This window comes from Telopea speciosissima, chromosome 8, assembly GCF_018873765.1.
Source record: "Telopea speciosissima isolate NSW1024214 ecotype Mountain lineage chromosome 8, Tspe_v1, whole genome shotgun sequence".
NCBI lineage: Eukaryota > Viridiplantae > Streptophyta > Magnoliopsida > Proteales > Proteaceae > Telopea > Telopea speciosissima.
The window spans coordinates 16,117,827-16,189,385 of record NC_057923.1 but is presented as its reverse complement, the minus strand read 5'-3'; the positions used below and the strand labels follow the sequence as shown (position 1 = coordinate 16,189,385).

Below are 71,559 nucleotides of genomic sequence, written 5' to 3'. Positions count from 1 at the left end.
TTTTTATACGGATTGGCTGATACGCCAATCTGTGACTGATACCTAAAATCCTGAGTTCCCAAGGACTGGATTGTTGCTAACCAGTGCAAGAATAACTCAGTTGGTTTGACCCCCCCCTCCCCCCTCATCATAACTATAACAGCCCAGCCCAGCCTGATTAAGTTACCATTCTACACAATTAAGGTAGAATTAATAGCATCTAATACGAGTATGCAAATATGGCTTCACAATAATTTGGCCCAATGCCAAGAAATGAAGAGCCACAATTAAGAATCTTTTTGGTATCATTTTTCAAATTTTCATGTGTTTGGTATCATTTTTTAAATTCATTTTTTCGCTCTAATTTAATTAGCACGTGCTCAAAAGACCTAAATATGAAGGGTAAAATAGACATTTGATTTTATTTTTAGAAAGACAAGCCCCCTCCTCCTACACTCTTGTTGGCGACCCCAACTGCATTGCCGGCCCCCACGTTGGAGAAGACCCTCCTTTCATGTCTACTCCATCAGCTCTTTTCTCTTCTCAAGCATGACTAGTTGACTACGGCTAAGGTTAATAAAACGGCATTGAGGGTTGGGATGCTTGTTTCTGCTGTCTGGGTGTCTGTTCTTGATGTTTGCTTTGCTGAATGTGGTTCAGATCAAGCTTGAGACTTTGTCTTGTGGAAGTGTAAATAGTTATGGAGCTATTGTGCCCTTTGTTATCTTTAGTTCCTGCTGTCTTCCCATCTATGTCGGCATCGTATTGTACGCCTTGATCCTTTTGGTTTTCTATTTCTCTTGTCCCAAATTCTCTCTATTTTCATTGCTTTGGTCTCAATTTGTCAGTTAAATATTTGCGTTATACTTAATTTGTAAACTCCAAGGGAGAATTTGTGTATATATGAGGGAAAAAGTGGTTTTTCTGGTACTTGTATGGATTAAAAACTGTAACAAGAATGAGCGTCCATGTTCATTGATCATTTTAAGCTTGAACAATGATGGATTTCTGACCCATAAGGTTTTATTCTCCAGAATTCTCTTCATTTTTATGGTTTAGAATTGATTTGGGAAAGAAGATGGATGATGAGAGAATTTCTTTACGTACCACTAAAATATATATGGGATTTAGGTAAATTTCTCTAAAAAAAACCTAATTTTAATGCTGAATTTCCATAATTTGCACCCACTTGTTCAAAACTGTTGCAAAAATTATTTACACACATGCAATTACCAAACTTATTTTTCATTCTACTACAATCTATTGTGTTTAGTGGTTACCAAACAGTTTTTATTTTTTGATCAAAATGGTTTTTAGTAATTAATTTTTTTTAAAATAGGCCAAAAACAAAATGAAAATAAAACCAAAAAGATCTTAAGTTTATGATGCTCACCCGACACGTAATCTACTAATAAAGCTCTGTTTTAGGGGGACATACAAAACATTTTTTGGAGAGAATGAGGTGGTCTAGTTACTTAAAGTCTTGATTTAAATGGTTGAATTCGATTTGATTTAGGTTGTATTGATTACTCCCTATATTTTCATGTACCATTATTTTTAAGAGATATTCATTCTTCACTTTATTCTCAAACCTTTATCGTAACATCTATTTAACTTTTATTTATTTATTTATGGTAAATTTTTTAACTTTTTATTCATGATTAGAGAATTTATGTGGATGACATATCACTACTCAACTTACACATACCAAATATTCTATCCAAAAAAATAAAAACGCATACCAAATATAGCCATTAGAAGAGAGATGATTTCCTCCACTCTCACTGCGTAGAATTAAGGGAAAGTTTTTCTCCATCCGTGGATGAGGATTCAGTCACCCATCTAGGGTCATTATTATTCTTACTGGATGAAATCAAAATTACCCTCCCTCCCTAATGATTACTATCCCACTGCCGTAATCACTCACCATGACTGAATTTTCTTTCACTGTGGTGAAGAGATTCTATATCAGTAGGATTATATAATGGAAAAGTGTTAGCCAAACATGAAGTCTCATTGACAAATTCTAAAGAGTTCATCCATGCGAAAGATTTTTATGTTTTTTTCGGGAGGAAGATCATCCAACTAAGGTTTTGCCCACCCACTCCTCCCCCAGAACGTAACCATTGAAGTTTGCGATTACTTCCAACCCCAAATAAATGTAGCAACGTTTGCTATGAAGTAGGACGCAGCCTGCTATACTCTATAGTTCACTCTTTTGTTTTGAGGAAAATAAGAAATTGATAAAACATATACAAACTAAGTTTCCTTCCATTCATAGAGGATGGTTCACCCACCATCCTAGGGTTCACAAACCCCTCGTAGAATTTTTGTATGTTCCAAAATATCCTCCGATACCCTTTCTCGCCCTCTCCGACCCTCCCATTCACTATGGGTGGAAGAAAACAGAAAACTCAGTCCAACCTAATCTAATTTGTATTGTTTCCCCACTTGTAATGCTTTAGCTGTCTATTCATTGTATCATGTATGTAAATTAATAAAAAGGAAATTAGTAACTAAAAATTTGCCATGCACATGGCATGTTGGATAACAATAAAAAAAATTGTGGATGAATAGACCCTCACTCCTTTATCACATGTCAAGCTTAAGAGAATTTTTGTAAGTGGAAAATAAAGCTTAGAAAATTCAAAATTATGGGAAAATGTGTAATCAAATTATTGTTAGTGTGCATGAACATACATAGGTTATAAGCCAATACACGGGTGATCATGTGATTGAATTTAAGTCTAAAATTTGACAAATAGGTTAAATCTAGACCATCGAATATCTATTTGATCGAAATTACCATCAGTCAAATAGAAAAATTTTATGGATTGTTAAAAGAAGCTTATTGTGTTGGGGATGTGAAATGACATTTTTTTTTCTTATTTTTAAATTCCACTTTTTTGGGGGCAATAATTATGTTTAAGATTGACTTGAGATTTATTAATGGGTTGCAATAGGAAACTCCATCGAGATCCATTGAACACTAAAAAATGTTTGCAAAATTATTGTGTCCCCAATGAACTAAAGAAGCTTTTTACAATATAGAATACAACCATGACGTATGAGAAGAGATGAGGCATTCATGCAAGGAAATACTTGATAAAGGTGGAAGTGAATGAAAATGAGATCAAGCCATGAAGATGGGTGCCGAGATATGTATATATATTAAAGATTTGATTCATTAATATAATGGGCGGGATAGTGGAACACAACATCACTTTTTTTTTCCACTAAAGCATTAATCTAAACCACAATTATTAGCCAGGGTGGATAGTGTCATGATAGAGAAAGAAGAGAATGATATAGTAGGAAGTATGGGAGTTAGATCTTGTTCTAACATTTATAATCTTCGAGTTCTCAATATTGAGGAAGAAAAGTAAACAAATCGATTTAATTTATAAACTTATAGATGATTGTATTTCTTTCAAAATGACTTTTATATAAAGTTGGATTACAAAGAAAAATAAAATGAAATAATATAAAAAAAATAAAATATGAAACTAATATTCTTAAATCGTGCATAAACGTGCAAATTTGACTCCAAAACACTCTTTAAATGAAAGAATTTATTGTACAACATGTAGAACCACTTGCTATCAATTCCGAAAAAGTATTATGATTCACATAATTTCATCTTTATAAAATGTTATGATCCTCAAAAGTTGAATTGGCAAATTAGTACTTTCGATTTGATCAGATAAAATTCGATCTATAGATCCAATCAATCCAAGAAACCATCGAAAATCTTGTCCACATCAGAAAAAAAGTGACTCATATCAAAATGCAAATTGCCCATTAAAGATTTTGAAGTCTCTGTTCTTACAAAGAACAAAAAACTTTTGAAGTCTTTCGGTCAAATTTTCCCTTTGGTGGGGAATCTTTGCCCTTTTTAACTTTTTTGTTTCTGACTCCTAACTTTTTCGTACCACCCAAATCATTCCAGATAAATATTGATGTCCATATCGTTGAATTTTTATCCGCTGTTGTGCCATCGTGTGGCGTAGCAGCGGCCATGTGTGCACAGTGAGCTCTACTATGTATACATAGCCACCGCTGCGCCACACGATGGCACAGCAATACTGTAGCGCACAGCAGCGGATAAAACGCAAGATTCTCTTGATTTAGGGTAGACATGTCCCGTACTTGGCCATTTAAATTGTACAACACTACCTCCAAAAATAGAATCATTCAAGCTTTACCCTTGTTTTAATGACAGCAAGCTAAAGAATCTCAAGAGTACAAAGAAAGATCATACAAAGAATATTTATTTGTAAGCTTGGAATAGATGCTCTTAGTAGGCCTAGATTTCGAATCTCTTCTCATTAGTTTTTTTTATTTGTGTCGGTTGTTTGGCTGTCTTACTTATGGCAATGCTGAAGGTGGGAGAATAGTACAACACTATCTTCAAAAAAAAAAAAAGTTTAAGAAATATTCCTAAATCTCTTATTGATGGTCGTAAAACACGAGTTTGGTTCCTCTGCACTACCGGCCAACAGGTGAACGTACATGTGAGAGCCAACCACCTGTTCTATTTTTGCCATTTACGAGGGGAGGAGGAGTATTTATGAAAACAAAATTAAAATGTGATTGACTCTCACATCTCACATGTACGTTCAACTGTTGATACATACAGATGATCCATTCTCGTAAAACACTCTCTCACTAATCCAAAGAACCCATGTATACCCAATGAACTATTTTTATTTATTCCCACCTTGTTTGATGTATGGTTGGGGTTTTACGATCTAGCCATCTAAAGTTTACATTACACTTGAAACAAAAAGCTGGCTTTACATTCTAGCTAGATTAAAATGTTTCACAGATGTTCGGCAATTTGCCTAAGAGAAGTATAAGTACCTAACACTGCAACTATGATCCCCAGGACCAAAATCCCACAAATAATCACCAATTCTAGATTGAAGCTCCGTGAGGACTTGAAAATCTTGAGATAGCAGATGCATGGCAGCAACAGTGAGACCACGACACTCAGAAATGCACCAATGAATGCCATTAGGTATGCGAAAAATGGAATGGTTAGTGCTACAACCACATTACTGATCAATAATACTGTTCTAATAAGGAGGCTTATCGGTCTGCTGTTTCGGAACGGAAACCAGTCTTCAATCGCTGCAGCAATTGGGGTGATCATAATCGCATACTTTGTGAATGGATTGACTAATGTTGTGTAAATTGCTATCTTTGAGCTAATCTTTCCAACAGGAAGGTTTAATGTCACTTGAGATTTCAAGCCTTCTCCATACATCAAGTAGCCTAAAACAGCCATCGATCCATAGTTGAGGGTGCAAAGAATAAAGCAAATCACCAACACCTGCAAGGAGGAATAAGAGAAAGAAAGAGGACTTCATATATGGGAAAAACTAATTGGAGTACTCAACAACTGAATTTAAATAAAAATAAAAAAATTAGTTGGATCGAGTTTCCCTTCACCCATGGTAAATGGAATCCCATTCATTGGGGGTGGGAAAGGGTATCGGGAGGATATTTTGGAACATACAAAAAACCCTAGGACGGGTTTGTGAACCCTGGGATGGTGGGTGAACTGCCCTCTATGTTAAGAAAACAACGTCCAGAATGGCGATTTGCAGAAGAAAATGCAAAGAGAAAGAGAAACACACACGTACAAGACTAGATTTACGTGGTTCACCCCCAAGAAGGAAGGCTACGTCCACGACTGAGCGATAGTACAAATCTACTAATCTCTGAAGCAAAATACAACCCTCTCACATCTCTCTCAAAAAGATTACAACATTTTATAAGAAAACCCTAACCCCAGATAGTACAAAACTACCCCCTGTAATCCAACTGGTTTGGTTCGAACTTGAACCGAAATAGATCGAAATACTTATCAAATCGAAGCTCTTGATGAACTCTATAGAGATCAGCGCTTATGCACTTTTTAGTCATTCTGACGCGTTTCGAAGACGAAACAACCTGCCGAAAAATCACCACAGGACTTTTTGGACTGAAATCAGGCTTCACCAATAACACTCTATGGGTGGAGGGAAACTGTGTCCCTAGTTTTACGAAAATAACTGGTTTGAAAAGTAAATTGAGAAAGAGGGTACCATTCTTACCTTAGGAAACTGGCTTCTATCTTTCATAGAAGTGCATAAAGTAGGAAACACAGCATGACCACAGTAACAGAAGGCATATAAGCTGATTGCAGTGGGCAATCCAGCCCAATTCAAAAGCTTTCCACTTTCATGAAATCCAACACCATCCACTGCACCAGCCCAAGCAACACAACCCACAACAATAATAGAAGCCAAAACCCCACCAGCAGAGACATAAGCAAGTAAACCCAAATTCCTTAACCAAGTTGTGGGCAAGATTAGAAGAGCAGCAACCAGAACAAAACCTTGTTTCCCCCCAATTGTCAAGCTTCCAAGTTGGAAATTCTTGTTTGGAAATAGCTTCTCTAAATTATCACCTTCCAATATCAAAAATTCCGCGGCGACTAGATACAGCTCAAGATACATGAACAAAGCTACCATAGCTCTTCCTTTGTAACCAAAAGCAAGCTCACCTATATCAGTATAGGTTTTCACCAATCTGTGTGCATCCATACATCTTTTTAAAAGTAAACCTGTGTAGTTACAAGCTACTGCTATGATGAAAAGAAAAACCAAGCTCAACCACCCTCCTTCAGAAAGTGCATATGGGATCGATAGTATTCCCACTCCTGCAAAATACAATTTTGAGACTCATTATAGTGAACACATAAACTCATGATCATATCAGTTTTTGTGGAAAAGTCCTCATCCCCCTAAGAATCCAACCTTCCGCCCAACACTTGAAAGGATAAAAAGATGTCACTGCCCATGTTTTTACGATTGGATTCTTAAGTGTCGTGCACTGGGCCGCACTTGAGAAGATGAAAATCCTCCCCTGCCCCCAATCTCAAAAAAAAAAAAAAAAAAAAAAAAAAGATCAAGTAGATATGTCCTTAATTAGGGCCACATGGGTAATGAAAAATTGTGGATTTTCATCCTCTCAAGTGTGGTGCACCGCACTTATGAATCCAATCGTAAAAACATGGGTATTGACATCTTTTTATCCTTTCAAGTGTTGGGTGGACGGTTGAATTCTTAAGTGTGATGCACTGGGCGCACTTGAGAGGATAAATTTCCAAAAATTGTGGACTTAAATCCTCGCCAATTCTCTAAAGTGTGCAGTCTAAGGATCCGAACTCATTGACTTCTGTTTTTTTTCTTTTCGAGTTTAGCACCGTTGGATGTCCGAGCTGCTATGTGACGACATCTCCAGCCCGAATTACTGCACTGCACACCTTTTAGGGAATTGGAGAGGATTATTTTCCAAACCTATGACACTGGATTCAAGATTCACGTTAGAAAAATTGATTCAAACACCAAAGAAGAGAGTGTTTTCTCAAGTATAGTGGCGTGTCTAGGAACCAAAAACATCTGGTAAATAATTTTCTATAAATCCAATCTGATGGATGACGAGCATGAGAAATGGTCCATTGGTATAGACAAACTCCGCACAATTTGAATCCTCTACTGCTGGGAAGCTGAGCGGCCTTTGTGCGGCCTCACACAGGCAGGGAGTGGACCCCACCCGGGCAGGGTGCTCGGACAGTGGATGGGATGGTCATTTTGCCCCTACCTGTGTGAGGCCGCACAACGGCTGCCCGGCCGTAGCAGAGAGAGAGAGAAACAAAGTAAACAACAAGATGATATGGGAAGAAGGTAAGTAAGTAATCATGACACTAAAAGGAGCAATTTTCACAAGAAAACATCTTCAGAGAGAGAGAAAAACCAAGAAAAAGAGAGACCTGATAAGGCGTTGAGTCCATTGAAACAAGTCCTGAGGAAGGTGGTTCCTGTTGGTGCTTGTTGCAGGGGTTGTTGGCTGCTCTGGTTCTCCATGGTCTCCTCCTTGTGAGTTTCCATTCTCGGCATTGAAGGTTCACAGTGGCCATGGTGAGAGAGTAAGGGCTGTTTAAGAGAGGAGAGACCATCTCCACTGATGATACTATTGGAGGGAGAAAGTGTGGTTGAGTGGATATCCATTCAACTAAACATCAACGTTTTTTTAAAAAAAAAAGCAGCAGCAAAGTAAAGCACTTGAAAATTCCCCTTCTCCCCAGCCTAGTCCCTCTCAGATTTGCCCACCTTTTGCTATCTCCTTTTGATTACTGTGCGACCACCAATAATGAGCTCAAAGGTCAGAAACAACTTGAGAACTGGAAGAAGAAAAAAAAAACAGAAGAAACAGGAGAGAAAAAGGAAGAGGAAGAAGAAGAAGAAAGCTGTAACCGAACTTCCTAGGGAGGAGATTACAACTGTTCTTTCCAACTGAACTGTTTCCTGCATATTTAAGATGCCATGTGGTGTTTAAAATGCCATCCTCCTGCTTCAGAAAGGAAACTCTGTTCACCCATTTTGGTTGCATATATCTATATGCATACAAGTAGGACAACAGATCACTGTTTGGTTGTGTAGCCCATGCACCAATGCTGGCTCAATATGAGAGCGCACATAGGTATCAATAAGGATGGGGTTATATTTTATTTTAAGAGGATTGTATGGTAATTTCACCTGCTCTTGTGTCTAGGCATAGGAGCAATACGACCAAACAACGTTCTTTTTCCATGTCCACTTGTATTTCCTCCTCCCCCTCCCCCCCCCCCTCCCAAACCCCTTTTTTGGAGCAAAAGAGAGAATTATATTCAAGAAAAAAAGCGGGGAAAACTTCCAATCAGAGGGTCAAAATTTTGCAAAAAAATTAAAGTATATATTTATAGGGAGAATGTTCTCTGTGCCGCAGCGCAGGCTGCGTCCAAGCAAGGGCAGCCTATGCAGGGGGGCAGGGTGGTCATAGCGCCCACCCCCATGTGCCTTGGAATTTGGTTGAATTTTCTTCTCTGAAAAGAAGGAAGTAGAATGTAAGTGGAATCACAAAATCAAAACTCACTCGGATGGATGCATTAAGCGGTACAAAGCTCATCTTGTGAAAAAGGAATTCACATAGGAGTATGGCATTGACTGTAAAGAGACTTTTGTTCCTATTTCCCGTCTTATCACTGTTCACTACCTATTAGTAGTTGTTGTTATCAGCCATTGGCCATTATTCCAAATGGATATTAATAATGCCTTTCTTAATGGAGTTTTTGAAGAGGAAGTAAGTATACATGCAACCACCACCAAACTATGATCATCTTCCTCACCATGTATGTTGTCTGCGTTGAGCATTTGGTCTCAAACAGACTCCCCGTGCTTGGCTTGCAAAGTTTAGTAGCATTAGTCATTTGTTCTCATTTACACCAAGTGCATATGATAATGCACATTTTATTCGCAAATCTACGATAGGTATGCCTTTGATCTCCAATATCATGATGGGTTAATTGACAATAAGACTGCTCTTACTCCTCTCGAGACTTATATATGGCTGACTCCTACTGATGGAACTCCTCTTCAGGATGCAACTATCTATCTCTAATTAGTGGGGAGTCTTGTCTATCTCACTGCTACTCGTCCTGATATTACTTATGCAGTATATCTCTTCAATCAGTTTATGTTTGCCCCTTGCTCGGTTAACTATGTTGTCATGTTTCGCATTTGCATCAAAGGCACACTCTTTCATGATTGACATTTTTATGCTCACTTCTCTCTAGAGTTATATGACTATTTTGATGTTGATTGGGTTGGAGACCCCGTTGATCAACGATCCACTACTGGCTATTGTTTCTTCTTTGGAGATTCCCTCATCTCTTGGTGCAGAAAGAAGCAAGCTGTTACATTTTTGTCCAAAATGGCGGCAGTGTATTTTTCCATTGTAGAGAAAACCTTTGAACTTCTTTGGTTACATTGTCTACTCGAAGACATGGGAGTGACACATTTTGGTGCTACTATTCTTCATTGTGATAATAGAAGTGCCATCCAGATTGCTCATAATGATGTTTTTCGTGAACACACTAAACATGTAGAGAGTGATTGGCATTTTGTGTGTTAATAACTTGTTTGTGGCACTCTTTGTCTTGTATCAGTTGCCATCTGAAGATCAGATTATCGACATCTTCACCAAAGTTCATCTCCCAGGATGCTTCGGTACTCTAGTTTCCAAACTCAAGTTGGGATCGACTCTCCCACATTGGGTTTGAGGGAGCATGTTAAGAAATCCATGTATCTATACATATATACCATTCTTGTTATCCTTGTACACTTGTATTGTACGTGTATTGTACCTCTCTCGACCTATATATAGGTCCTCTATTGTACATGCATACACACACAGAAATACCAAATACAATACTCTATCAATTCATCTAACATGGTTAACCCGATCAATCATACTTGGTACAACATGACTAGCTTACTAAGGACACAATATTCATATAATTTCTTCGACTGAGTTTTCCTTCACACGTAGAGAAGAAGAGGAATTCCTTGTATATCGGTATTGTGAACCTGTGATTGGAGTCTTATGTCATCATTACATTTTCACCACCTATTTATGAATTTGCAAAACTACCCCCTTCCTAATGCAATCCGAGGATGGTTATGATGAAGGAATTCCTCTTCCACCGTAGATATAGGGAAACTCTTTTATGTGGTGTTCGTTTCATCAAAGGGATTTTGACTAGGACCATTTTAAAACTTGTCAAATGCAATCATGTCTAAATGGTGCCAACCTTCTTCTTTGGGGGTAGGGGGAGAGGTACCTGAATCACTGCTTAAGGAGTCGGAATCAGATCAGTCGATATTGATCCCGATTCCAGCTGGATTGGAATTGGAATCGATGGAGGCAAGTCCTAGTGCCGATTCCCCTTCCTTGAACGATATGAGTTTCTGTGGATGACATATCACTACTCAACTACCACATGCCAAATATAACCATTAAAAGAGAATTGATTTCCTTCTACTCTCACTTCATAGAATTAAGGGAAAGTTTTCCTTCACCCGTCAATGAGTATTCACCCACCCATCTAAGGTTATTATTACTCCTACTAGCATGAGATGAGGTTAAAATTACCCTTCCTCCCTAATGAAACTATTGTAATCACTCACATTGAAGGAATTTTCTTTCACTTTGGATGAAGGGATTCTCGATCCATAGAATTATATGACGGATTAATAGACCCCGAGTATTGTTGGCGTGCATCAGTGCATGGACATAAGTAAGATATAAATCGATATAATTGAATTTAAGTCTGAAATTTGAGAAATAGACTATTTAGACCGTCCTAAATTGTTACATCACTCTATCACATTTAAAAATTTTTGGGATTATAAAGGCAAGCTTACTTTCACGAGGATGTGAAATGATATTTTTTAATTTTAAATTTCTATTTGTTGGAGGCAATAATTATGTTTTAGATTGAGTCTCCACTAATATGAAGTCGGTCATTGGCAAAATAGGCCACTTTATTTCACATCACAAAAACATAATGTATGTATCTACCACCAAGTAGTCCGGAATCCAGGATAAGGTTTAATTGACTTCAGTTTTATTAATGGGTTGTTGCAATAAGAGATTCCATCAAGATCCATTGAACACTAAAAATGGGAGCAAAATAAGTGTTTTTCTCCAATGAACTAAAGATGCTTTGTAGAATATAAAATACAAACAATGAAGTATGAGAAGAAATAAGGCATGCATGCAAGGGAACGCTTGGTAAGAGTAGTCATGGTTCTAAGTATAGGTATTGTAATGAGCGATATGTATCGGTTTTGCTAGTCATCGATATCGATATCGTGCTGATATCGTATCGGTAGTATAGTATAGGCAAGGGATAAAATGGTCAAAAAACTCATTTTTTAAGGAGATTCAAGAGTAATTTTGTTTGATACAGTCGATCTAGAGCGATACCGTATCAATATCGTATCGATTTTACCAATTACCTGATGCCCGTTTTGATACCATGCACTAAAACCATGAGAATAGTAGTAATATATGAAAATGAGATCATCGATCAAAAAGCCATGAAGATGGCTGCCGAGATATGTATTTAAATGTAAAGATATGAATATGATAGATACATTAAGTAGTGGGTTAGAAGATAGTGGAAAAGAGCGTCACTTTCTTTTCCATTAAAGAGAGTTAAAAAAAAATCTCTGAAGGTGTTTGAATAATTGTTTCACAGAAAAGACACAGAAACCTAACAAAACAAAACTGTTTGTTGCCTTGGTATTAGTGTCAAGATAGAGAAAGAAGAGAAAAAAATAGTAAGACTCTTATCAAAACCCGCAAAGCTTTTGGAGTCTTTCAGTCAAGTTTTTCCTTTGACGGAGAATCTTCTCTTTCTTTTTCCTCTCTTTTATAAGTTAATCTGTAAGTTTGATTCCTGGAATTCTAACTTTTTTGTTCCATCCAAAATCAGTCCATATCGTTTAAGACAACAATGTGTCACGTGTGTTCTTCATCCACTCCCAGATGAAGATAAAAAAAGTAACCCTAATTACAAAAGCTAAGGCTCGCAAGAGTATAAAGAAAAATATAAATCTTGCAAGTTCAAGGCTTGGCAGTAGTAGTTGCAGGTAATCCCTTCCCTTCCCTTTCATTGCTATACCCATAACCAATAGCGACTTGAGAGTACGCATAGGAGCTAGATTGCGTGCAAGAGATCAGGTTCAGGTTTTCTGGATGGGAATCCTACTTGTTTGTATCCATTTAGTGATGCTTCTGAAATTTTGTAAAGAGATAAATCCAATGGTGATATATATAGAATCTGATCTCCAATAATATTATGACACGAGTAACGAGCTAAGCAGGAACATGCTCATGAAATACGAGTTAATGATCTGATTGGATCTTCAATTCTAGCCTCATGTCAGAATCATGCGCAAGGAACTTTACACATAGCCTACAATCTTCGAATTCAGACGGATTTCTAAAACCTTTCTGCCTAGCATTGTGGTTTGAACTTTAAGGGTTAAGCCTTACTTGGTTTTTATGATGTTGGGCCATCGATGATGAATCGCGATCCATATGCTTATGTACCGCATGTATGACAAATATTCAAAATCTAATGAACTGCTATTCTTTAGCTACCATTGATTACAAATAAATCTAAGGAGGAGCGGAGCATTCTTTATGGGGGAACGCAGGGGCCACACACATGCAGTAGCCATTGAGAACGTGCACTGCCATCTGGAGGCAGGATTTCCACCTTTCATGGGGGGTGGAGTGGTCATTTCACCCCCCCCCCCCCACTTTGTCTTGGCGTGACCTCACCCCCCCCCCCCCCACACCCCCACATAGAATATTTTCCCAAAATCTAATGAAGTGCTTTTTTTCACCTACTAATTTATGTGGGAAAATGTTCTCTCGGGGTGCAGGTCACACCCAAACACAATGGAGGTGAAATGACTATCCCATTCCCATGAAAGACGAAAATTTGGCCCCAAAATGCCAATGCACGCTCTCATTGGCTGCCGCATGTACATGGCCCTTGCGCTCTCTCATAGAGAACACTCTCCCTATATATATTAAAGGCATTTTTTACCCTTTTTTTTTTTTTTTTGTCTTTTGTCTAAATAGTAAGTGATGAGATATCACGAGGAAAGCAATAGTCACCCCATCCTCATGGCTCTCCCTGCATTGTCCCTCACATGGCCATCGTCTATGGACATTGTTTCCTTTGCTGTATGATATGGGGAAGGTATTCGTGGACGAGCATTTATGTCAATCTGACTGCATTTAATGCAGGTCGTGCACATGCACCGCATGCATCAAAACATTTGTCCTACGATATTAATTTATAAACTTACATCAACATTTAAAGCGATTTGTGTGATGAAAAAATAGAGAACCTAAGAAGCAGTAGCTGATAACTTTAGCTAAACGTACAAGGATAGGTAACAGTAGTGTTTGACAGTATGTGTTCTTTCCATGAAAAAAAACAAAAAAAAACTACATTTTCATCACTTAACCCAATATTGGTCCCCCATGCTTCCTCTCTCCACTAAATCCGGATTTCTGCTTCCTCTCAAACAAAATGCCTTTTAAGTCACTAAAATCCAAACCAATTTTCATCGGTTCATGAAGCACCAAATGTAGATCTGGAATCAGACTTCATCAAGCAAGATTACAAACAAATGCATAAACTGAATTAAGAATCCTCAGACATGATATCAAGCCAAGCGCCCATAAGTCAAATGTGCCATCTTTAGTGGGCATGCCATCATTGAGCAAGTAAAAAGTATTGAGTAACTTCATTCTTCAAAGTTAAAATAATGTTAACAGTACGGAATTCATTATTGAATCTCTCTCTCTCTCTCTCTCTCTCTCTCTCTCTTATTACATGAAAATGCATTACTGTCCAATAGTATGGACACCAGAATTGTGTGGACAAGGCCAGAAATTGAAAAGTGTGTCATGTCTTGGTTACATATATAGACTATGGATGACATATACAGAATTCATTATTGAATGTACGTATGGACCTTAATTTACCAGCCAAATAAACTTGTGTAATCCACCAACTAAAGAAAGAAAGTGGAATCTGATAATGTTGACAATATAGGGAGGGAACCGAGCATTAATGCCAAAGGTGTGTTCAGATTTGTCCCCATTGGCTAAATGTGATATGTTGGTTCCTCAGATCCTCTACTGTCGAGCTGCCCGACAGTTCTGTACTGCCCAGACACGGTGTTGTGCGCAATGTCCGCTTTACCCCTGCTCGAGTGCCTTGATCGAGTGGGGATAAGACGATCATTGTGCCCTGCTTGAGTGCCTTGACCGAGTGGGGGTAAGGCGATCATTGTGCACAACACCGTGTCTGGGCAACACAATCCTGCCAGGCAACTCAGCAATAGAGGATCCAAATTGCCATCTACATGGTTCTCCTGTTCTACCTGGTGATCGTTTAGGCATTTTGGTCTTTGGTCTTGTATATTGTAGTATGGATTGTAGGCTGCTTCCAAAGGACCGTAAAAGCTCGTAGTTTAGGATTTACATGGGGTTGTTACGAAATTTTTTATCTCCTTATTTTCCCTACAAGTTAATACCAATGGTGATTATTAAAATTATTTTAAATTTTTTGTAAACACAAAGAGACATGAGGAAGAGAACTTGTAATCCTTTCTCCATTGGTAGTGATTAAAACACTATCATCTCTCCACGGATGTAAACATATTGCCAAACCACATATATCCTGTCATTATACGTTGGTTAGTGTACACGTGGAAAAGAACTCACCGGTTACCTTCAAATCCAAAACTCTATCATTATTTTATTTTAATCTAATAATAAAATGAGACCCACATGTTTTCTTCTTTCGTCTTCGCGTAACGCCATCGAACAGGAAAAAAAATTTCCCCCACTACAACCTGCCGCCCCTCCCCCATTTCCATCGCCACCCTCCCACTGCCCTGCAAACGCAGCCCAACCCCATTTGCAACCCGTTTCAATCCTTTTTGCACTTCAAAAGAGTCTTCTAACAAATACACAAACTCTGTGTTTTTTTTTTCCCTTGATGGGAAATAAACATATATACTAAACAAGAAAGGATAAAGACTTGGCCTATTATTTAGTAAGCTTTCACTTTTGTAACTATACTTTCATGCAGGTAACCACCCGCATGATCTCATTCCCAAGCTCAAACACCTTTGTCTTCATTCTAAAGTGCAAAACGTGAAAATTTATGGTGGTATAACGTTGAGAAAAGATTTATTTTTTATGAAATGAAATGCATTAAAACATAATTTCAAGGTTAACATCCATACAATCCGAAGCTAATTATTTTAATGCATTAACTATCTTGGTTGTTTAATAATAACTAGAGACTGAAAATATGCAATAAAAAGTCTTAATATCAAAGAGTAGATGGTAAAGTTCACACGACCAGTTGTAAGATACTGGAAAATTTATCCACTGCCTTGGCTCTTCTGAGTCCGTCCAAATTGTCAATTTTCAGCATCCCAATAGAAGTGCTTTTGGAGTCCTTCTTTGAGTCCCCTGAGTTTCGTTTCCTGAGCTGACCCTGCATTACCATTATTCATAGATGATGCAAATAAATTATGGTCATGGATAATTACAAATCCTCATCCTCCCTGTTTTGAGCATAGGGGTTAAAGCTGCCATCAGTGATTAGGATCGTGATGTCCTTTGTGTCTAGATCCAAATAAAATTTGACAGAACGTTGAGGAAAGGTTGGATGTGATGATTAATGGAAACTCAAAAGAATAAATTAATGTAGACACACACAATACCATGCAACATGGTGAGGCAACATTGATATTATCGTCAACAATGAGTCCAACTTCCATGTCACAGTTGAAAATTTTCATCAGTTCACAGATATAGCTGTTGTTATCGAGTTGTCCCAATCTTCCAAGGAAACCTCCTTGTAGACTTTTGAGCTTGCATGATTTGTGACCATGAATTAGAAAATCCTGCTGTTTGGAGTGGACTGGAAATATTTAAAAGCCCTTCAAGTACTCTACTGAACTTCCAAGAGGACAGCAACCCCTCCTCAATGCGGCGTAAAACAAATCTCAACTATCAATAAGCACAATGCCTAACCCCCCCCCCCCCCCCCCCCAAAAAAGCACACACATCAACAACTTTCAAAGAAATGGATCATTGTCATAATAAAATGGGACATACATTTATAGCAAAATTGAAGGGATTACATAACCGAGAATGTTATCTAAAAGATGTATAAAATCTCACAAAAAATAATATTTTAAAGCAAGAGCATAGTTAATCTGTCATTAATGAAGACTAGGCGATCTAAATGCGTTCGATGGCCCATAAGTAACACTACAACAAATAAAGCTTCCTAGATATCAAGCTAATTTGCATTCTTTTGCAAATAATTTCTTGCTGGTTCAAGATTATTTCCCAACTTGATTTATGGTCATTTAGGTTAATGAGGTGGCTAACGGCTAATGGACAATAAATACATTGCTTAAGTAGTCAGAATCATCCAAGCAGTGGACTTCTAAACTAACCAATGGAAAAACAGACAAACATTAAGTCATGGCAATAGTATATGGACAATCAGGGTGCTCAGAGAGGGAGTTTTCTCAAGACATCATAGATGCATAGATCTGAGCTTGTATGCCAGTAAGAAGAATGATGAAACAAATAGATTTGATTTTATATCAAACAGATCTACCCCATTCTTGAGGTAAATTTTTAGTGCTCCAGATGATTAAAAAGGAGCAAGTGCTATGCTCAAGGAAGCAGTGATAAAAGGCATTTTAGCACAACTTGGTCATTATCACACCAAGAAGGAAGAGCAAAACAACACAGGCAACAAAATGGAAGGGGTCAAGCCAGGCACAAGGAAAATGGAATTGCTTCCAAGGCAGCGGTCACTTGTAAGCAGAAGACTCTTGAACTTCTACCAACTGAATACTTTCTAATCTCTAACCCAGACCAACATTGCAGGGGAACATAAAAATCTTTCCCATTTGCAAGACAAGCCTGATCTAGGTAGAACCTGGTAGTGTTGAGTTGACATGAAGATTATCCAATTCAGATGATTTAGCTTTTAAATTTACGGGAAGAACTCCACTAAATGGTGGTTCCCAATCCTGTAGAAAACATAACCTTCACTAGATTTAAATTTTCCTCTTCCAACTAGAAGCACACACTAACAATGCAACTTAATTAACGTTGCTGGAGAAATAGCAGTTTCAATGTAGGGGAAGACTCTAGGCTCAGATGAATCCTTAATGAATTTACCCACACGCAGACATAGGTGAGGATGGCATAATAGGAAACACCATCTGTGGCAAACCAAGGCGGTGTTATAACGATCTGCAAACCAAAAGTAAGTTTGTGATATAGGTGGCATAGTATTATGATATATTGTCCTATTGATCCACATTTAAAATGAAAAGAAAAATTGACAAGTAGAAGATACTGTAGAAAGAAAATTGTAGCAGATTAGAACACTAAATGACCAGACTTGAGAGGGTGGAGAAGAGAAGATATGAAGAGATGAAGAAGAGGAACAGGGACTGTTTGGAGACAATAGTCGAACTAACCACTTCCCCCCCCCCCAACTGCATTTATTTATATTTTTTTTATTACCAAGGACTCCTATTCATATTAGAATCCAAAAACATAGACACAATAGGAAATTATAAACTAGACTAATCCTACTTATAAACCACAATAGAAAAGGAGCCAAATAGGGGGGGAATCTTGATTAGGATATTAGAATATCCTAATCGAGTTTCCCCTCAGCCCTACATGCTCGATATACTTCAACAAAAAAATCATAAACTTCACTCACATTTGGAGACATTAACAAAAAGCATGCTAAGAAAAACGTATATAAAAATACGAGGTCCACAAGCATCATACACCTAATCAGTTTCATCCCTTCAGAATTCATTTCACCATTATTCATTGTACAGGACCAGCCAATCAGCTTGCCATTGTTTCCAGCTAGCAAGAGCCTAGCCATTGTTTGCATTATGTACATTGTTGGGAAGCAAATGCACATAATGCAAACATTTCAAGCAGTTACAATCATAGTTGTCATGGCGTCGCCATGGCATCATATCGCTGGAGAATTGGGCATATCGACCACCGATATGGATGATGTAAGAATATCGACCGATATAGCCTTCATGTCATCGCCATGGTGCCGCCATGGACGCCATACCACGACATATGGCCATATCGGGCGACATGGTTGTTTCAAATTATAAAACTTAATTTTTTAACAATAATTTGTTTAACCATTTTTTATTTTAATGCTTTTTCCTTAACATAAAAAAAATTAAAAAAACATCAAATAGAAAACACTAATACACTATTGACTAATACACAATCACATATTCACATCAGCAATTTTTTTTTATTTTATTTAGATGGGTTGTTTATTAGCTTTATTCACTCAATATAAATTATGTTCTTGTAATTGTTTTTTTGTTTTGTTACTTTTGTAGTCACTTTCATATGAATCATATCTCAACTCTCATGATTTTTCAACTTTATTATCAGCAAGGCTATTGCTATCAATTATTTGATAATCCATGATTTCATATACACTAATGGATATTACACTTTCATGAATTAAATCATAGTAGATTAGTAGTACACTTTCATGTTAATTTTTTATGTTATAGGGTATATATTATAGCATACTAAATGACATTAAAAATAGAGAAAATAAAAAATAAAACATGGTCGATATGATCGCCATGGCGGGCAACATGTCGATATATCAACATGACATCCCTCCACCGACTTGAATCGCCGTGACGACGTGACAACTATGGTTACAATAATCCATCATTGAGAAGCCAAAACAAGGTGCATGAATTTTATTTTTTTTTGGGGGGGGGGGGGGGGGAGGAGAAGGAGAAGAAAATATAGAGGCCTTTAGTCAAAGAGAAAAAGAAGTACAATGAAAAAGAAGTCAGGTTGCATCCCGCTTCTCAAATTCATTAACATCAGAAAGTTCATTGTGCAAACATTGAAGAGATTTCTCATCTACAAATTGTGATAACAATATCATTCTTATGTCCATTCTGATGTGTAGGACCAACCTCCCTATATTTCAATTTAACATTTTCACAGGACAAGTTCATGTTCTCTTTCATTAAAACTGACTATTATTCTAAGATACTGTAATTATATATTCAAGATACCTCATTGGATGGGAAATATTGATCTAGTATGGATCTGAAATACTTGCAATCTAATTATAGGAAAATATATATTAGAAAGAAAAGGTTATCCTTAGGAATATACTAGTGATGATTGAACCTTAACTATTCACTCCACATCCAAAACAAAATGGAACAGCCAAAAAGAGTGTGTATGAAACAGTTCTTATAGGTCATTAAGCTGAAAAACATGGGTAGTGGCCAGGATGACACAAGTATATCTAGGGACTGGTTACTCTTGCAAGTAAGTTCTCTTTTTAGCTCAGCTCATGTTATACTTAATTGATATCCCATGTTTCAGTACTAGATCTGAAATACTTGCCATCTAATTATAGAAAAATATATATTAGAAAGAAAAGTTATCCTTAGGAATATAATAGTTATGACTGAACGTTAACTTTTCACCCCACATCATACTTTTTAATTGATCTCTCTCAGACCAATTTACTTAACATAGAAGTAAATTCTAGAGGCAAAAACTGTGTGTATTTCAATCCAAAGGAGAAAATGATTTTTCCATAGACATCAAACAAATCACTTGCAGATGCGCATACAACACAAGTTGCAAGATAGGCCGAGGGGCCAGCCCAGCACAACCCCAGCTAGGATTGGAATAGGAAGTATTAGTTTGGGCTTGGGTTCGGGATTATAAGCCAATGTCACGTTCAGGCCATGATCTCTTCCCCCTCCCCCCCCCCCCCCCCCAATGGGGACTTGCCATTGAAATTTTAATGGTTCACATGCCAAAGACTGCACAGAAAATAAATAGCAATAAAGTTCTTTGTTTGCATGCAGGTTTCCGTTTCAAAATTGAACTAATTTCACCAATTTAAAATGGTTAGTCACTCCAGGAAGTAAACTGTGAAGGACCCACGTGTAAACTTTGATACCAACGGTTGGCGCTCCAGTCATGATGGAGACTGAATGAACAGGTTTCTATCCATAATCTCTGTTTTCCATTGCCGAAATTTTCAATATGAATGGGTTTCTACTTTCTAGCCTATATTTCAGTTTTCCGTAAGCAAGACTTCCTTTTCCTCTTCTCTAAAAAATTTATGTTTTCCCTAAGCATAAACCACAATGTTACTCAAAATGCACTTTGGACTTCTCATAGAGGGGTGATCCATTACCAAATATGCAAATTACAAATTCCAAACTACAAGCAAGAAATTGGTTGCATTCTATTCTGAATTAATGGAAGTCCACTTACATGCAAACTTAGACATATAACCACTTTAATTTTTTTCACTAATTTTCCAGGAGTTCTTCATTAGACATATAACCACTTAAATACATCAGGGGTCATGCTTCAAATATTCATACTTCTGATTGGGATTCAATACAAGAGCAACAGGGATTCTTTCCCACATGTGCCCATCATCACTTATATTACTGAATCAACCATATTTTTCTCCCCCCTCTGCCCCCACAAAAGGGATTATGGGTGTGAACTGAAAGACTATGCTACCACCAAAGTTCAAGCCATAATTCCAAATAGAAATATGTAACCTTGTCATTATTAATTTAATTATCCATCCAAGTTTAGCACTATATTAGAAAAGTTTTCTCGAACCATATTTCCCAAAGCTACCCATTCAAAAGAAAACTCCTTTCATAATTTAGTTGACCTCTTAAAATTTAGGTGGTGAACCAAATATGAGATGAGAGATAATATCTATCATAGAATATGGTCATGAAAACAACCATATATGCAGCAACCCTCAACAAGTTTTCCAATAAACTTCCAAATGGTATAAAAAGTTGAACATGAAATGATCCATCCTAAAGACAATTAAACCCTTTTACGCAGAACAAAAGCTCAAACAAGAACATCAAAGACTGAGAACAGAAATAACTCAAGAAGGGGAATGGTAAGAAAAGAACCAATAACCCGGAAAAAAAATAAAGAACATTAAACAGCGGCAAAAAGGAAAAACAAACCAAAATGTCTGGTACCTCAGTAGCAATATCAACGTCTGCTAGTTTTTCCAATTCCTTGCTTCCTGCTCTTCTGGTGTCAATTCCTGACCATCCATCTAAAAATCATCGTCTGCCTCTTGTTCAAGTCTTTGATCCTCTTCTCGTTCCAATTCCTCAAGCCTCTGCAAGATATCTGGATCAATGAAGTCACAAACATTGTGCCCCTCAAGAAGTTCTGGCATTATATCTTCTTTCCATTCTTCATTGGCTAAGATATGGTGCTTCATCAAGCTAGCAGAGTAGACACCAGCCCCGCCATTCTCATCCTCCAAATCTTTTTCAAGCTTCTTCTTCTTCTCTCTGTCTGCTGCTTCCTTAGCTTTGGCTTCCAAAACTGCCTGAGGTATACAAGGAGGTCTGTCCTTTTCATCTCGCTTCTTTGGCATTGCAACATGAAATCAATTCAAGCAGTCATTGATCTTCTTTGACTTCATCTTCAATTCCACCTGTTGATCCAGTAACCTCTCACAGACCGCATTCTTCACGGCAATAATCCCTTCCTCAGTTAAAGTACTCATGGTCAAGAGTACCCCATCACTGTCAGTAGCCTCACCACCTTGACCTAACACCGTCTTCATTGCTTCAGCTTTCATCTCCATGACCAACTTCATGTCCTCTTCTGACAGCTCATCCAAAGGCTGTAAATCAGTCTTGTTGCAGACTATAACCGGTGGCTTATTCATAAATAATGACTTGATGCTGTGGAAAAGAGCTGCCTACTGAGCAATGGTATATCCACAGGATCCTGAGATGTCCGAGAAAAACAATACTGCAGCTCGTAAATGGGCAAGAGCCGTGATACTGCACATCTCAATGATGTTACGATCTTCAAAAGGACGATCCAAAATCCCAGGTGTATCAATGACTTGGTACCTTAAGTACTTATAGCTGGTGTGGCCAACAAATAGAGATTTTGTAGTGAAAGCATACGGCTGAACATCCACATCAGCTCTAGTTATCTTGTTAATAAAAGAGCTTTTGCCTACATTAGGATACCCACAGATCAAAATTGTTCGGGTGTTTGGATCAATTGAAGGTAACCTTGCCATGTGCTGTCTGATCTGCTCTAGGTATGCCAAGCTTGGGCCAATACGCATGATCACAGTACACATGTGACCAAGTGCCGAAATCTTTAGAGACTTGCATCTATAGAGCGAGTCTCCATACTTCAACAGTTTCACATAATCTTTTGATATTTTACCAATAAGATTCCTAGCAGTGTAGATCTAACCAAGAGCAAGTTTGTAGTGGTCTTTGTTATAGAGGACATGGAGAAGGTCCCCATAGAATGGATGGCCGGATATCATCCAGCCTCGGGAATTCATCAATAATGGCAGAGAGCTTCTTATGAAAGTTCTGTTGGGTGTATTTCACCTTGCGCATATAAAACTGCGGCAAGAGAGAGATGGAATTACCCCTGTGGACAACAGTTGGTGTCTGGCGTTGGGTGCAGGAAAGGATGATATCAATTACGTCCTTGCCGGAGGAGACGACAGTGATGTTCTTGAAGTTGTATTGCACCATCTTTCCGGTCTCTGTTTACTCTGAAAAATACATTGCACATTTATTAAATGCACTAATATTAGCTAATTTTATTCACCCAAAAAAAAAAAAAAAAAAAAAGCTGATTTCCAGAAACAAGTATAATTATCCAGAAAAAATATGCCTGACTTGTGATGCGTATAACTCAAAAGGGAAACAAATAGCAGGAAAATTTTAAAGGAAACAGAAAAAACTTTACCTCCTGTAACCTAAGCTATAGAACTATAGCAGCAAATACAGAAATGTTGGGGCTGAGAGAGAGAGAATCAACCCGGTATCATTTGGGCAGCCACTAATTTATAGACAGAAATAGAGGGCGGGAGAGAGCGCTTACAGGTTGCAGGCCTCCTTTCGCCTTTGGATCAGCAGATGGGATGCGAAGCTCGACCTCTGGCTGCCATTTCCCCGTCTAACCGATTGCGGCGGTTTATATTTTGATAAGATGAAATCAAAATCGAACCGGATAGGAATCAGTCAAAATCAGAATCGTTTAGCATATGGTTTGGTTTTATCGATTTTTATTCGGTTTACATGCATTTTGCATAGTGTCAGTTTTAGAAAACAGTAACGAAGACAACCTTGGTTTTCAAAGCGTTTATATTCCCTTGTTTCCCCATTCTCTCTCGATCTCCCTGATTTATCATATTTCCCATGCCTATATGATAAAAAATAAAAATAAAAACTCATCTTCACCCGTCGTTTTTTTTCTTTTCTATTCTTTGTTTTTTCATTTTTTTATCTTCACTCTCACATGATAAACAAACTATTTCTTCTATTAGTGAATATGGTTTTGTTAATCCTAGGGGTGAATTAGGGCCAGGTTGGGCCGGGTTTGTTAAAACCCTAGCCCATCCCTGAGTTGTCTTAACTCAACCTAAGCCCAATCCGGTCCTAGGTCAAGCTGATATATCTCAACCTAGACCCAAACCCTATTGGGCTCACCCCAGCCTGGGCCAGCCCTAATTGACCCTGATCGAGCCGGACTGGGTTGAGTTAGCCCTGGGTTGAGTTAGCCCTGATTGACCCTAAAATTTGTTAGGACTTCGTTGGCCCTGACTTGCCTTGCTTTTTTGCCATTTACGTCATCATATGCATTCAAAAAACGAGACACATGTGATTGGGTATTGGTTTGATTCATACTCAATTGACTATTAGATTTTTCCTTGGGTTAAAAAATTTAGCACAATCTTAAAAATGTAAATATTTTCCTTCAATAGATAAATTATTCTTTTCTCTTTTTTTTTTGGTGTGGGTAAATCAATGGATAATTAGATGCTAAAACATTGTAAAATATAAACAATAAATTGTAAAGCACAACCTGACACAGAGTCGGGTTGGGCCAAGCTGGGTTAGCCCAAGGCCTCAACCTTGGCCCAGCATGACCCTAACCCAGGGCCTAAAGATTTCAACCCTAACCCGCCCTCAGGGTTAAAAATCCAGCCTAGGCCCTATTCGAGCTCAGGGTGGGCCAAGGTGTGCTTGAGTTAACAAGGCCATACTTACACCCCTAGATAATCCGTTTTAACATCATCCATCATTTTCAATTCGTACCTGAACAAATATAATATATAGTTTCATAAAAAAAAGAGATAATATATAGTTAACCCAAAACATTTTACTTATTTTATGTTTCAAATCATATTTGAAAAATCGAGTTTTGACTATAGTGAGTCGCCCGAGTCGAGTCAAAATTTTGGAAAACCTAATAAAGAGTTGTGTAGACTAGGTCAGGGTAAAAAATAACGAGACTCGGTCATAAATCTTTCGAGTCAAATAAGACTTTGTATATTTACCCTAATCATGATAAACTCGACAAGTCTAGTCATTGAAAAAAAAATACATAAAGCTGATTCACTTAACATTTGAGTTGAGTAAAATATTAAATATGTATTCTAAAACAGTAAGAAATCCTCAACTCTTTGACTCCCTTCTCTTGTTCGGTGGTATAAACTCAAAATGCATTGATATGTGATTCATTATTTTATTTGGTTTTTTCCCATATTTTTTTGTACTATTCTGATTTTTTACTAATTTTACATATTTATTGTATTAAAAAAATAAATAAAAATGAGACTCGCCTTGACCGGGTTTGACAAGGTCGAGGCACTAGGTTTTTCTGAAAGATGAGTCAGAATCAGAAAACTTTATTCAAGTTTGTGTCAATAATTGTTATTTATTAAATTAATTATTATATTATTAATTAATCCAATTAATGCATGAGATAGTATTCGAGTAAGAGCTATCGTTTTCTATTCGGTTTAGAGCCGCGCTTTTACGGTGCAAATAAAAGCCGAACCAAAAAGAGAACCTATAAAATCAAAATGGATCATTTTTTTTCTGCGGTTCAATCGGTTCGATTGTAAACCGTTGGTTCCGGTTCGATTATGACACCCTTAAGCCTACAGCTCTACGGTAATCAACCACAGGCATAGCATATGAACGGTCAGTGGCCCGGCAGCCGGTGTTACTTTGCTGCTTCAAGCTTATTATACCAAGAGGGAATGTCACGTTGGCGGTAAAGAAGAGAGAATGCTTTTTTCAAACATCCTTCGGTCCCGACACCTTATCACCAATACTAATAATCTCCGTCACCGTTTCTGCATCTCTTCTTATTCCACACTCACAGCATTAAAGGAAAACCAACACCAAGGACGCCTTCCAAAAGCACCAATAAAGGATAATCGACGACAACCACAGCAACAGCAGAGAAAAGAACTATTCGGTGGCTCTGAGAACGCAATCCAACGCGTAATTGCCATTATAAAATCATGTTCAACGAAGGACCGTTTGCTCCAAATTCACGCCCACATCATCAGTACATTCCTCATTCAAGAACTCAGCATCTCAACCGAATTCCTGTCTTTAGCCGCCCTCTCCCCATATCGAGACCTTCGCTACTCCCGCAAAATTTTCTCTCAAATATTGAAACCCACAACTTCCCACTATAACATAATGATAAGAACACACTCACAGAGTGATTCACCTGCCCAGGGCCTTTTCTTTTACAACCAAATGCGAGAGCGAGGTGTCTCTCCAAACCCCTTGTCGTCTTCCTTTGCTCTCAAGTCATGTACTCGGATTTCGTCTCTTAATGGTGGTAGACAGATCCATGCGCGGATTTTGCGAGATGGGCACCAATCCGATCGTCTCCTGCTCACTACTTTGATGGGGTTCTATGCTACTTGTGAGAATGGTCATGAGGCCTGCCAAGTGTTCAACGAAATGTCTCATCCTGATACCGTTGCTTGGAACGTTTTGATATCATGCTACACTCGCAATGGTCGCACCGGAGATGCTTTCGGCCTCTTCAATGTCATGCAGAGTCCACCATATGGGTCTGAACCGGATGATGTCACTTGTCTTCTTCTCCTCCAGGCGTGTGCACATTTGGGTGCTTTGGAATTTGGTGAGAAGATTCATAGTTTCATCAATGAAAATGGCTATGGAAATGCTGTCAATCTTCAAAATTCCCTTATTGCAATGTATTCACGGTGCGGATGTATGGACAAGGCCTTCCTAGTGTTCCAAGGGATGTCCGAGAGGAATGTGGTTACCTGGAGTGCTATGATTTCTGGGATGGCAATGAATGGTCATGAAAGACAAGCCATCGTAACTTTTGAAGAGATGCAAAGAAATGGAGTTCTCCCTGATGATCAGACTTTCACAGGAGTCCTTTCTGCTTGTAGTCATGGTGGTTTGGTTGATCAAGGTCTGGATTTCTTTGATCGTATGAGAACAGAGTTTGGGTTAGTGCCAAACATCCATCATTACGGGTGCATGGTTGATCTCTTGGGTCGTGCAGGTTTGCTTGATCAGGCCTACAACCTTATAAATTCAATGGTGTTCAAACCAGATCCAACAATTTGGAGGACTCTATTAGGGGCTTGCAGAATCCATGGCCATGTTGAACTTGGAAAGCGTGTTATTGAGCATTTGATTGAGTTGAAAGGGCAAGAAGCTGGGGATTATGTATTACTATTAAATATTTATGCTTCATCTGGTTGCTGGGAGATGGTAGCAGAGATGAGGAGGTTGATGAAGGAGAAGGGAATCCAAACCACACCTGGCTGCAGTACAATTGAATTGAGTGGAAAAGTTAATGAGTTTGTGGTAGATGATGATTCACATCCAAGGAAGGTGGAGATTTATGAGATGCTGGATGAGATAGGAAAGCAACTTAAGATTGCAGGTTATGTTGCTGATATGTCAGCTGAACTTCACAATCTTGGTATGGAAGAGAAGGGGAATGCTTTGTCTTATCACAGTGAGAAGCTGGCCATTGCTTTTGGAGTTCTGGCAACTCCACCTGGCACAACAATCAGAGTGGCTAAGAACCTTCGAATCTGTGTTGATTGCCATAATTTTGCAAAGATTCTTTCAGGAGTCTATAACCGAGAGGTGATTATTAGAGACCGCAGCCGATTCCACCATTTCCGAGAAGGATACTGCTCCTGTGGGGATTATTGGTAGCAGTCTTGCGTTGGAGAGCAAGGCTTAGAAATTTCTGGTGAAATGAGTGTATGACATGATTTGGAAGACAAGAATCTAAACTATGGATATTCAAACTCTGTCATAAATGATTTTCCATTTCATGATTTTGAGATGGCACCTGGGATCTGACATAATTCTTGGTGGATGACAAGGACAATTAGTGATTCTGCATATGCATGAATGGAAGGATCTTAAGCACCACCTAAAAGGATGATTCTTTAAAGTTTGGTCTGATGAAGGTGGAAAAATTTGTGAAGTGTTCCATGGAAGAATCTTACAAGAATGAGTTCAGAAACTGATCTTCCAAATTCAGCTTTCATAGTGTTTACCTTGTCATAACATGTGGTGCTGATTACGAGTTTGTATGTAAATGTTAAACCAAATGCCATGTCCTTCAAAGTAAATGTCCCTAAACTTGTGGATGTTTGGACAATTCTATAAACTGAAAGATCTTACAAGTCACAACACGTGGTGCTGATTTTGTATAAGGATTGAGTTTCTGAAGTCTAAATCAGATGGATGATTTACTGATACCTTCTAAGCTCTCGTTAAAAAGAACTGATCTGTTTTATCCATTATCAAGTTCAGTGTTTATTTTCAATTTGCATAGATCATACTTCGCCAAAGGTTTTGCAAATTGAAGAAAAATATTGCCTGTGCATACTCTGCCAAAATGGTTTGCAGTTTTTGGGTATCTGAGTTAGGTATGTGTTTTTCTCTTGGATGGGAATGCTACCACCGGCTACCTCATTTCAGAGCTGTTCAATTTGGGAACACTCGCTGCTAACTTTAAAGCTAGTGATCCTCAACTCAACTCAACTAAGCGTTATCCCAGGTACTTGTGGTGCCCAAAACATGTCACATCTGTCGATCCTTTGCTGTCATAATGTCTCTAGATAACCTGCAGCTGCCTCATTTGCTGATCATCATACTGCAATTAGGATGATAATTTCTTCTTTATAGTCTTCAACAAGCATTTATCTCTGGTGAAACCCAGATACAATTTCGTGTTCTGCATATGTGCTTGAATCACTCTCCCAACTGGTAAATATGAGGTGAAGATGTCAAGTTCTGTCATTCCCATTATTCTTCTGAAGCTGTTTCGTAGAAGAAAGGAATGGATCATTGGGAGCATCAACACCACAAAGTGGGTACTTTTGGTCCTCTACCACTCTTTTCTTGTACTGTCCCTGAATTGCTGCATGGAAAGCCTGAGTGAGAGGTACTGAGTGCACTATATCTGGTTAGGTTGGTGTAATCATTGTCATGGATGTCTGGAATTTCAAGAAAGCTGAATTTGTTGAGAAAGTTTGTTGCATGAGTGGCTTTTGGGTATCACTGACGGCCTAGACCTGGAGTGGCTTATTCCCCTGCACCGAAGGTGCTTTTGTACTTCATATGCCTAGCAAACTGATACAATAGGTATGTAATGTTAATTTATTCTCATGTATGACAGGCAGAATTCTCTGTTTTGGTTAGATCTTATTTCTTTACGTTACAGATTACTATTCTTGCTATCGATTTTGTTAGCTGTTGAGTAAAATCATAAAACCCTTTCATTCTTATTTATGAACTGTTCATCTATTTCATTTTCATTTATCTAGTGTTTCATCTATTTGTTCTTTTGTTTATTGTTGCATATATTTACTCTTTTTTTTTTTATTATTTATTTTGGATTTCAGGTTGGGTTTTGGGTTTATTTTATTTGTTTGCCCATTTTTTCTGTGGCTTGTCTTGTTCGTAGATTTTTTTTAGAAGATGCCATCTCTCGGACTTGAACTGAGATGCTCTAGCACTGCTTCCTAAGAGCAGCGTGTCTACCATTTTCACCATGACGGCTTGTTCGAAATCATAATAGCCCATTCATATTCAATCGTTGAGATTTAAGGAGTCAATTCAATTGACATTTATTAAGAAAGATTGAAATCGATGAGTAAAGTCTCGTTTAAAGTGTAATTTGAACGTTCAATAAACTTAGCTTAGTATGTAGTATCTTGGGATGCTGTCAGTTTTAACAATGGACTTTTGCGCAGTTTAAGTTACCTCGAAATGGAAGAGTTGGAACTATTTTATTTCTTATTTATATTTATTTTATATTATTATAAATAAGAAATGAATATTCTAGTCTATTTTTAGATGGCTATAAGCTTGGTATAATGGAAGGGTCTTGTGTCTGACAGTCCTTCTCACTGTCTCCACCAACCAATGAATCAAATTTGACACCAGACCCTGCAACCCGTCAACAGTCAATCGATCTTTTGAGCAGCAGCCCCTTCATCTTCTCTAACTCCTCTGGGAGACCTGTTGTCCGTGCATCTCATCTCCTACTTACTAATGAAGAGGATTTCAACACCAGCAGCGGCCCCTGCCCCTTGTTGAAGAGGATTTCCTTGTCAAGTGGCAATCATTCCGCCTGTGAATTGCAGAAACCATTGATAACGTCTCTTTTTTTTGCAGGTTCTGAAACTTCTTGACATCTTCCAGCTGAAAACCTCGAGAACCAACAGAAATTATAGTGGGGTTAGCATTTTCGTTTATTGCTCTGAACCCTGAACAAAGGCTTGATCTGCCGGCCCCTTCCGTTGTGCTGATATAATTCGTCCGATCTGCTGCTACATAGTATTTTTAGCGGCCCAAGTTGAAGAGGATTTCAACACCAGCAGCGGTCCCTTCGCTTGCATCTTTTCCACTACTCTGGGAGAAATTTCTGGTCGTCGTCTTTTGTAGCAACCCCCCCCTTTTTTTTTTTTTTCTCTCTGTGCGCCTTTCTTGTGTCTTGCCTTTTCTTTGCGAGACCTGACGTCAAAGACCTGTTCCCTCCCCTTTTCTCGTTGTACTTTATGAAAACCCGCCTAGGGCTTTTCTCAACAACAGAGCAACAACCCCTTCATCTTCTCCACTTCTCTGGGAGACCTGGTGCCAGCGGCTTGTGGCTAGTGCATACTGGCCTGGTGGTACATCATATCTGAACACCTCTACAGGCTTGCTTACTTTTCCTTTTGGTTGTTTGTCCTATTGTTTATCTTTGTATTAATGCGTTTAGAGTTTCTGCTGTACTGGATTATGTTAAGGATAACTGTCTAGATTCATCGTATGTGATCTAAGGCCTATGACTGTGTTATAACTCAGCCCTAGCTATCATACCTTATTCGTAACCGTTGTCCTTATTATAAATAAGAATGACCTTTGTCATATCTGATAAGCCAAATCATTCTCCATTCTTTCTCTCGTCTCTCTCAACTTGATATCAGAGCCCAATCCTTTTTTGGGTATTTTTTTTCTTTTTCTTTACAAAGGTTTTCCGCTGCCTCCGCCAAGGCTTCGGCCTCTTGGTTTAGCATGGTTGACTGAACATGTGTTAACGCATGTCGCACCACGATAACCATCGCTGACCACTGACTACCAACCCTACCGCTGTCATAGTGCCTATACTTCATTCCAGAGACACCACCACTGCCCTGCTGTTCACCATCACTGCCACTCCAACGGCTCCTCTCGCCTCGTCTAGGGTTTTTTTTCATCCCGCCGAATCTTGTCGGCTCCTGCCGAACCTCCTCGGCTCTTGCCTGGCCTCTCGCCAGCCCAGCCGCTACTTGTCGGTCCTCCCAAGACATCCGCCTGGTTCATCAGCCCCTTCTAGGGGTACCGCCTGCTATTACCGCTGCCTGAAGGCTCTTCCAGGCCGTCTGCCTGGCCCGTCGCCCTTTCCAGGGGCCCCGCCTGCTCCTGTCGGCCCTCTCAGGGCTCTGCCTGCCCCTGTCAGCCCTACCAGGGCTCCACCTGCCCCCTATCAGCTCTCTCAAGGCTCTGCCTGCCCCTGCTGTCCCTTCCTAGGGCTCCGCCTTCCGTTGATGTCACTCGCAGATACCCCAGGGGCCTCCACCTGGTGTGTTGGCCCTTCTTTAGGCTGCCGCTGCTACTGTCGGCTTTTCCAGTCCTTCTTTGCTGCTGCTCACTACATGGTTTCCCCCCTTTAGCCCTGTTCATGTGCTCTGATGGTCTCCTGTGAGGTATTTCTTCCCCAACTTATGGTGTTTCTTTACCCGGCTCTATGACGGACAGTTCCCATACTTCTCTTGGTTCTGGGAGTGGCAATTTGAGTCGCCCTGTTGATAACCATTTTTCGGGGTACCTTACTGTTGACACCCTAATGTAAGGCTAGATTAGAGATAACCTACCCCAATAATACCCACAATATAATGAAATTCAAGCAGCAACTAATTCCCAAACCCAAGCCTAGTTTAGGCTGAAAGCCTGAAACCAGAAATTAGAAGGTAAGCAGAACTAAGCAAACCAGGCAACAGTTTGGTGCCAAACTAGGATCGAAGGAAGGCCTGAAGTTGCAGCAGTATTGAAATGATGGTCAAGGCAATCGGCTACTGGTTTGGGAGATTTATTAGATCTCTCAAATCTGAGGTCTGAAAGCCTTCAAAGGCTGATCGAGTGGAGCTCCTGTGGCCCTGAAACAACCCTCCAAAACTCACCCCAATTGGAAAAAAGGGTGCTGAGATCAGAGGCTTCGAATCAGCAGCAAAAATAGAAGGTTGATGTAGCCAAAAGTATGTAGATGTCCTTTATTTTGTGGTGTGAAGCAGCAGCAGTCTTGTTGATGATTGGGGATTGATTCAGCTCTTCAAAGATGTAGGTGCAGCAGCAGATTGCAGTCTCAAGGTAGCAGGAACAGCAGGGGATCGAGTAAGGGAAGGAGAAGAAGATAGAAGATAGAAAGCGGGATAGGGTCGGCTCTCTCAGCCCTTCATCCTCTCACCAGGACACAAAGTTGCATAAAAGCAATATTTCATTCATCATCAAATCGTTGGGTGGCCTCTTAGGGCAGTACAAGATATAAGCTCAAGTGTTGAGCCCTAAAAATAGAAACAAATAAATTAGAAAGTCCCTTATAAGGTTGAGACTTGGGTTACAAGAAATGGAACCAAATTACAAGGTAAATAGAATAGAAACTCTAACTCAGCTAAGCAAATCAAAACTCTAATTTAGGTAAGACTAATACATCAACAACGACATCCAAGCCTTATCCCAACTTAATGGGGGTGGGCTACATGGATCCTATAAGAGGAAATAGGTAAAAAGAAGGAAAAAGGAGGGGGGGGGGGGGAAACAACATCAACACAAATCTCTAGGGCATTGACCCTTTTTAACTGTGTACTGCTTCTTAACTGCCTATATTCTGCGCTAGGTATCGAAGAGGGGTGAATACAAACAATGGAAACACATAATAAAGACCAACTAATGGGGTCGACTAATAAGGACTGAAATAACTAAAAGGAAACAAAATCTTCTAGAAGCTGTCCCATCGATCCTTGAGTGTCTTGCTGTCCAAAGCTTCTAGAATATTGGAAAATTGAAGCACATATAATCTAAGTTGGGCCCACCACAACACTGTTCATGTGAACAGTAACTTTTTTCTGACTTCTATTTTGGTCCTTCTCCTCTTCATGCTTCTACCTATATCACTCCTCTTCCAACTGAAGCCCCTGCTAAAGATAACTAGTTAGCTAATGATGCACTGATCATGTCTTTTCTGTTGAACTCTATGGAGCCATTCATTGGTCCCAGCTTTGTTCTTCTAAATTCAGCCAAGGAGTTATAGGATGCTGTAAAGAACACTTATAAGTAACTATGTATAAATTTATGAGATTTGATGTTAGGTTCGCAAAACTACTCAATGGGAATTATCTGTTTCTGCATGTTATTCTGCCATCACTACTTTGTGGCAGCAACTGGACTTCTATCACCCGGTTCCCATGATCTGCACCTCTGATGCAGCCACATTCGCCAAGGAACATGAAATGAAACAAGTTTATGATTTCCTTACTAGCCTCAACTCGGAATATGATCAGATCCGCATTCAGGTCTTGAGCAAAGGCACATTCCCTATGCTTCTCGAGGCTTATAATATGATTTATCATGAGGATCATCATCGTTCTGTCATGATGCCCCCTACTGTCCCTACTCGGTCTGCTCTTGTCACTACTCCACACCCCTCTCTATCTGTGGATATTGCTGGTGCTGTCACTAAAACTGTCTTCATACGTGAGCTAGTTAAATGTGACTATTGTGTCCGACCACGTCATAACAGGGAGACCTATTGGAAGCTTCATGGTCTTCCTAAAGGGGGAGGGCATGGTGGCAAATCCGGTTCTTCTTGCCCCTAGGCTCGTTTGACGAAGACTACTGATGCCTCTACTGGTACATCTCCCTTCTCCACATAACAACTTGTTGTGCTCTAACGTATGATGACTCAACTCGGTACTGCATCTCCTACCATGCATCTTCTACCTCACCTGCTTCTCATTTAGCCTATTCAAGTATTTTCTTCGCTTCTTCTTAGTCTAGTCATTCCTGGCTTCCTTATTCTGGAGCCTCAGACCATATGACTAGTACTTCAGACCTATTCCATACATATCTCCCTTGTTCGGATAAGGTTAAGGTCCGTGTTGCCGATGGTTCCCTTTCTTCACTTTCTGGTAAAGGCACTATTTCTTATTATCCTACCATCTCTTTGTCCTCTGTTCTTCATGTTCCCAATTTATGTGCTAATTTGCTTTCCATTTATCGGTTTGCTACTGACCTTAACTGTTGTGTTCATTTTTATTCTACTCATTGTGTTTTTCAAGACCTTGCGATAGGGGCAGCGATTGGATATTATGGTAGGGTGCGGGATAGATTTTATTACTTGGATCCGGGCCTTCCAGTTTCATCTCCTCCAGTCTCTGCTCACACTCTTATTCGGGCAGAAAGTTCTCTTAGCACCAGCAGTGGCACCGTTGTCTGGGGCATCCTTCGTTTCATGTCTTATGTCATTTATTTCCTTTTTTCGTTAATCATTGTTCTTTGGATAATTTGCATTGGGATATTTGTGAACTTGCGAAACATACCAGGTCGTCTTATTTTCCTAGTGATAATAAAAGTTTGATTTCATTTTCTATTATACATTCAGATTTATGGGGTCCTTCTAAAGTTGTTGCTAGGGATGGGTTTAAATGTTTTATTTATTCATTGATAACTATACCCTCTTGACCTAGGTCTACCTTCTGCGGATCAAATCTGAACTTTTTTCATGTTTTCAATCCTTTCACAACATAATTTTTGTACTCAGTTTTATGCTAAAGTTCAGATCTTACGAAGTGACAATGGAATAGAATACATTGATGGTTCCTTCCTTCAGTATCTTGATACTCATGGCATTGGTTCTCAGATTTCTTGCGTCTAAGAATCGGCTTCTTCTAGAAGTTACTCAGGGATTAATGTTTACTACTCATGTCCCTAAATTCTATTGGGGAAATGTGGTTCTTACCGCTGCCTTTCTTACCAATCGGGTTCCTTCTAGTGTTCTTAACTTTAAAACTCTGGTGAGCCAACTTCCGGTTCCCTCCCTGTGTGTTTGGTTGCGTTTGCTTCGCCCACAACTCCTCTCCCTTTCGTTCCAAATTGTTTGTCTTCCGGGGGAGAAGCCCAACACTACTCCAAGTGACAAGGACTTAATTACTTATTCGTGAAGGAAGAGAAGACTGTCCCTGTCTTACCATTTCCATCCACGCCTCTTGAGCTAGCTCTAGAACAAACACAAGGTAATAATCCCTCTCCTCCATCAGATGTTGATCTTCCTATTGCTATTAGGGAAGGTGTCAGATCTTACACCTTGCACCCTATTTCTAACTTTGTCTCCCATAAATCTTTATCTCCTTCCTATCGTGCCTTTATCTCGTCGTTATCCTTTATATTTATCCCATAGGGCTGGAATGAAGCTATTACGGACCCAAAATGGAAAGATGCTATGGTAGAAGAAATGTAGGCCTTGAAGAAGAATAATACTTGGGAATCAATAAGCCATGAATCAGAGGGAGGGTAAAAAGCGGAGTTACCTTTATATGCTAATGTGGCAGTAGAAGTGGAAGCAGAGGCAGCTTCAAGTTGTTGAAGGCGTTTGACTAGCTGATTATAATCATCCCGAGAGACGGAAGATGAAATACTGGAACTCTGATTCATATCACCAGTGGGTTTCTCAGTTGTAGTGTCAGTTACGGCAGCATTAGCATTGGCTAGTTCATTCGTCCAGTCAGGTTTTCCATGCTTGGCCCAACAAGTATCCATAATATGATTTGCTTTACCACAGTAAGAACACTGGCGAGAAGACTTGTCAACCACAGAATGACCAGTACCACGTCCACCAGTGCCACGACCATGACCTCTAGATTGGTGCATTATCATTTTTAGATGCAGTAGCTAGACGATTAATACGAGAGAAAATTTCATTTAGAGAGAATATTTTCTCCCCTGTAAGTAGATGACTCTTTATAGACTGATAGTCAGGTTGTAGTCCAGCTAGGACTTTGGGAACATAGAACTCAGTTCTTTGTTGTTTCAACTGTTCCAGAACAGTAGTTAAGGGTTGATGTATCTGGAGTTCTTCAACTATCCCGTTATAATTAGCAAAATACTCATTCAAGGTTTTATCTCCCTATTGGAAATTAAGGAGTTTCTCATAGAGATCATACCTGTGGGAGATATTCCTTTCTTGAGAGAAGCTCTCTCTCAGATCATTCCAAACATCTTTAGCAAATGTATGAAACATAACATTTGATGCAATAGCAGGTTCAACACTGTTCCATAACCATATCTTGATAACAGAATCTTCACGCATCCATTCATCATATGCTGCTGTGATTGTAGTAGGATCCTTAGGATCACGATTAGGTGGATCATCAGTAATGTATTTCAGTTTTCCTTTGGCATGGATGTAGGCTTGTACTGCCTGGGTCCATAGCACATAATTTGAAACTCCAGAGAGTTTAATGTTAGTAATCTGAACTTGGACATTGTCCGTAGATGGTTTAGGATCAGCCATAATGAAGATTGTGACTGACAGCAGCAGCAGTAGTAATAAATTTAGGGTTTAAAATAACGTAAATTTCGATGGAATTGAATCCACAAGAGTTAACAGCAACAGTGGTAATAATTGGTTCCTTATTAGAACCAAATTAGGGTTTCAATAACCAAAGCAGAACAGCAGCAGGTAGGTATTAGGGCTAGAGATCCAAACTCTCAATCGAGTTTTGGAGGATCAGTAGCAGAGGTAGCAATCGGCTCTGAAGGAGAACCAGAGTAGGGTTTAAACAATAACCCAGAATAACCGCAGCAGCAGAGAAGATGTATAATCACCCAAATTCAAGTAGTAGGATTTACCTATCTCAAATAACCTGTAGAGAAGATAAACTGAGATCTGGAGATGGCTACGATTGAATCAGCAGCCCCTTAGGTTGATTTAGTATCGATTGGAGAAGTAGAATCAATGTAGGATGCTTAAATAAAATACTGCATGTAGTAGACAGAAAACCTTGAAGACAGATAACTGGTATCTTCAATGTAAATAAACTGATGGAAGCAATAGCAGCAGCAGTAGGATAGTAATGTTCTCCAATCGACCTTGATAAGAAGTTAAAAAAAAAAAAACCCTAGGTTTCAATTGAAAACTACATCTAGGGTTTAATCTGCAACAGTATGCAGCATAGGGTGCTGCACCCCCTTTTAAAGAAGCTTGAGAAGACCTTCAAAACCAGGAATCAATTCCGCACAATTTATTGGTGCTGCTCTGATACCATGTAACAGCAGAAACTATGAAGAAATCAAAACCAAGAATGGAGAGAGAAGAAGAAGTGGAGAAGAGAGGAGAACTGTCAAGAGAGAGGTCAAACTTGACAGTCTCCCTCACCCATGCTTTATTTATATACTTGAAACTCCAAATAAGTGGAGGATATTCCTAACTTACAATAGGAATCAAAATGAATAAATCAGAAACTTATCTATCTACTCCTAATTACAATAGGAATCAAGATAAAAACATAAATAAACTAGGACTAAACAGTCCTACTTGAACTAGGACCACTCCTCACTCTTAGAACAAGTGAAGGAAACAAATATGAGGAGGGAATCTCGATCAGATGTAATATCCTGATCGAGATTGGTTCCCCTCTTCTGTAGCTCGATAAAATTCAACATTCCTGCTGTACCTTGATAATCTTCAACAACATAAATACTCAATTCAATGAAGACTTGATTGTAAGATTTAGTATGGTTTAGGTTCGGTATGATTTATGTGTTTGATTTGGTTCAAAAAGAAAATTTTGAATCTAAAACCGAAACCAAAACTTAATCGAATAAAATTTCACTTTTCAAAACTAAAACCAAACCAAATTAGTTTTGCTTGATTTGATTTGTTTTGTTTAGACGGCTGGTTACGATTATAATTTTCAGTTCAGGTTCTGAGTTGAAAAACGATTGGTGATATGAGTTTATTGTTGATCAGTCAAGACTCGAGACTCTCTTGTCGGTTGTTTATATTTTAGGGAGGGTTAGAGGAGTTTTTGAGTAGAGAGAAATGGGATGTTCCTGCACTTTCATTTCTTTCATGAAAGGATTTAGATTCTGATGTATATGTCAAGGTTGACACAGATCGAGAGTCATTCCAGTTTCTTGGCAAGGACTAGTAAAGCATAAGCCATGCATGTACACTTGAGGGGGAAGAGACATCATCTTTCCTCCATTCAGTTAATTAACTATACACGTGGATGGGTGGTTTACTGGATTTTTCCGATCTTAGATAAATACCAAAACATGTCTGAATGAGTTTTTTTATGGGTAGAAACAGAAATTTATTCATGAAACATGCAAAACTCATGGACTAGAGGATGAACACATCTTTCTTAAACATGGAGTGGAATTGGGCCATATAGTCGTGCATGTAACCGACAGTGCCCTCCTGGTCAGGGAGTCAGCCACGCTGCTATTCTCTCTTGAAATAAAAATGAAAATACATGAAACAAAAAAGAAGATAAGTATTGAGTATCTTCTATGATGGGTCTAACTATTAAAGGTGAAGAGCTTGTTCCACCTTGCAAATAGGAGATCAAACTTTTGTTGTCCGATTCGATCAGCATTTTCTCAAAGCCATTAGAGATTAATTCTAGCAGAGCCTTCTGAGTGTGTTCATTGACGAACTTGTTTCATTTTAGGACTTTAAGGTTGTGTTTGGTATGTATTTTTGGGATGCATTCTGGATTGTAAAAAAGGCATTTGGTAAATATTCCATTATTAAAATCTTGAAATGCGGTCAAGGATGCAGCCTATTCTGGAATGGGATATTTTTAACATTTTACGTTTTCATTCTTTAGCTGGAGTCACCCCCTCCTGATTATCGACATTCTTTGCCAAATATGTCTCAATCTGTTGACTGGGAGTGGAAGCCTTTGAGTGAAGACACTGGATTTCTTTGAGTACAGTGCCATAAGTTGCAGACCACACAGTCGTTGACGGATTTCAGAGGAATTGCGATGGATTAACGTCGAACACTAAGGCCTGTCAGTCAGCTACCAATAGTCTCAGCCAATAGGTCCAATACGCTTCAGACGGTGACTCCAAGCTGTTTGTTCCCGAAGGCCGCAGCTGGTTGACAGGAAGTTTCAATCTCACCAGTCACTTCGCTTTTATCTCCACAAAGATGCTGTCCTCCTCGCCTCAGTTTCCATCTTCATCACTCACACTTCACTTCGACTAATCAGAGTTATAGAGTTCCCAAAATCCCAACTTTTTTACGCTCTTCTTTTTAAATTCTTCAACTTCATGTTGAAATTCCTCGGCAAGTTACGACATTTGACGTAAAATTAATGTAAGCATAACAAACGGGAGAGGTCATCCAATGCCATAGCTTTAGCAGTTAAATCTTATATGAGATTCCATCATAACTACTTTGATGATGCTCATAAATTGTTCGATGAAATGTGGAAAAGGGGAAAAGAAGTTTCATCGCTTTATCAAGAATCTGATTTATAGGTAAAACAGTTTAAAATTAAGGCTGTGTTTGGTATGCATTTTGAAATAGATTCTATGTTTAGAACACATTTGAGGGGAGAAAATTGAGAAGAATCGGATTTCAGAATGCGTTTTACACGCAAAATCTATTCAGAGAATGCATACCAAACACAGCCTAAGAATGAATTTAAACTGAAATATGTATTCAAAACAATGTTTTCCTTTCCTTTTGAATGATGCGCTTGCGGCTTCTCCATGGTTGATGGTACTGGTCGATAGACTAATTAGTGGGATTATATTGTAGTATTGACATGGTTATTCAGTAGCCTCTCATCCATTTGCGATTTTGCAATTCATGGTTAAATTAAGGGAAAACAATGACCACACTGCGAGTATCAAGCATCCTCCCACACTTGTTTTTACTCCATGACAGTTTCTCCCTTGACATGTAGGTCACCTTGTATACGAACCATGTGGCACCTTTTCGGTGCTCCCATTTCCTTGGCGTGGTAGATTCTATCCTACATTGGCAATTCATTGATCCTCAACGTAAAATTAATTGCATCTTGTAAAGCTTAAGGCTGAATTTGTTTATTTCACTCAAAAAAATTTTAGAGGAGTTTTCTGAACCTATAGCGTTTCTTATGACCTCTCACATGATTTTTTAATCATTTTTCTCTATAAAAAAATTACTTTGTGAAAGGTCATAGGAAACGCCTTAGGCTTAGAGATACTTTTCATTATATTTTATTAAAAAATGATTTTTCATATTGACATCTCTTAAAGTGTTAAATTGTTAAATTATTTGTAATATTCATTTTTGGCCTTTTTAGTATAACATTTTTTTAATAAGGGTAAATTTTGTCATTTCATATAATTACTTGAAAAATGTGCAAGTCAATGACAACTTTTGATAATAACGTAACAATAAATTACTTTCAAATTAATTTTAAATCTCTTTTTGACCTTTGACTTAAAGATTTTTTAAGAATAAGGCAAACGACAATTAAAAGGTGTCAAGTTCTAAATACACCTATAGATGTGTTATATAAGCAATCCCTTGGAAAAATAACTATTATTCTATTATAGACAAAAGCTCGATGGTCTTCTAACCAGCTAAGAAAATCTATGATCTAGAGCAACAAAAAATATATATGAAATATTTAATCTTTATATACTAAGTGTTCAAAAAGTCCTTAGACTCATGATTTTTTCCAATCCAACTCTTCAAACATTGATTGCGTTGTCACCCAGTGATCCTTTGTCCCAGTGTTTTCTACAAATTTTATGTTATATTTTTCATCAATCTTTTTGTTTTTTTTTGGACATGAGCGAGTGAGAGATAATCCAGGCATATGATAGGGGTAGAATCCTCAATTGGTGTCAAGAAGACCAATAATCAAGATTACAATCACTATTTGGTTAAATAACTTCTTTAATTTTGAAATATATATATATATATATATTTTTCATTTATTGTATTAGGCTGCTTAGAGTGGAAGGATTTACATTGCTAAGTTTTCCTTCAAGGGTTGATTAAGACAAATCTATAGGATCTCTATGAGGAGTCTCCTGACCAAGTATTTTATTCATGTGAAGGCCTTGGACTTGCACTACAAAGAGGTAACCCTGAACCCCTTTAGTAATTTGTTTTTATCCCCTAAGGTGCATGAGGTAAGATCTATGGAAAGAAAATTTTGTTTTGGTACCTTATATTGCCATCAAAAGAGAGACAAGGGGTGAGAGAGTGCGCAATGGCACAATAGGTGGCAGATGTAAAGGGAGCCAATGGTAGTGGAGGTACAACAACGGGGGCCATTGGCGACGAGGGCCAAGTTTGATGCCACATGACCTCACAACAAAGGAAGACATCTAGGAGTTTTTGGAGCCAAGCAACAGAGAGGAGGTTGTTGACATCGTTGGTGGTGGCGATAATGTCAACGGAGGAGGAGAGATTGAAGAAGTGATGGACAAAATGTTTTAGAGGTGGTGATATATAAATATATAAAATTGGGAATATAAAAACAAAGCACCCCAACCATAGTCTTAAAACATTAGGTACCTCAAAAGTAGTTTTTACCTCCCAAAAAAAAAAAAAAAAAAAAATCTCAATATCATCTAACATTCACATGAATGGTTTTTTTTAAGAGAAGTTTCTCTAAGCAATCGGTATATTAGAATACACCAATGAGTTGTGACAAAATAGTGTTTTACATAGGAAGGTAGCAATGTCATTTCATGTGAAGAAGATAGAGATGGACACAAAAGTGCAAGCGAAAGCTCAAAGAACCCCACCCCCTTTATGAATTCTTCACTCCAAGCCATTGACTTTCCTTTGTTCCCATCAACTAGCAGAATTATTTTCTAATTTTTCCTCATCATTATTTAAATTGTGTATAGATAATCACCTGCAATAGTTGGTAGAACAAATGGCCCTTAAGGCCATATTGGACAACTTCAATCCCCACCCTCTCCCTAACTCTGTGATCTCGGAGGAGAAGCCTACTTTGTTTTTACTTGGGGCTAAAAGTATTGGAAACAACATTAAATGCTTATTGTTCATCGGAAAAAGTAAAAATTCCATCCATGTTCCCCAACCCATTACTTTGTCAATTCCACAACAATCCCGTCAAACAAACGTCTCTCAATATGGAATTAGGCTATGTTTGGATGTCAAGGAAAGAAAATAAAAAAATTCAAAAAAATTGAATTTTAAGAGAGAAATAAACACATAAAACAATTATTACATCATCATGATTTTTGTTCCATTATGTTTTTTGCTTTTCTTAACATCCAAACTTAAGACTAGAAAGTAGAAACCAAGACTTCCAGGAGTTCAAGGGTTGAAGAAGACAAACCACAGAGGCACAGACCAAACCACATTAGTTACTTCAATAATAATTAATGGTTTGGCCAGCGGGGTTAGATTTGTAATTCCTGATCGAAAGCGGCGTGACGCAGCAGGTATATGAAGAAGACAAAATTCCAGTTTGACCATTTTCTCCATTGACCAGTTGTGGCCTGCTGCCTGCTGCCTGCTGGAACCGAAGACCAAACCAGAGAGAGAGAGGTACTGGCAGTGTCGTAAATAACACAACTGCGGAAGCACGGTTTCAATTGACTTGCTTCTTGGCAACGCACGTCAATCTATTTTCTTTAATAAGAGAGAAAAGCTTTTTCTCCAGTTTACTCCTAACGCTTTGGCGTAGAGATAAAAATTCTACTTCTTATCAGGAGACTCACGATTCACGAATCACGACAGTCTTTCTCGATCTCTCTAGATTTGGGCTTTGGATTGCTGAAGAGATAACAAGGTACGTTTTAGAACCAGTTACTGGTTTCCTGCACTTTCTGATCTTTGATGTTCATCCCCTTGTGTTACACTTCAAATTCTTGAAATTTAAGTCCTCTGTTTGCTGTTTGCTGATGATGTTCTTTTTAATTCTGCTCTGTTTGAAACATTTGAGGTTTTCTTTTTCTCCCTGAATATTACTGTAGTGTTTCTGGATCAGTTTGTGGATTGTAATGGTTGGTTGGTTGGTTACTTGATTTTTAGTAGCGGATGTGTCGGTGTTTAGTTCTGGTGCTCTCTGAGGTGTCTTAGAAAGTCGGTAATAAAGTATTTTGGGTTAATTTTATGGATTATGCGGTTTGCTTACGCCCCCTCCCATCCTAACTTTTTGTCTGTTTCTAATTCTTTTTTTTATTTTCTTTGTTCCTTGGTTACTTTGGTTGATTATAGTTACAAAGTCCATTTCTTCCAACTCTTTGGAGTTTCTGGTTGTTAATTTAAGCAATGGGGATTCTTATGGTTTTGGATAAGTATGAAATCGTAATACTTGGATCAAGTGAAGTATAATTATCTGGTTCTGAAGTTAGATGAGGTGCCATTTAGATCTCAGCTTTTAGTTTTCTAAATTAAGATTCTCTGAGTTTAGGGTTTCTATAAAGCTTTTAGATGGTCTATGGGTAATGTTGTCTGTACCTCTTTGAAGACTCTGGACATGGACAGGGAAGTTCATGCTTCTAGCTATCTATATGAAAGGTATCCTGTCCAATACTTTCAGTACAAGCAGTAACATGGTTCTCCCTCGCAAATTCAACAAAATAGAACGGTGTCCTGTCATAGTTGGACAATCTAGAGGATCTATAAGTTAAGAATCAGTTGTGGATTTGTCATCATCTCATATGGATAGGGATGAACCATCTCTTTAGAATTTCTTCTTCTTCTTCTCTCCCTGGGATCAATTTTGTGCTTCTGCACCTATTCCTACCTGCCCCACCCGCCATAGAAAAGTAATTGCACTTGGAAGTTTAAAGTCATTGTCTGTTTCCAGCTATTTCTTGGAGAAACTGATATTGAAACTTGAAGTTTCAGAAATCTCGAGACATGGAATTTCCAAATTTCTTTGGCTACTAAATTAGGCACTAAAGGGGAAGAAGAATGAATGCTGGATGTGAGAAGATTCAATTTAAAAATTGTCTTCCATGAAGTTTTGAGGATGTGAACCACATTGTTAGTGCTTCCTTTATTCTAGATTTATGGAGAATAAAGAATTTCTCTATTGGATAGGCTTCATTGTTATAAATAGGGTGAAATCAGATCTTTCACCCTGTCTTTTGATACGGTGGTCAAATGTTTTCCGGTTTCTCTTTACCTCTTTGTATTATGGTGATTTCTGTTATTCCTTAGCTGTAGTGCTGTATTTACTTTCTAATTTTTCATATCCAATAGGTCAAGTTAAATGGAGTTACATCTTGGAGGTGGAATTAATCTACGGACATCTAGACTCCGAAAACCTAGAAGAGATACTAGGGTTAGTTAAAACAAGATGGTCTTCAGAACAACCAGCAACTTCAGGGTAGTTTCATTGCATCTGAACTACCCAAAAAAAAAAAAGAAAAAAAAAAAGGATACTGACTTCCTAAATTTTATCCCTAAACCCTTCCACTGCCTTTTGGTCTGAACTTAAACTTGGGTTCTAATTGCTTGGTTGGAAAGCTGTACCTCTCTAACTTGTGACTAGCGTGCGACTAAGCAGTTGGGGGAACCAAATTCACTAGGGAGTCTTGCAAGAATGTTTTGTGGTATTTTCTCCAACAATCCACTGGGGTCCTTAGTAAACAGTGTATGGGAAGAATCTGTATAAAAGAAACTTGATATTTGTAGATGTTGTATTTTGGGTACAATTCTTCATGCCTCCTACCTTTTTTACACTTTGTGAGGACCTCTGTTTTCCCCACTTTGTTTTGTAGGATCCATGTAGCTGACCCCATTTAGTTGGGATAAGGCTGAGTTGTTGTTGTTGTTGTTGTTGTATTTGGGTAAAAGGGTATAATGGTCCCGTAGGGTTTATCTTGTGTTGCCTTTAGGGTATTATTGTAACTTGTACTTCTATCATTATTATAAATAAGAGTGGGCTTGTGTCTCATTGACATAAATTCAATTCCCCAAATATTCCATTATGGTATCAGAGCCAGTCGAAGAATCATCTTTGGGATTTGTGCTCTCCATTCCATGAAACACTAAACCTACCGCCACTACTCACCGCTCATCCTCTCTCTCGCTTTCACACACACCATGGCTACCTCCCTTCCGCCTATCTTTATCGGTTTTCTCACTGCCACCGCCAACCACCTCTCTTCCGCCTTCTCTTCTCACCGTGGGAATTCTCTTCTCTCAGTCATTTCTCCCTTGGTGGTGATATTTTTTCTCCCACCAAGGGATTTTCTCTTCCTTCCCATGAACTAAACTTTTCTTTAAGATTTGATATGGTGAGTGTTTCCCGGTTTTTTTCGCAATCAGCAGCCATGTCGGATGAGTCGACTGCATCTACTGGATAGGAAGGATTTGCCCCAATGTCACGTGAACGTGACTTTCCTTCATTCCCTTCAAAATCTGTCAAACTTGATGGCAGTAATTACTTGATGTGGTCGAGATCCTACTCTCTTGCTATTGGTTCCTGTGGTCTTTCTGGCCATCTTACTGGAGCCTCTGTGAATCCTACTGCTGCTCGTCCTGCTCAGATTAAATGTGAGACAGATGAGTGTTTGGTTATGTCCTATCTTCTTGGATCTATTGACTCTACAATTGCCCAGGTATATCTTCTTCTTGAATCGGCTGTCAAGGATACCTATTCTCAAGTCGGCAATGATGCATAGTGTTATGAAATCAGGCATAAAATTCACAACTTCCAACAAAAGGATCTCTCTCTCTCTCTCCAAATGTTACAATCCCCTTCATGGTTTCTGGCAAACATTGGACAACTATGGGAGATTCACTGCTACCTGTGAGACTGACCCTGTTGCCTTTTGCAAGTGGGAAGATAAACTCCGAGTTTACGATTTTTTTGCAGGCTTGAATATGGAATTTGATCAAATCCAGGCACAAGTTCTCAATTGTGGTCCCTTTCCTACTCTCGAGCAGGCCTATGCCCTGGTAGCCTTTGAGGATAGTCGTTGTAATGCAATGGTGCACTTTGTACCAATGGAGCGATCTGCCTTGTACACTATCCCTAGCATTCCTTCCCGTGGGATACCTACCCAGGGAACTCCTGCCCGTGGGAATGATGGTTCCTCTTCTGAGAAACCTATTGTGAATTGCGACTGTTGTGGGAAGGAGCGCCATACAAAGGATCATTGTTGGAAACTTAAGGGCCTGCCTCCTCCTTCTCGTGGTCGTGGTCAGGGTCGTTCGACTAGTGCTGGTGCCCATCACACTACTACTGACGATACATCCAACGATGCACCTCTCTCTTCTAATGAGCTTCATCGCCTACGTCGTTTGATGACCAGGCTTGAGACATCTTCTTTAGGGACCTCTCCTAGTGCTAGTGCCAGTGTTGCCTCTGGTACTATTCTCCCTCAGTCACATGACTCATCTCCTTCCTACGGTATTTCTGTTGGTGGCCTTTGTTCCATTCCCTGGATAATTGATTTCGGGGCCACTGATCATGACTGGATCACCTTCTCTTTTTTCCCACTATTCTCCGTGGTCAGGTAACGGTAGGGTTCGTGTAGCTGATGGATCCCTCTCCTCTATTTCCGGAATAGGGTCTATTCATTGTTCCCCTACTCTTTCTATTTCTTTTGTTTTACATGTCCCTAATTTTTCTTCTAATTTGTTATCTATTAGTAGTCTCACTAGTGATTTAAACTGGAAAGTAACTTTCTTTCCATCCCACTGTGTTTTCCAGGACCTGGCAACGGGCAGTACGATTGGTTGTGGTAGGATGGATGGTGGTCTATATTTGCTTGAGGACTCTCCTTCAGCATCAAGCCATCAACTGCTACTTCTCTTCCTGAGGATTCTACAATTGCTTTGTCCGATCTTTACCAGTGGCATCGTCGGTTGGGCCATCCACCTTTAGGGACTTTATTTAAGGTTTTTCCAGTTTTAATCAAGAGATATAATCCAAATAGTTTTGTTTGTGATGCTTGCACTTTGACAAAGTAGACTAGACATACTTATCCCATTTCTGATGATAGAAGTTTAATTCCATTTGGTGTGGTTCATTTTGATGTGTGGGGCCTTGCCTGTTGTATGTCTTTCTGGTTTCCGGTGGTTTGTTACATTTATTGATTGCTTTAGTCACACCACTTGGATCTACTTAATTCATCAGAAGAGTAATGTTTCTTACTGTTTTAAGTCCTTCCATAAGATGATGCAAACTCAGTTCGATGCAAAGATTAAAATTCTCCGCACTAATAGGCGGGAATACATGGTGGGTAATCTCCAGTCATATCTTTGTAATCATGGCATCATACACTGGACCAATTGTGTTGACACACAGACTTAGAATGGGGTAGCTGAACACAAGAATCGCCATCTTCTAGAGTTGGATTGCTCTCTGCTGTTTGCCATGTCTATTCCTCCACGGTTTTGGGGTGATGCTGTTCTTTTGGCTGCATGCCTGATTAATCAGATGCCCTCTCGTATGCTAGATGGTTGTTGCCCCCTGGATCTTCTCATGGGTTCCTCTACTTTTACTTTACGTCCCAAGGTGTTTGGTTGTGTAGCTTTTGCACGCAATCATCATGTGCAAGGCAAGCTAGATCCCAGGGGACTTCGTTGCATTTTCTTGGGCTACTCTGCCACTCATAAGGGTTACAAATGTTATCACTCTCCTTCGCTCAAGATGTTTGTTACCATGGATGTCGTCTTTCAGGAATCAGTTCCCTATTATGCCTCCCCTGCACCTCTTTAGGGGGAGTTTGGTACGAGTGAAGAGGTGCTTTTCATGATTACACCTATGGAGCTGCCCATGATGGAAGATGATATAGAAATTTCAGATGGTGTAACTGGGCAGGAACAGCAGCCTACGGTTAAGGGGGAGTAGACATTTCTTTCTCCTTTGAAGGTTTTTGTTTGCTCTCGAAAGAGGAAAAACAAAGAGCAAGCTATTAAGACAACCACCATCTCTCCTCATCAATTAGCCTTCCCAGAGTCAAGTCTTGCATGTGCTCCACATTTGTCTGGTAAGTCTCTACCTTCTAGTGATCCAACTCGGGATTTACCATTTGCAACTAGAATAGGAAAAAGAATGTGTACTCAACATCCCATCTTTAATGTGGTGTCCTATGACTCTTTTTCTCCATCCTTCCATGCTTTTTTTTCTTCCTTTTCGTCTGTTTCAATCCCTAACAACTGGCAGGAAGCACTGGCTAACTCATAATGGAAAGAGGCATTGATTGAAGAAATGAGAGCCCTTGGGAAGAATACCACGTGGGAATTGGTGCAACTTCCTCCAGGAAAGAGAGTTGTAGCATGTAAATGGGTGTTTGTGGTGAAGCATAAGGCTGATGGGACTGGGGACAGGTTTAAAGCAAGGTTTGTTGCTAGAGGATTCACACAGACTTACGGAATTGACTACCAGGAAACTTTTGCACCAGTAGCCAAGATGAATACCGTTAGTTATATTATCATGTGTTGTGAGTCAAGGATGGGTCCTCCAACAACTAGATGTCAAGAATGGTTTTCTGCATGGAGAACTTGAGGAAGAAGTATACATGGAGATTCCACTAGGTTTTGCTTCCCAGAAGACTCAAGGGAAAGTTTGTAAACTCAAGCGGGCATTGTACGGTTTAAAACAATCTCCTAGAGCCTGGTTTGGTCGGTTTCATAAGGCAATGGTGTCTATCGGTTACAGCTAAAGGAATGCTGATCACACTCTTTTCATCAAGAGAACTTCTTCCCATATCACTATTTTGATTGGCTATGTTGATGACATTGTCATCACTGAAAGTAGCATAGAGGAAATCTCTTCCTTGAAAAAATTCCTGGGACAAGAGTTTTAGATTAAAGACTTGGGAAAATTGAGGTATTTCTTGGGCATAGAAGTTCCATATTCTGCTCACGGAATTTCTCTCTCACAGTGGAAATATACTGTTGATCTCTTGACAGATATAGGAATGCTGGGTTGTAAGCCTACTGACACCCTGCGGAGCCTAATTCTCATCTTCGCAGTAAGGAGGGCAAACTAGTTGACAAAAGCAGCTATCAGAGGCTAGTTGTGGGGCTTATCTATTTATCTAATACCCGACCAGATATTGCCTTTGCTGTTAGCATGGTTAGTTAATACATGCCTGATCCATATTCATCTCATTTGGATGCTGTCTACAGAATCTTGCGATATTTAAAGGCTGCCCCAGGGAAAAGGTGTTCTCATCTCATCTACTAATCACCTTCGTATTGAGTCATACACAGATGCCGATTGGGCTGGATGATAGGAGATCTACTTCTGGCTACTGTACATATGTTGGTGGTAACCTAGTCACCCGGAGAAGCAAGAAGCAGGCAGTAGTGGCTTAGTCCAGTACTGAAGCAGAGTTTTAGGCTATGACCCATGGCATCTGTGAGTTGATTTGACTACGGGGCTTACTTCAGGATCTTGGAGTATCAGTTGAGGTGCCCATGCATCTCTACTCAGATAGCAAATCAGTAATTAGCAATGCCCATAACCCAGTTCAGCATGATAGAACCAAACATGTGGAGATTGATCATCACTTTATCAAGGAAAAGCTAGAATAAGGTCTTATCTATATTTCCTTTGTCCCATCGGGTGATCAGTTAGCTGATGTATTTACTAAGGGTTACCTGTTAAGAATTTTATTTTTAGTAGTTAGCAAATTGCATGATTGATATCCATGCACCAACTTGAGGGGGATTGTTGTATTTTGGGTACTAGGTATAATGGTCCAGTAGGGTTTATCTTGTGTTGCCCTAAGGGTATTATTGTAACTTGCACTTCTATCATTATTATAAATAAGAGTGGGCTTGTGTCTCATTTACATAAGTTCAATTCCCCAAATATTTCATCAGTAGAGTTAAGCCATATGTACTTTACTCCTTTTTATTCATTTCTCATAAACAAAATCTTTGTTGTCGGCTTGTCGCCAATCACAGAACAGGAAAATTTAAACCTATATTTGATGTTTTGGACTTAATAAACAATTTGCTTTATTTAGAATTGGTGTCTCCTGATCATCGATATTTGAGAAATTCTTCTTGCATTGATATTTCTCCTTGTTTTGCACTTGTTCTTAGTTTCTCTTCATAGGGTTTCCCATAAAGAATTCAATTATTTACCAAAAGTTTTGGAGGCTGCATAATGAGTTCTAGTTACTAATTCTTGGATCTCTTTTTTTTCTTTAATGATACTTATGACTATTGTTATGCTACATAATGCCTCTTGTTGACATCTGAGCTTTCATGACTGGTGAAATTTTTTGTCTGGAGATTCTTTATTCTTATCCTCTCCCTTAAGCAATTTGTTGGTCTCTTGGGATCTTCTGACAGAAACGCCTTATTACTGGTTTTATGGTTCAATTATTATATATATTTTGGTTCAGGTTGATTGCATTACTTCCTCAGGTTCCACAAGGAAGTCTTTTCTTGAATACTTCATCATGGTATGCTTTAATAGTTCTGTTATCATGAGATCAGATCAAGAATTTTGAATCTTATGCTTACAGGAAATGTTTCAGTTAATGCTGTTCATTTGCAAGGCGGTTGGATGGGTCAGACAGACTGATAGATTGGAGTTCAGAACATCAAAGAAGTTGAATAGTTCTTAGCGAGTAATGTGCTGATTTCCATTGGAGCATAGTTCTCTCACTTTTCGTTTTTTTGCTGATACGGCGATTGATTTATGATCCTGCTTTGAAAATTATATCCTGGAGACTGGAACATGTGTATGTGACTCAAGATGCCACATGTTGCATTTCTATAATTAGATCAGTTTGTTGGGAAGTTTAACTTTAGTCAATTTTTGTGGAAATCTAATCAGGAAAAACAGAAAATGAAGAAGTGGTTTGGAGGTGTTCTAATTGTATCCTTGTTTATGTTGCTGGTTCTGAGGTATGGGGTGATGAAAAACCCCCTTGGAGAAAGTTTACGCTCCTATCCGTTCTCCACCAATAAGTCTAATCCTCTTGAATGGGTGCATGGAGTCCCGCCTGCAGTTCAAAATCCAGAGAATGCTTCGCAAGTAGTTTCTGCAGTTAGATTGGTTGCCGGTCTCTTTACTTGGAGAAACTTTTCCAGTGAAGAGCAAAGATGTTTGCAGACATGGAATCATATGAATTACTTGATCAATTATACTGAAGGCTTACCTAATGCAGTGGGTGCTGTTAAAGAAGCTGGAATGGCATGGGATAGCCTTGTGGCCTCAGTTGAAGAGGAAAGACTTGGTTCTGTGAATGACAGTTCACATCAAAAGACAAAAGAGAAACAGTGCCCCTATTTTCTTAACATAATGAGTGCCACAGAACCTGGTGATAGTGGTTATAAGTTACAGATTCCTTGTGGCCTTATTCAGGGTTCTTCCATTACAATTATTGGTACTCCCAATGGTCTTCTTGGTAATTTTCGGATAGAACTAACTGGGCAACCACTTCCAGGGGAGCCAGAGCCTCCAATTGTATTGCATTACAATGTTCGACTTCATGGTGATAAGATAACTGAGGATCCTGTGATAGTACAGAATACATGGACCGTAGATCATGATTGGGGTGAAGAAGAGCGATGTCCTTCTCCTGTTCCCAACAATAATAAGAAAGGTAGATGCTCCTCTGCCATGTGTGTTGGTTTTCGAATTTTGTAGTGCATTTTTATATTTCTGTTTTGATTTACCGTGTAAATTTGATACTTGATCACTTCATCTTCATTCTGTTCCATGATTCATGATTGAGGACTACTTTCTCCCCTTCAGCCCAATAATTTTCTCTGCTTTTTGCCTTAGCGGATCCAACAGTTGAAAACTACCTGACGACCCATGTTTGGAATGTTCTGAATTTATTGTGTACCAAGACTCATGAAGCCTGGTTACTTGCGCTTGTTTCATTAGACACTTTTACCAATCCTTGTTGATACTGTATGTGTCATGGTCAAAGATCTGTATCAGATCAGATTTTCTGAACCTGATCCGGATCGTTATGATGCAGTATCACTTAACTGGTTGGACCAGCATGATAGGCTTTGGAGACCCAAATCCAGACGGAACCGGTCCAACAAGGGTTGGAAGTAGTTAGTTTATTTATTTATTTAGTAGTTATTTATTTTGAGTCAGTATTTGTTTTAGGTTGAATACGTAGGAGTTAAGAGTTTGAATTGCAAGTTGTTATTTTCAATTTCATAGTCTAACTAGGAGTCTTGTTATTTCTCTCTTTAAATACTTGCATGTAACCCAACAATGGACACTGTGAATTGAATAAAAGTTTATTGATTTTACTCTGTGAGAGTGTGTGCTTGCGGGAATATTTCCCCTTCCCCCTTGCAACTGTGAAATCTATCTCAGGTTTCCTCTTCTTTCCTACCGGCCCTCCACCAATTTGGTATCAGAGCTGAAGGATCCATCTCCTTCCCCATCAATCTCCCTCATCTCATTCTCCTTCCATATTCTCTTTTCCCATACTGTTCTGCCGACTATAAAATAAAAAAAGAGTTTTCTCTATTGCAAAATAGAGATATCGAATCAAAATCCTAACCCATCCCCTTCCCGCTGCAACTCCTGATGAAACCTTACCCCCCAGCCCAGGCTTTCGATTACAAGTTTCCCACCCCACAGCAGTCCCGTTCGAGGAAAGATTCGACACTGTTGGAAATAGAGGAGTAAAACGAAAACCTGGCCCCAACCCTCCCTTTGATTCCAGCAGAAAATCCAACCTCCCCTTGGATTACACAGCCCCTTTCTTCTTCGATCGAACCCCCTTAGGGTTCTGCCAACAACCAGACAAAAAAGAAGAGCAGAGAGAGCAAGGGATATTGAACAAAAAAATAAAATAAAATTTACATTCCTAGTTCGAAGCCCTCCCTCCAGATTAGTCGTTTTCCCCGTATCGTAGTTTCCTTGGTGAAGTCAAAGACCAAATCCAAGTGGAAGTCAAATTCCACAGCTTGTTCGAACTTGAGTCCTTGTCTTCCGCCGTCTCCTCCACAGGTTCTCTACTGGTTGTCCTTTGGAGGAAGACAACATACACACGTCTTTCACTCCCCCAGGTTTCCCATGATAAGTTCTTCCTTTAATACCCCATTCTTCCATATTACCCCCTCCCCTCTTACGTCATACTTTATTTTAAGTCTAATTTTTGTTTTTCCCAGAATTGTCCACATCCCCTTCCCGTAGCAACTCCGCCAATAATTACCTCGCCCCCACCAATACGTTACACCACACTTCTTTTTCTTTTCTTTAGTTTGCAGTCTATAAATTACAGAACTGTCATCCTATTAGGAAGTTCTATGTATTTGCTGTTTTGCCACTCTTTATTTAAGTTTACTCTTGCTTAGCTTAACCATGATAGATAATAATGAGATTCTCCAACAGCTCAATTCATGTAAGACTATAAGAGTGAAACCGATGCAAAAAATGATATTCTCACTGTTGTTGTCAGTTCCATTCAGACAATGGTGGAATCTATGCAAGCTTCTATTGATTGACTGGTGGCTTCAGACATACTTGTCACGGCGTCTAGGCGACCCAAGGCGGTAAGGAGGGTAAAAAGGCGAGGCGACACCAAAAAGGCAACAAAGGCGCCCACCTAGGCGACCAATTCGACCAAGGTGCCTGGACGCCTAGGCGATGCCTTGACAACTATGGCTTTAGATAAAGGAAAGAGTCCCATGCTATCTGGAGATTCTTCTAACTCCGTCCCAAAGGATCCATCTCATGATGCGCCGCCACTCCGACCACAACCACCACCGCCACCACCCCTACCTTATGGAGTTGGTCGATATGATGATTATGGAGTTGAAAGAGCAACAAAGTTGGATGTCCTCGATTAAAATGGGGATAACAATCCAAAACAATACCTTGACTGGATTCACGGTTTGGAGATCTTTTTCAGATGGTATGATAAAGTATTATTTGTAGAGGCTAAACTGAAAGGCACAGCTCGAGTCTGGTGGATCAAGCAACAACAACAGAATCGAACCTGAGGCATTAAGTTAATCACTACTTGCATTGAGATGAGTAAAGCCATGAACTAAATATTTTTGCCTACAGACTACAAGCAACGGATGCACCTTAGGTTTGCACAGTTAAAACAGGAAAACCTAACAATTGAGGAATTTGTTGCTTGATTCTATTATTATGCCACTCGATCTGATTTGCAATGGATGCACCTTAGGTGGCACAGTTCCGCAATGGTTTGCACCCTCAGATCAGTGTTGCACTCGCATCCAGTTGACTTCCTACAATGGAGGATGTAGTACAGGTTGCATATCAGGTAGAAGAAAATCTGAAACAGCCTTACACTTGAAGGAATTTTCCAGACACTTTTCCTAAGGGTAATAGTTACAGTCAACAACAGCCTTCCCCCCAGGAAAAGTTACTCCGCAAACCACAGACAATTGATTCATCTATGGCATCTTCACGGCCTAGCCGGCCATATTCTCCACCTTAACGTGACTCTAACATGTTATCTTCACGCCCTAGCTGACCATATTCTCCGCTTTAGTGTGGTTCCAACAGACCTCCTATGATGCAAAAGGTTTTCCATCAGTGTTTCACGTGCCAAAGGATATTAACATTTCAGTGCTCATTGTCCCAACCGCTTGGTAGCTTATGTAGGTAAGGACTCTTTTATACCTTGTGATCTAGAAGAGCACTTGGTGTTGAGACAATTGATTTACTATCTGAAGCAGGTGAAGTCAACGACAATGACAGTGATGATTGGTGCCACAACAGTATCTTTCAGACCCATGTAAAGTGCAATGGCCAGTTATGTAGTCTGGTGATTGATGGAGGTAGTTGCACTAATTTTGTCTCTAAAGGCGTTGTTTGTAAGCTGGGATTGCAGATAGAGCCACATCCAACTCCTTACAAAGTTGCATGGGTGAACAACATTAATCTCAAGATTACAAATAAGTGTTTACTCACCTACTCTATTGGTGGATTCATGGATATAGTACAGTGTGACGTCCTCCCTCTGATGGTCTGTCATATTCTTTTTGGATGATCGTGGTTGTTTGATAAGAAGGCACAATATTGTGGGTATGTGAATACCTACTCTTTCTACCACGACAACAAAACCATGAAGTTCCTTCCCGCTAAGGATCTCTCTGACATTAAACTCAAAAAGTAGCGGAATCGTTCCTCCTCCAGCGTGTTGCTTCAGATGGCCTCTTTGGTCCTTTTCCAAATTCGACAGAGTTTAGTTCTTTTCAAAGTAGGAGAATTGCAGTATCACTTAACTGGTTGGACCAGTATGATAGGCTTTGGAGACCCAAACCCTAGACGGAACCACTCCAACCGGGGATTTTGATCTAACAAGGGTTGGAAGTAATTAATTTATTTATTTTAAGTCTTTTATTTGTTTTAGGTTGAATATGTAACAGTTAGAGTTTGAATTGCAAGTTGTTATTTCAGTTTTTTATAGTCTAACTAGGAGTCTTGTTATCTCTCTTTAAATACTTGCATGTAACCCAACAATGGACACAGTGAATTGAATAGAAGTTTATTGGTTTTTTCTCTGTGAGAGTGTGTGCCTGCGTGAATAATTCCCTTTCCCCCTTGCAACTTTGAAATCTATCTCAGGTTTCCTCTTCTTTCCTATTGGCCCTTCACCGCGTTACTGTTCCAGGACTATCCAATTTGAGATGGGTGGATTGCCGATCTACATTATGTTAATAAAATTTCTGACTGAAAAGTCTGGATCAGTACCCCCCCTGCAATCATTTGGACTATCACCAATTTTTAAAACCTTGGTATGTGTACTGGGAGCTGTCACATCTCTCCCTTTTCTATTGTAATGGTGCAGTAGTGTTTTTTTTTTTTTTTTTTTTTTTTAAATTCTTGTCGATTTCTTATTAACTTTATCACATCATGTACATAAAAGTATTCTTCAAAGATGAATTGGGTTCAAGCGCTGAGAAAAGTTATGAGTGCTTATTAGTTTGCTGAAGATAGGCGGTAAATAGAGGAGGTTGGTTGAACTTGATTCATGTATCAGAACCCATGTAGTGAGGATAAGGCTTAGCTGTGTTCAACTGAGTATATTGCGTAGAGATTTTTGTAACCAGTTTTCAATAGGTTGCAGGGTTCCTGGATTGGCTGACTGGAACAAATTTCTGGTCTGCAGCCTACATTTGCCACATGGGCACATGGCAGGTTGGATGGGGCTGAAATTGTGGACTGGTAGACCCCAAGGTCCCTGCTCACATGTCAAGTTTCAGCCATATAGAGTTTACCAAAGGGCAAAACAATGATTGAAAAACTAGGAGAGATCTAATAGTGGTTTGAGTACCAATAGGCGTGCATGGACATACACGGGGATGCATGCCAATTGACTGGAGGGTTTTTGATTGAATTAGGTTCTGAAATATGACTTGTGACTAATCCAGACCATGTCCTCTCAATGCCACGGTTAAAATGGTCACATCACCTTTCCTATCTGTTCAAATATTTGCATATCAGGATGGATATCAGATATAAATATGATCAGAGCTTTAAAGTACAAATTCATGCTTATGTCATCCATGTTTATTGGGCTTAAGCTCAAGTTATTTTTCTAACTGTAAAAAAAGCATACAGACATGCGTGTTCTTTCTTAGTTACATAATTTCTACATATAGAACTTCTTAAACTCTATAATTTAAACACATCGGTTGCCCCTATAATCTTATTTTAATTTTTTTAGTATATATATTTTCCAAGGGTATAGTTTTCTAAGTAATCCAATCGGATATGGATTGGAAATGAACATAGGCAAAGTGGTGAGGAAGGATATGCATAGCCTAGTTCTTGTACCAAGTATGACCTCGGACAGAGCCTATTGGAGGGCAAGGATCCATGTAGCAGACCCCATCTAGCTGAGTTTCTCCTGACGTGCTGGGCTGTGCCTCTTTCTTCTTACTATCTTTCATCTTTCATGTTCCTATTTATTTCCCATTTTTCATTTGTCTTTTTCTTTCATAATTCCTCATCTCTTTCCCCATCCCTCTTTTCCCATTTTTTCTTTCCCTTTTTGGTTTGAACTCTGTTTTCCATACTTTGTTATGTTTGGATCCATGTAGCCAACCCTATTAAGTTGGGATAAAGGTGAGTTTGTTGTTGTTGTTATAAATTCTTGCTCCTTGACAGCCCTAGTTGACATCTAATAAGAAGTTTTGATATTATGTATCTGTACAAAGAAATTGATGTTTTGCTTAATAGAACTAAAATTTCACCTGACATCATTGCTGGTTTGTAGTACCCGTATCCTCTTTTGGATCAAGAAATAGCATGTCAAGCCTCCTGTGCCCCATTAAAATTGTGCATTTTCCCTTTTGTTTAGATCTTAAAATAAAATGTTTTGGTTATTATCTTTTTTCTTCATTTTCCCTACTCTTCTTGGAGGAACATCATCTAAATTTTGCAGTTGTTATTTTTAATTTTAATTGATATAAGACGCAAGTTGGCTTTAATTTCCTTTGTGCAGCCCATATATGAGGCCAAGCAAATTTTATAACTTGTGTGTACAGCAGTCACCTACAAAAATTCATTATTTTGTTCTCCTTCCCCCCCCCCCCCAACCCTGCCCCTTTTTTTTATATGAGTGTCATATTTGAGTCTTATCAAAGCCATCCTGCTTTTGGTTGTGCATTCCAATATTTACTGGATCCTCCCTGCAGGCGTTGATACTTTAGATTGTTTCTATAGCTCCCGATGTTGAAGTTCTGTTTTTGCAATGCTAAACTAACATGTTGTACTGGATTTTTCTCTTTATATGTACAGACATTGGAAACTATGTGCTATATGCCATGATTCATCTAATGTGTTAAAAGATGAGTCTAGTATATCGTCTGATTTTAATTTTTATCTATTAAAAATATTTACCTTACAAGGCAATTCTTCACGTCGTTGAGATTACATTGTCCGTTTCTTCGATCCTATTAATTTCTCTCTTCTATTGAGTAAAAGATTTCCTTGTGTATTCATTAGGGCAGATAGTAGAACTGCCTATACCACTAAGCTTAGTGGAATCTGCTGCAGATCTGCAACGTGGCAGCTTACCTGGCACTCAAGCCTGGTGCACAGTTAGGTCCCACACTCATCTACTCATATGTCAAGTTTCAGCACAGCTGGACCATAGAGAAAAATATTATATTTTTTAACAATTTGGTCCTGCTGAAAATAGAAGGGGAAAGGATTAAATACATGGTGGGTCACATCCTTGAAGTGTAGTTCAAAATTTGATGTATGGCTAATTAACTTGTTGCTTGGGATCTGTATTATAATTGCTTTGTGTGCTGCCTTCCTTCTGCAATATGTATAAGTAACCTTTTTGTCTCAGTGGATGAATTGGACCAGTGCAATTCACTGGTGGGTAAAGATGATAAGCGGAGGTTTACGGCTATGAGACATTCCAATGGTTCAACAGCGCAGGAGGAATCGAAACCAAAACGTTATTTTCCTTTCCAGCAAGGGCATCCATTTGTTGCAACGCTTAGGATGGGAGCAGAAGGGATCCAGATGACAGTTGATGGCAAGCACATAACATCCTTTGCTTATCGTGAAGTAATAATCTTTCTTTCTTGGGTTACTTCTGAAATGTAGGAAACAACTGCGGGTTCATTTAGATTTTCTTTCTTACTTGGGTCCCCCCCCCCCTCCTTTTTTCTGTCTCTCAGAGTCTGGAACCATGGCTTGTCAGTGAATTAAGGATTTCTGGAGACCTGAAGTTAATTTCTGTGCTAGCTAGCAGTTTACCTACTTCAGAGGATTTAGACCATATTGTCGATTTAGAAACACTCAAATCAGCTCCTCTTCCTCAAAAAAAAATATTGGAACTCTTTATTGGTGTCTTCTCTACCGCTAACAATTTCAAACCTAGGATGGCTGTTCGTAGAACGTGGATGCAGTACTCTGCGGTGCGGTCAGGATCCATTGCTGTCCGTTTTTTTGTTGGTCTGGTGAGCATTAGTCACACATCGCTTCTACTACCACTGTTTGTGATGATGACAATCATGTTATAACTAGGTTTGTCATACATGTATGCTGTATAGAGCTTCTGGTAGTCTAGAATCCTACTCTGTCTAAATTCCTTGAATCAGTAGTTCTGAATACATAAGAAACCTATATCTCTTGAAGCAAATATTAGAATCTGCAATATGGTGCAGCATAAAAACCAGATGGTGAACGAGGAACTCTGGAACGAAGCACGAACATATGGAGATATTCAGCTGATGCCTTTTGTTGACTATTACAGCGTCATTACCTGGAAAACTATAGCCATATGCATCTTTGGTGTAGGTTCTTATCTCTTCTTATGTCGGATCTAATATTGATTTCATTGAATTCATCTTTGCTCAATGATTAGGCTTTGCTATTTCCTTCAACAGACACAGGTTGTTTCGGCAAAATATGTTATGAAAACAGATGATGATGCATTTGTTCGTGTGGATGAGGCCCTCACTTCTTTAAATAGGATAAATGTGACTCATGGGTTGCTCTATGGTCTCATTAACTCAGATTCCCAACCTCATCGGAACCCTGAAAGCAAATGGTATATTAGCCTGGAGGTAAATTTCTCTACCATGTCTTGTAAATTGTAGTACTCATAGATTGGTTTTGTGAGAACTGACTTTATTGCTAGATTTGCAAGAATAAATGTATAATAACCGGGCTAAAACCTGAAGTGAATATTATGAGGCTTGCTGATTCTCTCATACAATGCGAGTTGACACGGCCTGACTAGTGTCATTAGTAAATATTGTACACGTGGCCAATTTTTGGAGACAGTACCTGACCTCTTTTTCTTATCAAGTGAAATATTGAAAATATTTACTGGAAATTAATTAATGACATCCTTAATAAATCCTTTCATTGTCAAACTATGAATTGTTGTTGAGTAGTAGCACTTAAACAACTAAACAAGCTTTCCCCTCCCTTCAAGACAAGCTTTCTTTGATTGCTTATCCTCTGGTTCTCAGTTTTCTCCCTAATTCTCTTCCTTGGTGAAGGAATGGCCTGAAGAAACATATCCTCCTTGGGCTCATGGTCCTGGTTACATTGTGTCACGTGACATAGCAAAAGCAGTCAATAAGAGACACAAAAAGGGTCTCTTGAAGGTATGGCAACTATACTCTCTTTTTACTATTTATTGACACTAATTTGGTTTATAAAATGTGCACATGTTCGATGTATGGCTGCTACAGCACTTCCTCCTTGCCACAAGCGTGGGAAATGAATTTGTGGCCCAAGATTGTCCAATTTTTGGGCTACTTCTTGGACGATCTCTCAGTCCCAAGTTTTAAACATTGCCTATTAGACAACTCAAATATCCAGATGGCTTGACATCTTTTTCTTTTTCATGAATTGTTATCATCCAATTGTTAAGCTTCAGATAGTATTGTTCTGTTACTTCAACCCAAAGGACAATCATGTGTGGTATCTTTAAAGTTTAAGCTTGGATTATGCATCTCAAATTGCCTCGCCTGTTAACTATAGTGGGAAATTATCATGCTGAGTTATGAAATGATGACTGAATCATCAAGTCTTGTAGCATGATGATTAACAACCTAGGTCCTTTCTCTATTCAATGTATTGTATGCAAAGATCTCTACTCTTCCTCAATTACCCAAAAGAATTACACCCCTAGTTTAGTCCTAATCTGAAAACAACCATTTCTACATGGTAGATGTTCAAGCTGGAGGATGTGGCAATGGGCATCTGGATCGCAGAGATGAAGAAGGAAGGATTGGATGTTAGGTATGAGAAAGAAGAGAGGATTTATAATGGAGGTTGCAATGATGGTTACGTCGTTGCCCACTACCAAGGCCCTAGGGAGATGCTTTGTTTGTGGCAAAAGCTGGAAGAGGGTAAGGGGGCTAAATGCTGTGGTGATCAATGATGGTCGAGGGAGACACTCTGGGACAAAAGCTGGAAGAAAAGGGGGCTAAATGCTGTGGTGATCAATGAGGGAGCCAGATAGGATAGCTGGGGCTTTAGGATGAGATCCAGCTCTGGCTACGGCTTTTTATATGAGAAATATAGTTGGTCACCGCTTTTGTAGCCATGGAAGGAAAATGCTAACAAAGTTGAGTTGTATAGATGAATTCTACTAGCTAGGGGAATTTTTTTGTCCTCATAGCTGATTCCCCCCGGGTAATAGATAGGGGTTGGAAGTATATGGTTGATTAACATATTTTTTTTTTGGGGGGGGGGTGTTTATTTGAGAGGGTGTTATCATCTGTAACATTTGTACTTTTTTTTGCTGGTTGGGGACTGGGGGTATATTAGAGAGGAGGGGTGTATGCATGGTACTGATGCATCTATAATATTTATGTTTAGAGAGAGCACATGCTTGTATAATCTCCTGGTACTCTAGTTTCATTACTCAAATGAAAGGTTGTGGCATTCTCTACAGTTCAGCATTTGACAAATCTTGGACCCATGTACTTCTGATTAAACAACTTCATTTTTTATTTATGAATCGAATTGAAAAATGTCGTTTAAATAATTATATGCTAATTTGAGCCTGGTGATATTTGAATTTGAGCAAATGCATTACAATGTATTCAAACTAGTTTGGTTTTCATTTAAGAAGAAAGGTATGTTTACTGTTACTATTGGCAATGTTTTTATTTTTGAAACAAAAAAGACTGACAGGAAGTATAATAAATTCGATTATGAAGTGGATAAGAGAAGAATATCAGAAGAATGCATTCTTTACAGTTAGATTACTGAGGGTATTCAATTTGAGGAGAACCAGATTGTTGGATCAAAATCCGCCTCATTTTTACATTTTCTGATTTGAACGAGAGAACTTAAAAACAAAATTTGGAAACATGTAGAAACAGAAGGGAAGCTTACTAGTATATTGATGCTTTAATGTATTTCACACAATGGCAACATGAAATAGAAACTGCTTCTTCCTTGGGTGTTCAATGTGCAGCCAAATGTTTCTTCCCATCCCTTCTCCTGTGTCCTTTTTAATCCCTGTTGAAATCCTCTGATTTCCAAATCCATCCTGAAACACCATAATTCTAGTATTTGGATCATAACTGCCGTCACATATAATAATAAGTTGATTCATAGAAAACTTTGTTTCTTCTTTTCACCTGAATGAAGTTGTATCAACAGAAACAATTGCAAGGGAATAATAAAAAGCAAATAACCTGAACGAAGCAGTATCCATGCCGTGCAAAATCTTGGCACTGGTTGTAGAGCGCACATTAGGCAGGAGGGTATCCAAGACCAGGAGAGACCAAATAAGGCAGAAGTGGGACGGCACAGAGATAGACAGACACCTTAATCATCAAAATTCTATGGAGAGATGCTTAAAAGGTTACATTGCGGGTAAAGGGCTTTGTAATCAGCATGAGATCTGAGGAATTAATGTGAGAGAAATCGATCACAGGATATCTAACAATTCATGGACGTAAAAAAGACTTCAGATTTACAGGTCTCTCGTGTCAATCGGATCAGTTGCATTCTCTCGTGTCAATCGGATCAGTTGCATTTACAATCCAAGATCTCTCACATAAAAATGAAAAGACCTCCTCTAGAAGGGAAAGGAGAGGTTTATTCGCTCGTGTTAAAAAATCTGGAATAAAAAAAGGAAGAAGACAGAAAGATGGCCTGAGTCAAACGAGGTCGTTCTGTCCTTAAGATAGTATTTGCACCCTCCTATTCTTGCAAAAGGTTGCAGCAAAACTGCCTCCCAAGATAAATCAAGCTAGACTGATTACTGGTTGCAGTGACAATAATCACTTGAAACTATCAGAGAATGGGTTGCACCTCCCTTTTGACCAGTATCCTATCCAACGGTCAGATCCTAAACACCCCTTTGATCAGACACGATCCAATGGTTGGAACCTAACCATCGTACTGGATCATAGACCGTTGATCTCGAAAAGATTTAGGTGCCTAATGGCGACGATGGGCATGTGCGAAGTGTAAAGTGCGCTATCAAAGAGCCACATTGCGCCTCACGCACATGCACGGACGGTCACCGTCTTCGCTCGCAATCCTTTCTAAAAATAACATGTGATAATAGCTCACAATCATATATAAACCAAATGATACACTTCTCCATAACCGAAAAGTCCCACATCTATTATTTGAAAAAATTCCAACAACTCGTAATGATGGTAAGAATCTCTATGGGTTGGAGGTCTAATAGTAGTCACATCAACTCCTTCCTTCTCTATTATCTAAGGTTATCAATGTGTACCGAATTATCAAATACCAAATCGTACCGAATAAATTCGGTATGAGATATATGTACTGAGTCAGTATTCGGTATGGTATCTGTATGGACATAATACTAAAAACACATCATACTGTACCAAATTATATCGAATCGATTGGGTATGATATAGGTATGATATTCTTGTACCTAATCGGTATTTAATACGATATCGGTATGGGGTATATGTGCAATATATCGTACCGATTGACATTCTCCCCCATGGATGAGAAAGATTTCCATCTTGCATCTTGCATCTTGCAATCCAATCAAATATATTCTAGTTATGCAGCCGCGATAAGATAGATCTAAGAGCACTTTCGAACTAGACTGCTCTGACAAACGAACAGCCCAAAAGTATATGGGAAATTGTTTTTCATGGTCTCCACATTAGCCACTAGACAGATTCAACATTAATATTGCGATGGCAAAGTGCATTACCAGTAGCAAGACCAGAAGCGCATGCACGCCATAAAAAGCGTTGTATCTTGGGAAAGGATCTACAATTCCAAATCGATTTCCATACATCAGTAGATACAGAACTCCATGAATGTGATCGTGAAGAAGATGCTACTAATACACGATCCTCTGAATCCTTATTCGATAGAAGATGATAGGCACTGCGCATATAAAAAAACTCCATTCTTACTTGCCATCCATTTTAATTTGTCTGGCTAAGGAAAAAGAGATAGATTAAAATTAGGGTAAAGTACACGTACCCCGCTATAACGCACCCAATATTCCTCGTACCCCTCTAAGCTTCTGATAAGTCCACGTACCACCCCTTCTTTACCCCCTAATGCCACTTAAGTCCACACCAAGTGTTAAATGCTAAAAAATGACCAAACTACCCTTGCTAAAAAATGACCAAAATCTATAGGAATTCCCAAATATTTCTTTGGTCCAGAACCATATAGGATTTTCATAATTCCTGAAACCATATCTTGATTCTAGCATGGGTATTAAGAGAAATTGTCATACATGACTTCTTCAAAATTATCTCATGTCCAGAAACCTTACAATATGTAGAAAGCAGGCATGCCCTCAAAGAACATAGTTCCTCCAATTTGCCTATAGCAAATAAAACACTATTATCTACAAACAAATGATGTGTAATTGGCGGAGCACGATTATGTACCTTTATGCCTTTAATATCACCATCAGATTCAGCCTTAAGTAGTAAGCAACTCAAAGCATGAGAGTAGGGAATAATGCAGGTGATAATGGGTTTCCTTGTCGAAGACCACAAGAAGGAATTATTGTATCCCGTGGTGCTCCATTAATAAGAATCTAATAAGACACCGAAGATAAAGAAGCCATAATCATCCTCGAGCATCGAACCCCAACTCAAGAAGCATGCTCAATAAAAGGTCAGTCTAATCTGTCATATGCCTTCTTCATATTAAGCTTTAAAGCAATATACTTCCCTTCTTTCTCTCATTAATATAATGAAAAAGTTAATGTGCAATAAAGACATTATCAGAGATAACCCTATTTGAAATAAAGACTGATTGATAGGGAGACACAATATCCTCTAAAACAGACTTCAATCTTGATGCAATAATTTTCGTTACTTATGCCACCTTGCATACAACATTACAAAGTGCAATGGGCCGAAATTAATTACTCCATAGTCTCAGGTTGTGAAACCTTTGGTATGAGGCAACCCAAAGTTTTATTCAACATAGATGAAATAACACTAGTCTCAAAGAAATTTGTAACAAAAGATAAAGATCATCAATACCTAGAGATTTATGAGGACTCATTGCGAAGAAAGCAAAACGCATTTCTTCAATACTAATTGTATGGACATACAATTAGCAACTGAATAATACAACCATGCATGGTTGATTGAATTTGAGTTTAAAATTGGGTGGGGCTACTCAGAGGGCAGGATCTAGTTCTCGTGCGAGAACATTTTCATACACCTACGAGGTGTATAGATGGAACCCACTATGTGGGACCTAGTTGGGTGGATTCCATCTATACACTTTACAGGCGTACGAGAACGGGATCCTGGCCAGGATACTCATGGATCTAGATCCTCTACTACCGAGCTGCCCGGTAGGACCGTGCTGCCCAGACACGGTGCTGCATACAATGACCGCCTTATCCCCACTCGGGCAAGGCGTTTGGGCAGGGATAAGGCGGATATTGCGTGTAATACTGTGTCTGGGCAGCACGGTCCTACCGGGCAGCTCGGCAGTAGAGGATTCAAATTGAGGTACTCATAGCCCATAGGTGCCCCTTGCGTTCTTGAACGATTTCGGATACCGCCGAACTGCAATCCACTCAAATCCCTTCAGTTGACGCAGTGCCATGGCAGATAACATTCCATGCATGGTGGAAAGAAAATACTTATAATATTCTCTCAATCATAATCCCATGAGTGCGTGTTGTTTGGTTTTTTTGTTTGGGAAAGTTAGTCCCTGAAACTACAAAAGTTATAAATGGTTTTATTATTTACTTCTTTTTTGATTATCGAAAAAGGGCTTCTCGAGAAATTCGTAAGAATTTGGTCTCTAGTATGCTTTGTAAGAATGGTTTTAAAACCGTTCTTGAGTCGATAACATGATATTGTCCAAGGGGGTGTCTTTGTGGGAAAGGGTTATTCCGTTGATGGGATGTTCAAGTTCGATGATTAATAAGATGGTTTCTAGTTCGCTTACTTGATTGATTGTTCATCCGATTTATGGCATGCTCAAGTTTAGGACACTTGAATCTTAGATACATGAAAAATATGTCAAAACAAGGTTTAATTTCTTATAAGCATAAAAATAAAAATAAATGTGAAGTCTGTGTTCAATCAAAAATGGTTAAGAAGCCTTTTCCAAATGTTGAGAGAAATTCACAAATTTTGGAATTAATACATTCGATATTTGTGAAATTAATGGCCTCTTAACTAGAGGAGGAAAAGATACTTTATAACCTTTATAGATGATTGTACAAGATTTTCACACGTATTTTTATTGAGAACTAAAGATGAAGCCTTTGATATATTTAAAAGGTATAGAAAAGCGTAAGTGAAAACCAAAGGATAAAAGGATTAAAATCCTTAGAAGTGATAGAGGTGGCAAATATTTTTCCAATGATTTTCTACATTTTGTGAAGAACATGGGATAATACACCAAAGGTCCGCACCCTATACACTCGAAATGGCATAGCTGAAAGAAAAATAGGACACTTGTTAATATGGTAAATGCTATGTTATCGGTGCTAGTTTACCGAATAACTTATGGGGTGAGGCATTATTAATCGCATGTCATATAAGTAATAGAATTCCTTCTAAGAAAATACAATCAAGTCCATATGAGTTATGGAAAGGAAGGAAGCCTAACATTGGATATTTTAAAGTGTGGGGGTGCTTAGCCTTTTATAGAACACGGATCCTAAAAGGACAAATTAGGTCCTAGAGCACTTAAAAGTGTGTTCGTGGGATATGCTGAAAATTCAAAAGCATATAGACTTTTGGATGTGGATTCTAACATAATTGTTGAATCAAGAGATGTAGAATTTATAGAAAATAAATTCATTAATGAATCAAAATCGAAGATGTACCTATTCGGACATCATCTTCTATTTTGGAGTCTAGTGGTCACACTAACATGGAAACTCAACCATCTCTTAGTTTGAAAAGAGATTCGAGTGTGATTAGTGAACCCAAAGAAGTCAAAGAGTTAGAAAAGAAAAGGACTTGGTCCGGTTTTATTTCCTCACAAACTCTTATTTTTCTTATGGAAGGGAATAGGAAAGTTGTTCTAAATGAAATACCAATAGTATTCAATTTAGAAGATGATCCTAAAACATATAGTGAGGCCATGTGTTCCGGGGATTCGAGCTTTTACGAGAGAGGCTATAAATGATAAGATGGATTCCATAATGTCTAATGGCACATGGGTGCTAGTTGATTTACCTCAAGGATCTAAACCCATAGGTTGTAAGTGGGTATTTGAAAGAAATTGAATACGGATGGATCTGTCAAAAATTTAAGGCAAGGTTAGTTGCCAAAGGTTTTAAACAAAGGAAGGCATTGACTATTTTGATACATATGCACCGTTGCTAGAATAACATCCATTAGATTGTTATTTGCCTTAGCTTCATTATATGACCTATGTGTTCATCGGATGGATGTTAAAACGAGCGTTTTTAAATGGTGATTTAGATGAAGAGGTCTATATGGAACAACTGAGGGTTTTGTTCTACACGAAAATAATAAGAAAGTCTGTAAATTAGTTAAGTCATTATATGGCTTAAAACAAGCGCTAAAACAATGGCATGAAAAATTTGATCTAGTAATTTTGTCAAATGGTTTTAAGCATACTTGATGCGAACAAATGCATATATTCTAAATTTACAAACACATATGGTGTAATTATATGCCTCTATGTCGATGATATGCTTATTTTTGGAACTAACTTAGTTGGTGTACTTGAAACTAAGAAGTATCTTACTTCAAAATTTGAAATGAAAGATTTAAATGAAGTGGATACTATTTTAGGAATTAAAGTAAAGAAACATAGTGAAGGGTTTGCTTTATGTCAGTCACATTATGTTCAAAAAATGATAGAAAATTTAAATTTCTTGACATAAAAGAAGCAAGCTCTCCTTATGATTCTAGTTCTAAAACAAGCGAGCATTCTGTAGGGGTGGGCACAACTTGAGTATGCTAGTGCAATTGGAAGCCTAATGTACGCAATGCATTGTACAAGACTGATATAGCTTTTGTTTTGTAAACTTTCGAGATACACTAGTAATCCTAGTGTGGATCACCTGGAAAGCCATTGGTCGAGTTTTTTGATATCTTAAGAAGACTATGAACTTTGGTTTATTTTATAGAAATTTTCCAAGCGAGTGTTAGAGGGATACTCGGATGCTAGTTGGATCACCAAGAGAGGATAATAAGTCCACATCCGGATGGATTTTCACACTAGGCTTTGGTGGAGCCATATCTTGGGCTTCAAAGAAGCAAACTTGTATCTCACATTCAACCATGGAGTCTGAATTTATAGCTTTGGGAGCGGGAAAAGAAGCGAATGGCTTAGAAATATGTTATTCTTTGGATATAGAGTTGTGGCCACAACCCGATGCCGCTATTTTTACTCGTATTGTGATAATGAAGCCACTATGTCTAATGCTTATAGTAAGATCTACAATGGAAAGTCTAGACATATAAGCTTAAGACATGAATATGTTAGACAATTGATCCGAGATGGTATAGTTACCATTACGTATGTAAAGTCTAACAATAATTTGGCGGATCCTTGCACGAAAAGCCTACCTAGGAGCTTGTAGAAGGTACATCCAAAGGAATGGGGCTGAAACTCTTATAGTCACCATGGTGGGAACCCAACCTTATGAATAAGGTTTAATGGGTAATAACTAGCTCTTTGTAAGTGATTGTAAAAACATTGAAATTAATAGCCCAAAAAGTGTCAATGTTAATCGTTATGAGTTGAGGGTAACTTCTATGAAGTTTTAATAAGGTTTTTGTAAAGTAAGAGTATCTACAATAACGAGATACTAAAGAAAAGCCTACCTATATGAATACCGATATGGTGCCGTTTCTAAACAAGAATTTAGGATTTATTCTTGCAAGTGTTCATGAATTCGGGGATAGAGCACGGGGCCGTAAGAGTGCTACTATGTTATAAGTTTTGACATAGAATCAATCATAGTTGTGTGTGTGGTATTTTCGATTTTAATACTTGTAAGAATTGGTTTAATGCTAAGTCAACCACATTCTACGTTACGACTCCGAAATACTTACACTAATTAAAGGTTTAATGCCAAGCCAACATTTTCGTATACATAACTATGTAGTTAGAGATATTAAGATGTTTATTACAATCTAGTGGGGGATTGTTAGATAGATTGTAATAAATGAGAGATTAAATAAATAATTTGTTATTTTGAGAAAAATTCTTTAGTCCCACATCGGAAAACTTCAAAAGTTATAAATGGTATTTATTATATTACCTTCTTTATCTCTTGAATTAAATCGAAAAAGGAGACATTCTACGAGTATATGCGGTTTTTTCTAACATGCGTGACAGAGTGAGACCACAAATACGTCTAGTTCTTTCATTAAACAGTTTGATAGCAACCATGAAGGTGGTGCAAAGTTGATCTAATTATAATCGAAGTTTTCAAAAGTTTCATCATTAATCCAAGTGGATAGCTCTTAACAAATAATATACTGTTTTTGAGGGCGGGCCCTGGTGCAACAGTAAGGTTACTTCATTGTGACTAAGTGATCACGGATTCGAGACTGGAAATAGCCTTTCTACGATAGTAAAGGATAATATTGTGTATATTATGACCCTCTCCTAACCCTGCAGTGGCGAGAGCCTCATACTTTGGACAAAGATTGATCATGACTGACACTTTCAATATTCTATAGAGAGATTCTTAAAAGGGTACTTTACTTACGAGTAACATTCTCTATATAATCAGACATGAAATCCGAAAAACTAATGTGATCAATGAAATCATCATTTAGGATATCTAATAATGTTCCATGGGTGTAAACGATTAGGCGTCAAATAATATATTTTTTTATCGAACAGAGTCAAATAATTTGTAATTATTTAAGAATTTTTATTCTCTCAAGTGTGGTGCACTGCCTAATACACCGTAAAAGTCCATCCGATAGTGATCAAAGGTGAACTGACATGGATTTTATAGGTGAATAGGTGCACTGTGCACCGTCAAATTAATGTACTTTAAGGTGCACTACACTTGAGAAGATAAAGATCCTTTATTTACTGTCTCCATCTTATATCATATTGTATGTAAGGTTAACCGACTTTTAGGACCGTAGAATGATGAATATATACAACACACACCACACTTATACACCCGATGTGGGACTAAACCCACACATCCCTTCTTTTTTTTTTTTTTTTGATGAAAGTGTAATCACACAAACCACACATCAATTCCAAAAGGTTAACCGACTTTTAGGACAATGAAATGACAAATATACACAACACACACCACACTCACACACCCGATGTGGGACTAAACCCACACACCCTAATGGAGCCAAAGTTGCATAACCCCATAGGGATATCGTTTTCCTTTAACGTTCCCTATTGGAAGGTAACACAACATCGGTTGTTCTTCATTGTTCACATGGTTCAAGTAGGCATGCAACCTATGCCATAGCGAGTGTTGGGAAAGATAAGGAAGAGACCACTACACACAATACCCACCATTAGAGGAAAAGTCTGCATAATCTCTTCCATATCCTTAGCATGACCAGGGAAAAGGCAAGTGGTAACTCTCTGATCAGAGAATGCGATTGCTACAAACACCATAGCTGACATCACGGCATGTATGAAATCAGTAAATCCAGCCTTTAAACGTGAAGGCTGAGCTATAAATTTCACACCCTCACCATCCTTGAACACCATCAACCCTTTGAAGGTTACAAAACCATAATAAACCTTCTGGTCTTCACGATAGCTATCGGTGAAGTGGAAGAAACAACAAGTAGTGGCACAGAGGGCTACGATGGATCCGATCAAAAAAGTGCTCACCGCGTTGCACTTGCCGTTCCCTGAGACCGATGGAAGGAGCATTTCGAAGGCGAGAAGGGTTCCGGTTGGAAGGAAATTGACGAGGATTGAAGTTTTGGATAGTGTTTTTTGAAAACCCATTGCCATCACGCGTGTTTGCTTAGAGGCGGCGCCGCCGGGGACGGGGACGTTTTCTGGAAGAGCAGTGGGGAATACTTCTTCAAGGATGGATGGAGATGGTTGTTGCTGCTGTTGAGGTGTTGGGAGTTTGATTTCTATATTGGGATGGTGAGGTGGAGGAGGGGGAGTGGTGTTTGGTGGTGGGGTTGATTGATCTTGATCTTGTGATGATGTTGGTGGTGGAACGATTTGGATATAAATGTTGGGTATTATTTGTTGTTCTTGAGTTTGGGAATCCATTTCCGGTGGAGTTGGGAAGAGGGAGGGAGGGAAAGTAAGAGGTGGGAAATGGGGAAAGCTGTAGCTAAACCTTGGTGGGGTTTCAGACTTGGAACCTGATCAGACCTAGGAGCTGGTGCTTTATATAGGATTTGTCAGGATTAAAATCCTCGATAGTGGGCATCTGGCGATGCACTGCAGTTTGATCTTGAGAGCTTGACATGTAGAAAAAGTTTCATCCAACGGAGTGAATTCAATGCAAAACAGTTTTTCTCATTTGAAAATGACAACTAAAAAGATGAATGAGACTTTTGATTGAAAGAGAGAGAAGTTTTTTAGTAAACAGATTCGATGAAGACGGTTGAAATGGTTTCCACTTTATTCTGGGGACAGTGCTCGTGTGCGTGCTTAGCATTTTGGCCTTACAATATTCAAAGTTTTCCTTTATTCTTTTTCTTTAATGGTTCTATGTACATAGACGATGGGACTTCAGAGGTCATCCATTTAACACATAATCAATCCTT

At 38.8% G+C, this 71,559-nt stretch overlaps 5 protein-coding genes and 1 pseudogene across 6 annotated transcripts; 3 read left to right on the top strand and 3 right to left on the bottom strand.

The window, feature by feature from the left end:
* Positions 1-4,756: 4,756 nt before the first annotated feature.
* On the bottom strand, positions 4,757-8,094 carry LOC122671622 (amino acid transporter AVT1I-like). Its single transcript, XM_043868955.1, has 3 exons — positions 7,802-8,094; positions 6,081-6,688; positions 4,757-5,314 (listed from the first exon to the last, which is right to left on the bottom strand). The coding sequence occupies exons 1-3, from the start codon at positions 8,037-8,039 to the stop codon at positions 4,802-4,804; spliced, it is 1,359 nt and encodes a 452-aa protein (XP_043724890.1). The 5' UTR covers positions 8,040-8,094; the 3' UTR covers positions 4,757-4,801.
* Positions 8,095-21,588: 13,494 nt separating this feature from the next.
* LOC122670536 lies at positions 21,589-23,524 on the bottom strand (annotated as a pseudogene).
* A 2,114-nt stretch (positions 23,525-25,638) lies between these two features.
* LOC122670365 (pentatricopeptide repeat-containing protein At3g47530) lies at positions 25,639-28,026 on the top strand. The gene has a single exon (XM_043867210.1). It carries the CDS (start codon positions 25,656-25,658, stop codon positions 27,594-27,596), a length of 1,941 nt encoding a protein of 646 aa, XP_043723145.1. The 5' UTR covers positions 25,639-25,655; the 3' UTR covers positions 27,597-28,026.
* A 3,642-nt stretch (positions 28,027-31,668) lies between these two features.
* LOC122672078 lies at positions 31,669-33,793 on the top strand. Its single transcript, XM_043869581.1, has 3 exons — positions 31,669-31,769; positions 32,213-32,312; positions 33,287-33,793. The coding sequence occupies exons 1-3, from the start codon at positions 31,669-31,671 to the stop codon at positions 33,791-33,793; spliced, it is 708 nt and encodes a 235-aa protein (XP_043725516.1).
* Positions 33,794-42,668: 8,875 nt separating this feature from the next.
* Positions 42,669-61,101, top strand: LOC122638242 (beta-1,3-galactosyltransferase GALT1-like). 2 transcript variants are annotated; one of them, XM_043831111.1, is made up of 9 exons: positions 42,669-42,760; positions 50,298-51,506; positions 58,218-58,441; positions 58,555-58,836; positions 59,044-59,172; positions 59,266-59,445; positions 59,887-59,994; positions 60,564-60,743; positions 60,815-61,101. In XM_043831111.1, the coding sequence occupies exons 2-9, from the start codon at positions 50,747-50,749 to the stop codon at positions 60,842-60,844; spliced, it is 1,893 nt and encodes a 630-aa protein (XP_043687046.1). In that variant the 5' UTR covers positions 42,669-42,760; positions 50,298-50,746; the 3' UTR covers positions 60,845-61,101. The 2 variants fall into 2 exon arrangements, with proteins under 2 accessions (XP_043687046.1, XP_043687045.1); XM_043831110.1 differs by having other exon boundaries at positions 60,564-61,101.
* A 9,149-nt stretch (positions 61,102-70,250) lies between these two features.
* Positions 70,251-71,056, bottom strand: LOC122672077 (protein DMP8-like). Its single transcript, XM_043869579.1, has one exon. It carries the CDS (start codon positions 71,054-71,056, stop codon positions 70,256-70,258), a length of 801 nt encoding a protein of 266 aa, XP_043725514.1. The 3' UTR covers positions 70,251-70,255.
* Positions 71,057-71,559: the final 503 nt, after the last annotated feature.

What these genes read in the sequence shown, in the direction of transcription:
- LOC122672078 (XM_043869581.1), top strand. Translation starts at nt 31,669, where the DNA reads ATGACGGACAGTTCCCATACTTCTCTTGGTTCTGGGAGTGGCAATTTG. An exon ending in CTTACTGTTGACACCCTAAT is followed by an intron (nt 31,770 to 32,212) that starts GTAAGGCTAGAT and finishes GGTGTGAAGCAG; the next exon opens with CAGCAGTCTTGTTGATGATT. An exon ending in CAGGAACAGCAGGGGATCGA is followed by an intron (nt 32,313 to 33,286) that starts GTAAGGGAAGGA and finishes ATTTGATGTTAG; the next exon opens with GTTCGCAAAACTACTCAATG.
- LOC122671622 (XM_043868955.1), bottom strand. Translation starts at nt 8,039, where the DNA reads ATGGATATCCACTCAACCACACTTTCTCCCTCCAATAGTATCATCAGT. An exon ending in TGGACTCAACGCCTTATCAG is followed by an intron (nt 6,689 to 7,801) that starts GTCTCTCTTTTT and finishes TGTATTTTGCAG; the next exon opens with GAGTGGGAATACTATCGATC. An exon ending in ATAGAAGCCAGTTTCCTAAG is followed by an intron (nt 5,315 to 6,080) that starts GTAAGAATGGTA and finishes TCCTCCTTGCAG; the next exon opens with GTGTTGGTGATTTGCTTTAT.
- LOC122670365 (XM_043867210.1), top strand. Translation starts at nt 25,656, where the DNA reads ATGCTTTTTTCAAACATCCTTCGGTCCCGACACCTTATCACCAATACT.
- LOC122672077 (XM_043869579.1), bottom strand. Translation starts at nt 71,056, where the DNA reads ATGGATTCCCAAACTCAAGAACAACAAATAATACCCAACATTTATATC.
- LOC122638242 (XM_043831110.1), top strand. Translation starts at nt 50,747, where the DNA reads ATGAAGAAGTGGTTTGGAGGTGTTCTAATTGTATCCTTGTTTATGTTG. An exon ending in CATCCTTTGCTTATCGTGAA is followed by an intron (nt 58,442 to 58,554) that starts GTAATAATCTTT and finishes TCTGTCTCTCAG; the next exon opens with AGTCTGGAACCATGGCTTGT. An exon ending in TAGCCATATGCATCTTTGGT is followed by an intron (nt 59,173 to 59,265) that starts GTAGGTTCTTAT and finishes TTCCTTCAACAG; the next exon opens with ACACAGGTTGTTTCGGCAAA.